Raw genomic sequence first — 72,089 nt, 5'->3', positions numbered from 1 at the left:
AATTGAATGGGTGGATTATGTGATTAGTACTTAATACATTTATCTCTGTGTAAACTTGTGATACCTATAACTATGACCCACAATAGGAGAATACTAGAATGATCCTGTAAGGTAAATTGACAATTACACTTGATATCACGTAATTGTGAATTTATAGGTACGAGAGAATTCTAGGAAATTCTATTGTGATGACCTATGAGTATAATATGATAGCTAATTACCATTGACGAAGCGGTTGTAATCATCAAGTCACCCATCCATTCGTATAATGTCTTGCTAAAGCAAAAGTGGATTCTCTAATCAGAAGTTTATTAAGACATAAATCCAGTTTAAGATTTTGGTGAACCCTTTCTTTCGATCCCCATTGATCATTCCATCATCTCTGAGCTTGGTCATTTGTATTTTTGTGATGGCCCTTGCTCCATGATCGCATTCATACGTCTTGACTATATTGATTTCTTGTTGTCCAACGTGTTGGTTCTTATTCCTAAAACAAGTTATGCTCCGTATCTAAAATCTTGATGATCATATCATCAGGATAAATTTTGTACAAATTCTTTTGCGGATTTGGGATAGTACAGTTGACTCTAGTAGATACATCAAAGGGTTTTGAGCATGAAGGATAATATCATAGCCTTGTTAAATAAACCGTCTCCTTTGGAATTTAGGCGTGAGTAGGACATTTCTATTTGTTATACCCCAGGATTGAGGCTACACTTGAATGAGTTAGTCCCTTGCAAAATCATAATGATTTCTTCGCTTGATATCCCAATCTGGCACTTCTCTTATGCGCCTCTTGTATAATAAGCAACGTTATCTTTATATACGTGTGACACCTAAATGGGGGGTAACGACTAAAATAAAGACAAGTAGGCATCGTAGCACTTGTCGAAATTTTAATACACCCATTATAAACACGCGACCACAAAACTACAGGTAAAGAACAAACTGCGCTACTACCTTAACAATCACTAAACCAGTTTTATGATTTGAGGCACTTTGGAGATTTTGAGTGCACTATCATGTCTGGCATACTCGCAGTTGCCCACTAAGCTCCAAAAATTACACGTACGCGCAAAATTTTGTTAACCTCCGTGTTTCATATTCTATCTAATGGACAAAAGATAAGTTATCGTCAACCGAATAATTGTCCATAAAGATTATATGATGATGAATATAATCATACCCTTAAAACTCCAAAGACTTGAATCATAGCAAAAACTCAGGATTATCATCTAGTAAAAACACACAACTCAGTTCTCATAGTGGAGACGTTGATTCCAATTCGACGTAAGTAAAGATTTTGTGAGATTAAGCCTTCAAGCAAAAATGTATCCATCCTCAATTTTCTTTAAAAGGAAATTTCAATACCCTTGACATCTTTAAGATCAAATAAAAATTGATGGGACTAGAGAACCTAGTTATCAGAATAATGTTTATTCTAAATTCATACGATAACAATCTTGTAGGATCATTACCGTATTGTGTTGCATACTACTGGATTTGAAATGACACGTGGTCATTTTAATAATCCTTGGATGTAATACGTTTCAGGTTTTATTTCTGTTCACTCCGTACTTTTAGACCTTTCCAACAAACTAAAATTTCATACGAATTATCAATTGCCCCAAGCAATAAATGCACAATCTTTCGGCTAGAATTTGTCACCTATAAGTATGTTATTTTCTTCCTTTAGTAATGATAACTAACACGCAGTTGGTACTAATATCGTTACTTGGTAGCAAAATTCCGTAACATAGGATTATAATTAACCCTTCCTTTCGTTAAATTGAACTGAACCTCGTTGGTGCTCGCAGCACTCGAGCTTCTCAGTAAGATTGAATCATTTGATATTACATAGTTATCTCGATTACATTCCAACCTAAATTTAGATCATTAGTTACATGACACGCGTCATGCATATCCATATTAATGCTCATTCTTATTCGTATGATACACTAATTTTGCGATGTTTGAAGTATTGAACACTCATTAATTTAGTATCTTTCAATGAATAAGTTGGTCTAATGTAAAGGGATCCCATCCTTGTTACTATTAACCACCATTGAACCTACTTTTTCAGTTGTATTGCATATACACACAAATTTTGCCATTCCCTCATATAACATCATATTGTTGCCACTTCAACAAATAATGATGGTTGTTGTTGACAGCAGCGGATCAACGTCTTAATTTGTCTATGCTTGCTTGCAGTTAAAGATGAGTATAGTCTCGTAAGACTTAGGCTCGAACACAAATAAAAGTGTGATTTACTAATGTTCAACGGCAAGTCGACCTATTCCTTAGCTAGAGAAACATTAAGTAATATGGAACGAATGTGTTATCAGTACATTTTTCAAAGTTATATTGTGACTTCTACTTCTTAGGAAGTTACGTAATCGAAGAATCATACTCTGAAGTATTGTGTACTAACAAATCGTCATTGTTAAAATTTGAGCACTCTAATAAAAATGTGAGCTTGGTATGCTTAGATAGAAATAATAAATATATATTTAAGCATAACCAATCATATGTTAAAGGATATTATACAATATTTTAGACACTAGAGATTAAATCTTAATCGGATGCTTGTGTTATGAAGTCATATTAAGTTATACCTAGTACTTATGCTATAACAAAGTGTGATAGTAGTTCACACACAACTCCATGTAATCAGTTGATAACGTATACCATTCCCTGGTAAAGTATATATACAATCCATGTTCATAAACACAGTCACGACAAACTATATATAGTCACGCCGAATTGTATATAGTGATGTTGAACTATGTGAAAGACTTACCTTCCATCATTGATCCCGATTGCATTCTTGAAAAACGTTAATGAGTGACAACTCCTTGTTAATCAAAGATAGTGTTAAGGTGTTATCCTTTGTATATTCATCAACTTCATATTCTTCGAATACCGTGCAACGTTTGCAACCGGAATATTCTAAGATCCTTAAGTATCATTGTAGCTACGTCTACAAATTCTCTGACCTTATTGTGAAATCATTGTTTTCCTAATCTATTCGATTCCAACATACAATATTTACCAACCTTTCATTGTAGAGAAATATTAAATGTTTAGGTTCTTCTGTATAATGACATTTAGCATTTATGTAATACTGAATGAACGTTTGTGCTTAAAGTAGTGTAATAGATTCCTTAGACTCTAATAGATAATCATAGGACATAATTATTTACAACTCGTCATAAAGAGAAGCAATATAAAGAGAAGGCGTTTGCATAAATCTCTTTTCAAGACGCGAAATGCACAGAATTGTAGTAGTCCGTCTGAAGACCGGCTGCTATCATTTCGGAAAAGACTAACTTAGAAGAATAGTAAATATGGATGCAGATATCGGCAAGATAAAAATTTCCTCCTCATGTCAGAGACAAGATTAACCTTAAAGAACCAATTCTTAAAATAGAGGCAAGATCTGGTAGTTTACTTTGATAGACTTATCAAAGTTTAAGTGTGTGCTTATATAATGAAGTAGAGTATGTGCTTATGCATAGCACAATTGCACTCATAAATATAACCACTTGACTTATGATCTGGAGTTAATTAAGTATATTGATAGAAAAAACCATACCTTGATAAGTAGCTAACGTTGTCGTCTCAGGGAAGATAACCAAGCGATCAAGAAGAGATATTGTCATTAATACCAACTAAGAATTTTATTCAAATCAAAAAAGTACACCTAGTGACGATAAAGAATTTTAAAATTTATATACCGGTAAGTTACTTACAAGATAGCAAGTTGAAGCATAGTATTAAAACGTTATAACCCCTACGCTCAGTCAAATCTCGAGAACGAGATTCCAATAAGATGGAGAGAATGTGACACCCGGTAAAATAAAAAATATTATTATATTCCATAAACGAGATTAAGACATGTTTAGGCCGGATTAAGTGAAGATTAAGACCCATAAGTTAAATATAGTATTTTAAGCTAAGAACGAAGAGAATATATACATTATAAAACATGTGATAAGTGAGACGAAATAAAGAAATTCCGGTGATAAATGACGGAGAAACGAACGTACTTAGTTAAACTTGTGAAAATTCAACCCGACATTCGAGAAAGTGTTCTGGGGTTAATCTATTTGAATATTGTAGAGGATCGAAAACCGAGAATGCAAGCGAAAACGTGGCTCAATTCTGAGTTATAACGAAGCGGGAAAATGCAAATTAGTATTTTCGGACACGTTCGTTAAAGCACATGTACCGATGAGCTTGTAAAAGTTGATATTATCTCCGTATTTGAGGTTTATTATTTAGATAAAGTAATTTAAATAGAAACCAAAAGTTTGGATGAGTTGTTTTTGGGGAAAAACAACAACACTAGTTTTATTAAGTTCGTAATAACACGGAACTGACATTGTGTAACAATCGTCAATAACTTATTAATGGAAATAATAAGTTAACGAGACAAATTTAAGTCGAGAACGGAATAAGAATAAGCATTTTGACGAAATGTATTTGGAAATACAACGTCACTTGTATTAGCGGGTTCGTTGGAGCGAGAAACCGAAACGCGATCGAAAAACGCGTTAAAACGCACTATATAAGTGAGCCTAACCCCACATATTTTTCATTCTCCAACACAAATCTGCATTATTAGAGAGAGAAAGTTAGAGAGAGGTTAGAGGATTCCGGCAAGGTGGCCGGCGGCCGGTGGTGGTCCGGCGGTGGTTCGCGGCGGCCGACGGTGGTCCGACGCGGTGGTCCGGTGGCGGCCGAAGCCCGTCTTCAACCAGGAACCATTTTTCGACGGCCCAACGGCGATGGCAAGCTCCGTTTGTCCTAAATCTGAGCTTAAGTTCGTTAAAAACTCGTTTTAAAATCTGGACAGTTTGTAATAGTTTTGCATGTCCGCAAAGATCGGTCTATAACTAAAGATCTAACGATATGATCATTTTGATATTTTTAAAGAAGGTTCATAACTCATAAATAATCATTTTTAACGGTGGAGATGAAGATATGAGTTTCCTAAGCTGGGTTTCTAAACCCGTTTTAGTGTTCAGCTCGCAGGTTGGATTCTGAAAACACAGCTCTGAAGAAATGTAGATCCCTGGAGATCTGACCATCGGATCGAGCTAAAATTTTTGGTGAACCTTTCTAACATATAGATCTTGGATTTTACCGAAGGGATAAATGATCAGATGGTTAGATAGTGAGTTATAAGCTTCGTAAGTTACAGGTCAGATTATAGAACGAAAATAGTTACTTAAAATGAGTTGCATGTAGGTTTTGAGGTGTCGTATGAACGATCCGATACCGGAGAAACGTTCGTGACGCAAAAACGAACGCGTTGATGTATCCGGATCGCATTGCATGTATGTTTTGAGTAGATTTCTAGACTCGAACCGTACGCGATGAGGTATATCGGTTTATATATTTAAGTGTTGGAAAAGATAGTTAACAAGAGTTTAATATAAAAATTGTTATCGAAATGTTATCGGAAATAACTTGGACAATGAAAATCTTATTAATAATTATTAGAAAACCGTTAGTTAATATCGAGTGTTAAAACGGAACAATCGAGACTTGGAAGATTTCGTGTAAATTTATGATATAAAGTTATATATACGATATTTGGACAAAATATTTAATTCTGATAATCAGTTAATAAAAGATTATTATATTTTACAATATATATATATATATATATATATATATTTGTTATTAAATAACGTCCATGTTTAGTTTCAAGAATTTAGTTCTACAACGATTGTTGGAACTAAGTTGTTTGTAATTATATAACATTTTGAAACATTCGATTCGGTTACAATTTTCTAAAACAATAAAAGTTCATAATTTAATAATTTCAATTATTATAAATGAAACACGTGAGGATAAACGAGTTAAGTTAGGATATGTTCCTATTTGTATATGTGTTTATGTGTTAATATATTTTGTATTAAACATAGGAATCCAGTTATCAGTGGATGACTGTTATAGATATCTTGCATCAACTGATTGTGTGTCATCTCGCATGTGTTAATTGTGCCGAAATAAAGGTGAGTTTCTCAGAAATCCCCACAATTTTTAATTGTTTTAAATGATTTATCAATGTTTTCGGGGAGGAAACACGTTTGTGTCAAAACACATTTTATTAACTTAACAATTTTGATATTGTAAGGGCTTTAGATTTGACCGACGTTGGTTAACATGGTCGGGCTAACTAGAATAAATATTCTCTAGAATAAATATTCAGGAAAATTTTGGTTATCGCAGTCTTATAATCATTAACTGTAAAAAGGCATAGAAATATTGATAGATCTATCGGGTGACGTCCTGCCTACCGACCAGTCGCACTGGTTAAATGTTGAGGAAAAATATTTTGAATTATTGTACGCTTTGATTATAGGTTTAGTAGCATCACATTTGTTATATTCCTTGCTAGTTTATAACTATCACAAATGTTGAAGAATAAAATGTTATATTTCGAGAATTATCGTTGTAAGACGAAAGTGTCGTTGCGGCGACTATATTCTTTTTAAACAACTTTCGTGTAAGTTGGCCTTGGTCCCGTGGGGTCAAGGTAAAACATAAATTGTGATTCAGTATGGACAAAGAAGTTTTGAGATAAATAAAGTGGAACTTTGTGAAATTATTGGCTTTGTATTAACTAAGAAAAATTGTGTTAAAACGACACTTTCGTTAAGCGAAAGGGGTCTAAAGAATTTCATGAGAAAAAGAGTGGTTTCGATGTGACTTTTGGTTTCATGTCAATAAGGGCAAATAAATATTTTAACAAAGAATTTTGTTTTTAAATATTGTTACGACTGTAAGTCGTTAATGTTATTTTTGCTATTTCAACGAACGTTGACTTCGGGCCGTATGGGCGAAGTGGTATTTATGAAACCAAGAAAAGTTTTGTTTAAAAATATAAGTTTTTAACATTGAGAACTCACCAACCTTTGTGTTGACGTATATTTTAAACATGTTTTTCAGGTAAAGGAAAAGTGGATGCTTCGTGGAGATGATGTGGGAAAACAGGTGTATTACCTGAATGTTGGACTTGTATTTTAAATAAACCGTGTACTCTGACACGTGTGAATTATGATATTTTATAATAAATAAAAGTCCAACTTGTACGTGAATATGTTGTGTTTGAATACTGATGGCTGAACGGCGTCTGTCACCGCCCAAACTAGTTAATTAAGTCTTCCGCTGTTAAGTTAAGATTTTTGGGATGTGACAGTCGAAAGCTCTTATACCAATTGTAGGTCCAGATTAAGTGCTTTTTATCTTTAATATTGCAATTTTCTTTCCCGTTTTACTATTGTAGTTGTTTATATATTATGGTTCATAACTTGGATTCTATATATTTAATTTTATATTGTGAATTTCATCACCCCTTTTAAGTGAATAAATAGTCATGACAATCTTGTCGACATTTTCTATGTATCTAAAACATAACCGATAAACAAAGGAAACATACATTTTCTATATATATATATATAAAACATAACTGATAAACAAATGAAACATACATTTTCTATATACATAAAACATAACCGATAAACAAAAGAAACATATACAGCATGATCATTCCCTAAGCATAGTTATGATCATCAGATGTTTTCTCACAAGATTCAACAAGATCGTGTTTTAACACCAGTGTCTTCATGCCGTCACAATGTTGTTCATCTTGTTGGTTTTGATACTTGCTCTTGCCCCATAGGACCACATATGAGCCAACGACTATAACTATCACTCCAAGAACACTACAGCAAAATTAAAAAACGTAAGAGAGTTTCCTTTCAATAAAACGAGGGTTGAGGAATAAGTATGATTTTAAATCATGTGTTAGATGCCCTAAACATTATTTGTGTTAGATGCCCTAAACATTATTTGGCTTGAGGAATAAGTATAGGTCCACCATAAATATTCAGACATAAATAATTTGTCAATTATAGACTATCTACGTGTATCTAATTTGTCTTCTATAGTCCACGATCTTAAAGAGATCCATTCATATATACGTATATACTTAATATGATTTCTTCTAAATATGTCTCTAGTTTCTTATGACATATGGACGTTAAGGAAATCAAATCAAGTATAACATATGCATGACAAATTCTCATGTCACATACATCATTGAAACTTCTCATGTAGTTTTCCGACATATTTCGAATATCAGTGGAAGCCGTAAATGTCTTAATCATAACTTGCAAAATTTGTAAGAGGTGGATAATTAATACTTGATATTAACTCGATTACATCTCGTTTCATTTATAAATTTTCATGGACATAAGTTAATAAATGTTTAAGACATCCGTAAACGTTTTCAATAATATTCTACTATGTGTGAACTTTGAGACAACTTTATATATTCTATGTCCAGATCTCAAGCAAGCATCTCTCATCTTTTCCTTATTAATTAATAAACATTAATTTAAAAGAAAGGGACAATGTTTAGGGTAGTTTTTTGATATATGAAAACTAAGCATATTTATATTTTCAAACGACTAGATTAAAAATTTTATTAGAAAATTTGCTTATTTTCATAATTAATGATTTGAAACTTTTATTTATTTTATTATATTCTTGCAGGTCAAATATATAAGGGCCACTTTAATATTTTATCTTAGCTAGTGATTTAGTATAAAATATTAAAATATTAAATAGTAAATTTAACAAGTTATAAAAGTTGTATATCTTATGAAAGTGAATATTTTTTGGTTTTTAAATGGGATGTGTGATAGGTAAATGGTGTGTGTGATTGATAATAAATTTGATTAAAATTTTATGTGGTTATAAATGAAAGATGGATGAATAGTGAAAGGAATTGATGTTAGTTTTTAATATATATATATATATATATATATATATATATATATATATATATATATATATATATATATAATAGTAACTTAGTAAGGAGGATTCAATCCTCTTTTTAATATATACAAGTAAAATGCCCCACGCGTTAGCAGCGGTTCGAACTTGATTCTTAAAACGAGCTTAAACTTCGTAGTTGGTTCACCATAAAACAAAAAAAAAATCAAAACCCTCTTGTTGTAGTTGATTTAAGCCGACAAGTTGCGGTGGAAACTCGGGTGTAATCGGTTCGGTTTGTTACGGTACCGTCATAAAAATATATATTATCAAAAGTTAAGAGTGGAAACATGTAGTAATTAAAAAATGTAAAAAATGCAATAGAAGAAATTGCACAAAAATATAAACTATAGTCTCACTTTTAAAAAATGGTTAAAAGTTTGAGAAATTGCTTTTAATAAATAATTGTATACCAAGTTAAAAAAGTTGTATATCTTATGAAAGTGATATCTTTTGATTTTTAAATGGTATGCGTGATAAGTAAATGATGTGTGTGATTAATAATAAATTTGATTAAAATTTTGTGTGGTTATAAATGAAAGATGGATGAATAGTGAGAGTAATGAATATTAGTTTTAATATATATATATATAGGGGATGGATATTTTGAGAACTTGATTAGTTGTAAGATGGATGGAAATTGTATACCAAGTTAAAAAAGTAAATGCTTTTAATAATAAATTTGATTAAAAAAGTTGTATATCTTATGAAAGTGATATCTTTTGGTTTTTAAATGGTATGCGTGATAAGTAAATGATGTGTGTGATTAATAATAAATTTGATTAAAATTTTGTGTGGTTATAAATGAAAGATGGATGAATAGTGAGAGTAATGAATATTAGTTTTAATATATATATATATAGGGGATGAATATTTTGAGAACTTGATTAGTTGTAAGAACTTTGAAAACTCAATTCTGGACTACACATTTAATTAAATGGTATGAAATTTGTGGTTGAGATTAAATTTAATTAAAAAATGAATCAGGAAAGAGAATAAGTATTTTTGATGATTACACAAGTTTCAATGTTATGTGTAATAAGTCGATTCGGTGTGTAAAAAAATACTGTAATTTTTTGTACATTACTTACACTTACGTATTACACATGTGTAAAAAAAATTAAAATTTTTTTGTTACGTTGAGTTCTTTCGAATTCTTAAAGCTCAAAGCGGTTCTCAAAAGAAATCAATCCTATATATATATATATATATATATATATATATATATATATATAATATGTTAATTCATTTTTAAATTCACTTAGGTACAAATGTGGTCGACTTGATTGCATATAACCGAAACCCCTCAAGACTTTTGACTTGTGAAATATTGAAATGATCATTGAACCTGAATCTTGCTTTCATAGCTATTGGAAGTAAGACATTACAAAACCTTTTAGAAGATGCAAAATCATTAAAAGAATAGTTTCAATTTTAGGCTTTTCTTTTTATTTAGCTTTGATTTTTTTTTACAACTTATTCATAAATATTAAAATCGTAAATATTAAAAGTAATGATTACATCAAAACATATGGCTTTGAATTAAATATAGATTTTTTTAAGAGGGAAAAATATTTATCTAAGTGACTATTCATATCAACAAATTAATTCATAAAGAAAACGTTTATACAACTCTAACTACACGTAAGCTTATTAACATAAATAATAAAGATGTATCAGGGCGTTAATTCATCGGTTCACATCGATTAGGATGAAGTTAATAGTAACAGTGCCGCCAATCTATTGGCTTCTACAGCCAATTTGAAGTTTTGGGTTAGAGAGAGAGAAAGAAGAGGGTGTGTGTGGGTGGGTGATGAGACTTTTAAATTGGACACTTGTTCAATTTAAAGGACTTACTTTAATTCAACATTTAACAAGTTATTTGTGAATAAAGTCTGAACTCAATGCAACAATGATGAGACTTAAATACACGAATGAACTCTTTTTACTGATGGATTTTGGATGGTTACACCTGAGCCAGAAATGACCCACGAGCCATGAATCAAATATATAAAAGGTGGCCCTAAACGGCGATATAAGCGTGCAGAGTGTGTCATCAAAACGTCACATTCCGCACATTGCTCCTCAGTCACGATCATGGTCACGTGTTCGGGGCGTGTCGCGTGCTTCGTACCATTGCAACTTCATTGGTTGTTGATGTGGTGAAAGCTGTTGATAAATAATGCACAATTAAAGCATGCAATTCACACAATGCTTTAAATTTATAAAATCAAACAATCCTAACTAAGCTTTCCACAAACGTTAAGTGTACCGATCGCGTAGCAGCACAGTTTAATGGAAGTCCGGATGTCGAACACAAAGACACGTGAGAACGGCTCAAATAACTAACCCTAATCTAAGTTCTACCTAATAATATTTAATAGATTTTATATTTATTTTAACTAATTTAACTTAATAAATGAAACGAACTATAATGGGAAAAATGAATCACCTAAGTAGGATGACTTAGCGACTATAAGATGACACATGTGCTAACACGTGGTTAAAACCAGGGTTCTAAAGATGGGCTAACATAGGTGAGGTCAAGGCAATTGTGTCCCTACGGTCAATTTTACCATAAAACCCTAACAATGGCTAGATAGCTTTTAATTCATGGTTGTTTATCTACGTACCTTAATGACTCATCACTTGGTCCATGTCTAAATCACATATCTCACTAAGGCTTAAGCTAATTACAAACCTAGGAGAAGAGGGATAATTCAACACTAAGGACAAAATAACTCAACTTACAAACTTAACCTAGCCGACAATGGGAAAACCACACGTGGTCTCGCAACGAATAACCTGACAACTAACTAGAAAGATAAGCCGACACCAAAGGTCTTGGTCCAACTCAAAGGTGGTGAACTCACTGACTTGAATGACTCGGGAAACATAAACCCTAATGGTGACATATACCAAACTCAATCCACACACAAATTAATAACTGAACTATGTAACTACAACTACACGAAACTAATTCAGGAAATAATCAAGCACACAGATCACATGCAACCTAAAACACATCTAGGGCAGCGGGTATACACGGAATAAAATCACAAAATATGAACTTTACAATAGATAAACAATCAACCTCACGTTAAGCACCCTAAACTAGTTAATTATAATCGTTAAACATCAAATCTAGGTGATTAAAGCAAGTTTAGCCAACCATACTTAACGAACAGTTTATAATTAAGATAAATATGATAAACATGTTCATATGTGGCTGATTAAAACTTGTCTTAAGGTTTAAAACTTCAAAACGAACTTACAAACGTTAAAATACTCAAACCCGAACAAAAGAACGATCAAACAAGAAACCAACTGCTCCTCCTCTTCAGTTCTTTATCCCCCGAGCTCTCTTGGTGACTGGAATGATGTGTCCATTTCGATCTAGGGTTTTATATCTCACACCCCCATCTTGGGCCTAGGCGTGTGACTCATAGTTGGTACCAGTTTTGTAAATAAATCAGAGTTATGGTTTAAATATTGAAATTTAAGCATGGAAAAAAATATTAATTTTTACATATCAAAATATGAGATTATAAACTACCCACTTAATGTTTACAAAAGATACATTGTTTATATAAAACCACTATTCAAGTTAAATATTTAACAAAATTACATGAGCCATCAGATCGCCTAGAGACCACTTCATTTCCCCAAGAGCCTAATCTTCGTTACCTGTAAAACGGTTTAGAAATACGTCAGCAACACATGCTGGTGAATAAGTTGACGCAAAAATATTTTATTTACTTAATTACCCCACGATACATAACTTGGGTCTCGGCACATCGTGATTTAGGAATAACCAAGATAAAAACTTTAAACACAATCACAAACTTAAGCTCAAATCGAAACCGCTCAGCAAACACCGCAACGTTACAATCACAAACTTAAGCTCAACTCGAAACCGCTCAGCAAACACCGTAACGTTCGATATTACTTAGCTACCATCAGTATACATATGATTACCCTCTCTAAGACATAACTTAGGTCCGGGCTGTCATGGCGGAGGCATAACCAGGTGTGGCGCGGTGTGTTCGCCGTCTAACCACATATGAAAGGATCCAGACAAACGTACACGACAGCCTGAGGGCCAGCGATTGCTTTTGTTCATAATGTTTTAGAGATACGTAATCTCATGTAATCAATTTAATTGAGTCGATTAAACTTAGTTATAAAAGTTTGGGGTGTATTCACCTTTTTAAAAGATCAGCTTCACTTCACTGATCGAGTTTGTCTTTCTTGTTATCTCGGACCTATAGTACAAGTATAACCATTTGTTATTACTAGATCAATAATCTAGCTTTAGACCTTTAGTCCTTTTTGTATAATTTTTACCTCGATTATATTTTTTTGTACCTTTAGTTTAAAATATCTTTTCTTTATTAAATGCATTCGAACCTCTAGTTCGATCATTTATATTTCTATACACTACTTTTCTTCTTCTAGAAGAAACATATAATTTTATTTCTTCACTTATTATTTAAGAATCTTAAATAATATTTTCCTTATCAACAAAGAATTATTTAATAACAATATCTCTTATTTATATTTTCTATGTTCATATGTTCTTTGCTTATTCTCGAGGTTTCGAATATACCCTCGACTAGGTCTAAGCCTTTAATATAATAATAATATTTTACTCGGGCAGAACCCCTACCTTGAATGGCTTATAATCACCTAGACTCTCCGGCAACACTTCCACGCTGCACGTTTATCGAGGAACAATGACCAACTTTTTTTGCACGCAAATCGAGTTACATCGGTTGTTGGGATTCGTCGACACGCACTTCGAAGCTGAACTTCAATTCACCTTGTGATCGCATAAACTTCGAGGAAACGTCGGGTTGCACGGATTACGAGGTAAGGATCGTCGGGTTGGTGGCACGATTTATGAGGTAGAAATAATATATTTTTAGAGAGATAGGATGATTTGGTGTGATGAGAGTAAGGGTTGGCTGCCCTATTTATAGGCGCTGTCTAGCTGACCCATCGCGATACGCGATGGATCTACGGCTATTTATTATTTTACTCCATCGCGATAAGCGACGGAGTTTCTGTATGACCATCACGATACGCGATGCCGCCCAGTGGTGTCACGTGGCTTGGCACGCGTCACAAGTTGTCAGGTCTCGTCATCGCGATACACGATGACGTATTGGTTAGGGGTGATCGCGTATCGCAACACCGCTCATTTTGGGGTTCTGTGACATACCCATCGCGATACGCGATGGGTTATCTCTTGATCCATCGCGTATCGCGATGGGTCAAGAAAATCAGAATTTTTATTTTTAGTCCTTAACTTTGTATGTTTGGCAATATTTGGGTCGAAGTTTTTGAGATGTTACATCCTCTCCACCTTGGAATGAATCTCGTTCTCGAGATTCGCTTTATATAAATAGTGAGAATATTTCTTTCTCATTTCATATTCTAATTCCCATGTAAATTCTGGGGCCCTTCGAGAATCCCATTTTATTTTTACTAACCTTAGCTTATGCATTTTAAGTTTTTTTATTTTAAAATCTTCAATTTGTAGGGGTCGTTCTACAAACTTGACATTTTCATTTATTTCGACATCTCTTAAGGGCATAACTAAAGTTTCGTCGGCCACACTTACGTAGGTTAGAAACATGGAATACATCGTGTATTTCTTTCATTTCTTCGCGCAAACGATAGGCAGCAGTAGGATAATGAAAACACAGTGACATATCGTGTATTCTTGATCAACTATATACTGGATGCAATTAGAATTATACAAAGAAACATAATCAAATAATATCGCTTATACATTGTAATAATACAATAGTAAACCCTAATAATATATTCTATCAGATATTCATATGGTGTCGGCGTGATAAGAAATCAGACGCTCGTGCTGGAAAAAAAAGTTATGAAGACATGTGACCAGCATGTAGAGGAGGAAGGCGTTGGAGGTGGTTTGAAGATCAAAGAAGATTAGTGGCGGACGAACTGTGGACAAGAGGTGGCGGCACAAATCGAATAGAGATCGGCGACGGTATGTGATAAAAGAATATTAGCGGTAGCGGCTATTGGGCCATGGTCAGGCAACGATGGCTTGACATGGGAAAAGTAAATGCACGTGTACTTACCAAATGGAAAAAGGTAAATCTAGAAACCAATTGCAAAAGGTGTGAGAAGGATGGCTACTAATATTGATCAACACAGATTTGGAGTTGATAAGAGAGGTACATATCATGGGTATGTTTGACAGGAAGCTTTTAGGAGCTTCAAGTTTCAAGATTTTAAGAAAAAACTCATACTCAATTAAAAGCCATGTTTGGTTCAAAGAGCTTGAAGCTTTTAGGTCAGAAGAAAAAGCTTAAAGCTTAAAGCTTCTATGATATATATAAAAATATACATCTTTTTAGCATCAAAAAATCTCTAAAAACTGCAACTTCTATTGTATAATATTGTTAAAATAACTACTTATCATGTTAAAATATATTTTCAGGTGAATCCAAGCCTCAAACAAAGAAACGAATGAAAAACCGAAGAAAAACCAAAGAAAACCCAAGAAAACAGCAAAACATGGGGCTGTGCTTCTGGAAGCATGGAGCCGTGCTTACGTATCAGAAAAGAGAAAAATCTACAAGAAAAGACAAAATAGCGGACAACTAGACACGAGGCCGTGCTTCAATGGACACGGGGCCGTGGTCACCTTCTAGAAAAAGACAAAACGAATTTAGCACATGTCATAATAAAACACGGGGGCGTGCCTACCTAAGCACGGGGTCGTGCTCACCTTTCATAAACAACAAAAAGAATTAGCACATGTCATAAAAAGACACGGGGCCGTGCCTCAGGAAGCACGGGGCCGTGGTGAGTCATCATGTACGATCTGACAACATGCAACTTAGACACGTAGACACGAGGCCGTGCTTAATAAAGCACGGGGCCGTGCTTTTCTCTCCAGACAGCCTATAAATAGTGGCTCTTGTGCCATTTGAAGAGTGGTCCTTGAAAAGAGTTCTATCCGATTTTCTCTTATAAAAACACACACTAACACTCACATAGAAGATTTAGTGAAGAGTTTGAAGGCTTGGAGGTCATAACCATCAACCATCATCATCATCCATCATCACCATTATTAAGAAGGAAGATTCATCTACATATGGTTAGATCATTCCAAGTTTAATCATGTATTTGTTATCATCATTCATCTTAATATTATCATCATGTTCATTATAAGCTAAACTCCTTTTACCATCTAAAATCTATGAAGAAGCTTTGTTTTACTTGATAATTATATAAAACATGTGGTGTAGTCTAGTAAAGTACATGGTTATATTAAAATTATCCTTTGATGAGAAATGTTTCACCATCTTAAATCACTAATTCAAAGTTGGTGGTTGTCAATTCTATTGGCAATCGTTCATGATCGATTCATGTTCTTGAAAAATAGAAATACTTTTATACATTATCGAAACATGGATCCTTATATTGTACCTAGAAATGATGAGATATAAGTTATGATGTATTTCTCTAAGTCTTGGAAATCCGAAAATGGCTTTGCTTAGGATATCATACTAGTTAAAGAAATCATATGTTAACGGAATGTGTAATTATAACCTACATAAATCAAACAAGAGGAGGTTGTGTGAGTTAACGACAACCACCCGAAGTTGTTAGAATTGGTATTTGAGAAATCGAAGTCAATCCTAATCTTTCTACTTTACGAAACTACTTGCCAACTTAAATTGACATCATTGAGATGGCATGACATTAGGAAATGATGGACTTTAAAATGCGCATGTTATCTCCTTAGTGCCAAAGATGTTCACTTAAGGTTTAAGGAGCTATCTATCATATATTGCTACGGCAAGTTTACCACATGTTTAAATATTAATTGTCAATGCTAAAATGGAGTGGATTCTTGATCTTAGATGGTAACCTTCGCATAATTGAACACTCGTTTAGAATCTCTTGTCTTGGTCACCTATATATTATATATAAGTATTTATATTTTATAAAAAGTTTGAAAATTAACCCCAAAATGATTAAAACCTCTGATTAAATTAAAACAACGAATTATCATTAGAAACATTTGTGTCCACGGATCGATACTTGGTTCTTACCAATACTATTCTACATATACGATAGGTACACTTGCCTATTTTATGTGTGTTTAGTCTTTGTAGAAATCACTTTTATAAATTTAAAACACGATCTTGTGCAAAATCAAACATTCCAACCTCTTATATTTTATAAGGCACGCACTCACGCACATCATTCTATTAGTAGCGTTTAGAAAGAACTACAAGCTTTTAGTATTTTAATTTACTTAAATAACCTTCCAAAATAAATACAATTACTATTATTGTTTTTAGTTATGCCCATTTTAGTAATTTTATATATTTTATTAAAAGCTACAGCTACTCTGCCAAACATCTAAATATATCTAAAAAGCTACAGCTACCGGTTACCAGCTTCAAGCCAACAGCTTTCGCTTTCCAGCTACAGCTAGCAGCTAGTTTTGCCAAACATACCCCATTTCTAGTTGATTTATGGAACTCAACATGTAGATAACAAAAAAGAAATAGCTTGTTATCCTTGTGGTAAAGATGTTTTTAAAAGCAATCATGGACGATAAATCCTATACATAACAATTAATTGGGATGGCAGATCCTCAAAAATTTTATCCAATCAAATTGTATGAATAAATAGACAAGTCGTCCATGCGTACATGTTTGTTCTAAGGTATGCATAGTAGGGAGGCATTCTGGGCGACAAAGGCATGCAACACCCCCCCCCCCCCTAGCGATAAGAGGGGCAACAGGGGGGTAAAAAATCTAAGAAGTTCGGAACAAAAGTCTAAAATCTTAGATCAAAAATCTAAGAAGTTCAGAACATAACTTAAAATGTTCAGAACAAAAGGCTAAGAAATTCGGTACAAAAATCTAAAAAGTTCATAATAAAAGTCTAAAAATTTCAGAACAAAAATATAAGAAGTTCAGTTCAAAACTAAAAATGTTCAAAATAAAAGGCTAAGTCGTTCAATAAAAATCTAAGAAGTTTAAAACAAAAGTCTAAGAATTTCAGATAAACAAATTAAGAGGTTTTGAACAAAACCTAAAATTTCATAACGAAAGGCTAAGAAATTCAGTACAAAAGTGTAAGAAGTTTAGAACAAAAGTATATCATAACAAAAATCTAAGAAGTTCACAATAAAAACTTTAACATCAACACAAACCTTTAAATGTTCACAATATCATATTTGAAATTAAGCTCTCTATAACATGAAATTGGACACTAAAATCACTTCATATAATCTCGTAATTTTCAAATAATCATTAATCGACCATCGATTTGATCATCGTTTTCATAAATGAACAAATCTGGAACGTATTTAGACATGTATCAGTTGAAATCAATTTTTGATTTTTCAATTCAATTGGAATGTCTTCAATAGATTCAGTGATAATGGTTGAAGGTCTTACCGGTTAATTTGATGGAAACAAACTGAAAGAACTTACAATGTTGCCACTGCGTGATTTTTGAAATCGATGGTGTAGGAAGTCGCGTACGAAATGTATGTATTGTAACTTTTACACACACACATATACATACACACACACACACATACATACATACATACATACATATACATATATATACATATACATATATATACATATATATATATATATACATATATATATATATATGATGTTATGGGGCTACAAAACCATTACACCCCTAAAATAAAAAATCTTCCTTTGCTAAATCGGCGCCACATGTCACTTATTCCCCCCCCCCCCGGACCCCCACCTCAATTTGTAACCCCACTACACATAGTCTAAGAGTACAATAACGATTGTTATTGAGAATAGTATTTGCGTTGTAATATTATAATCTTTATATTTTAAAAAAAGAAAAAGAAGCAGGGTTTGGTGTCACAATTCTTTTTATAACTTGGTTTACATTCGACACTGTAACAAACCTAACCAATAAAGACTAAATAAGTGGGTAGACGTTAACACATTTATATTTTGGGTTTAAATCCGGCACCACTTCCAATTAAGTTTTTTTTAATATGTTAACTGTTGGTATTGTGGCGATGGTGAAGGGACTTTTGAATTTAATTATGGTAGTGTCACAACCTAGCCGATACCGAACGAATTTGCAACGAATCATGGCCACAACAAGCGGTTTTATCAACCGAATGCAATATATTATTTGCGGTGGTTGGGATTGGACACGAGAGCCAACCGAGTCGAGGAGGTGGATGAGTTTAGACTGTTGCTTTAAGTGTACTAGTGGGTGGTAGTAGAACATGGGAGGACTGTGTTTCATGGGCTCTTGAGTCCTCTTTAGTGTTTTCGGCTAGTAGTTTGAAGGCCTGGTTAGTGTTGAACTCGATCTCCTCTTCTAAGTCCAGTTTTATTTGGAACCGACTTGTCCCAATGAAGGTACGTTTAGTTTCTTGGTCCGCGGAACTAGGTCGGTTGCCAATGTTTGACGTGCAAAGTAAGCAAAATATTCCGGTAAGGCCCAAAGTTTGTCCTATATGCGGCGAAGTGGAGATGTCGGTAGAACCACATGTTCATCTCATGTGGTATGGCCCAAACAATGTGGTATGTGATCGTACAATGGTGTATATTGCGCGTCTTTGTTCTCTTTAGTTTCCAAGATGTGTTGGATTTGCACAAGATCGTACAATGGTGTAAATTGCGCATCTTTGTTCTCTTTAGTTTTCAAGATGTAGGTTCCTGGATGGAACTCCCAACAACGTATAGGATCAATCTGTGATATAGTGAACGGAAATCACTATAGTCACTCGGATAGTGTTATGCGAAACCCATAAAGAGAGAAAGTAAAAGACTAGAGAGAAAGAGAGTGAAAGAGCAGGTGTTGGACACACGTGAGTATAATTCTATTTATACTCCAATGATATATTGCTAAATACACATGTTATCCCTTGTATAGTTTGTATTGTATTTGATTAGTTTTCTTTCGTTTTTCTTTAGAATTTGTATATTACTAACTTATTTATGTATTATAGGTTTTGGTCGATAAACACGGTTGAAAATAGGAAAAAATGATGCTAAACGAGCTAAAAATAGAGAACCGGGACGAACCAGGATTGAAGCAGACTAGACCAGCACGCGAACCAGATCAAATGGAGCAAGCCACGCCACACAACCAACCCCCTAGGCTAGCCACGCGACGTGGCGTCTCCTTATGGGATGGCTAGTTGTTTTCTTGAAACTCTCCTAAAAGATAATATAAAAATAAATAGTCGTGTGAGTTATTTGAGTCATTTAGCTAGTTTACGTAATTTAAAGAGTCTGTGGGTTTGATATCCAGAGTTACTAAAATGTACTAGAGTCGACTAGTTCCTTTGTCGGTTAGTAGTTTTAGTTAAGTCTAAGAGTCTAGAATTATTACTTAGTGTCTAAATTAGCGAATTTTAGTTAATGAATTATATAACTACTTTCAGCACATCATCCATTCTCCTAGATTTTCACCGCCGACTTAGGGCCTAGGCGTGTGACCAACAGTTGGTACCGGTTTTGTAAATATATCAGAGTTTATTTTAGCGGAAGACTTTTTATTATTTAAAATAAAATATTTATATATTTTGAAACCATTATTAATAAAATATTAATTTTATTTATTTGGAAAGCTTCTCGTAACTACCCCAGGTATATGTTTTATAAATCTTTGTTTAATTTATGTGTTATTTTAATAATTTAAACACTGAGCCATCTATACCTTGCGAACATCCACTTCATCAATGGCTCTAATTTTTGATACTGCATTTTCCTGAAATGTTAGAAAAGTACGTCAGCTATATGCTGGTGAACACGTTGACGCGAAAAATATTTTTATTTACTTAATTACCCCTCGAGACATAACTTAGATCCGGCTCATCGAAGCTTAGGAATAATTAAGTTAAAACAAAACACGATTATAAATTAAGCTCTACTCGAAAGCGCTCATAAAACACCGCATCGTTCGATATTACTTAGATACCATAGTATACACATGATTACCCTCACTCGGACGTAACTTAGGTTCTGCCTTTCGTGGCGGAGACTAATAACCAGGTGCCCACCGACTTTTTACCACATATGTAAGGATCCAAACAAACGTATACAACAGCCTGAGGGCGAGCAGTTACTTTTGTTTATAATATTTTATAGATACGTAATCTCATGTAATCAATTTTAATTTGACTCGATTTAACAAGTTTATAAAAGTTTTGGGCGTATTAACCTTGTTGACGATTTAGCTTCACTTCACTGATCGACGTTTCTTTCTTTGTTATCTCGGACCTATAGTACGAGTATAACTATTTGTAATTACCAGATCAATTATCTGGCTTAAGACATTTGGTCTTGTTTGCATATTCTTTACCTCGTTCTTTTCTTATTGAACCTTTAGTTCAACAAATACTTTTCATTTTCTAACATGTTTGAACCTATAGTTCTAATCATGTATCTTTTATTCTTATGTTCGGACATTTAGTCAGACATGTTTTCTTTTCTAAAATCTACGTTTTCCCAAAAACGTATACTTATATATTTACATCATTTAGTTTATATTAATAATATAAACAATATATATATATATTCATTTACTTATTTAAAATACTTTTAAATAATACTTTTATATTTATTTATTAATAAATACTATTTCATTTATTTTTCTTTTATTCCTTTTCTTTTATTATTATCTAAGATCATTAAAATAATAATTTCACTTTATCTATAACCAATAGTTATATTCATATCTTTATCTTTATATAATTTCTTTTCTTTACATTCTTTTGTTTATTTTTGAGGTATCGAGCATACCCTCGACTAAGGTCTAAGCCTTTTAATATTTTATTAATATTGTATTCGGGCATTATCCCTACCTTGGTTGGTTTATTTCTCCTAGATACTCGGGCAGCACTTCGACGCTTGCACGTATATCGAGAATCTTGATCAACACGTTTCTTCACGTTAAACGAGGTTCACCGGTCTTCAAAACTTGACGGCACGTACTTCGAAGCGGGGCCTCGGCTCGTCTCCTTGGTGGCACAAACTTCAAGATGATGTCGTCGTTACTTCGGGGTATCATCGGTTTATTGGCACGGATTACGAGAGATACGCCGGGTTTAGGCACGCAAAACGAAGAAATCGGCACGCTTATCGAAGTAGTGAGAGAGTATTTTCTAGAGAGAGAAAGGTGTGTGAGAGTTGGTGTTATAAAATGAGGGTTGTAGGTCCCCTTTTATAGGCTGACCCGAGGGCCATCGCGATACGCGATGGTCCCTTGGACAGCCATCGCGTATCGCTACGTAGGTAGCATGAGTCACCAGTAGCTTTGCCACGTGGCGGATGTGGTGCAACGTGGTGACACGTGGCGGACTTTGTACCACGTGGTAACACGTGGAAGGACACGTGTCACCCTGTCAGACCTCGTCATTACGATACACGATGACGTTGGGTCTTCAGCCGTCGCGTATCGCGATTAGACGTGAAGGCAAAAATTTTCTTTTTGGTCCTTTAACTTTAAAACTTGGCATTTTTGGTCTGAAATTTTCGTGATGTTACATCCTCCACACCTTGGATTGATTCTCGTCTGCGAGATTCACTTATTAAAACAAGCGAGGGTACTTTTTCTTTATTTCGGATTCAAGTTCCCAAGTATACTCGAGGCCTCATCGTGAGTCCCACTTTACTTTAACTAATTTCAACGTTCATCTCTTAAGTTTTTTGTTTTAGGATTTTCGATTTGTACGGGTTGTTTTATGAATTTAAGATTTTCGTTTATTTCAATATCTTTTAAGGGCATCGATAAAGATTCACTGGTTAGATATTTACGGAGATTAGAGACGTGAAATACATCGTGTATTCCTTTTATTTCTTCGGGTAGTCGCAAACGGTATACGATAATACCGATTCGCTCGAGTATTTAAAATTATCCTACAAAACATGAACTAAGTTTTTCCTTTCTTACCGAAGCGAACACGTCTTTACAAGGCGAAACTTTCAATAAAACTCTATTGCCTACATTGATTTCTAACCGTTTACAACGGACGTCGGCATAACTCTTTTGGCGATCTTGCGTCATCTTAAGTCGTCCTCGGATTTGAATCACCTTGTCAGTGGTTTTTTGGACTATCTCGGGTCCAGACAATTGGTTATCTTTGGTTTCAAACCAGCATATCAGTGTTCTACATTTACGACCATACAACGCTTCGAACAGTGCAGCTTGAATTTATGTGATAACTATTATTATACGAGAATTCTATTAGGGAAAGATAGTCATCCAAACTTCCACTTAAGTATTTCATACTTGCGCGGAGCATAACCTTGAACGTTTGGATTGTTCTTTCTCTTTGCCCATCCGTTTGGGGATGATAGGCAGTGCTAAAGTTCAATCGAGTTCCTAACGCTTGTTGGAAAGTATCCCAAAAATGGGATGTAAATCGACTGTCTTGATTGTAGATTATGGATAGCGGCACACCGTGTAGGATCACGATGTTGTTCACATAAGTTCATGCTAATATATCCATCGATTACGAATCGTTAATTGGAAGAAAAATGGGCAGACTTTGTTATTCTATTATTGATAACCCATCTTGCATTTGTGTTGGCGTGTAGTCTTGGAAAGCTTCATAATGCAGTCCATGGTTATCATTACCTACTTCCACATGGGGAAATTGGGTTGTTTAGAATAGTCCCGAAGTTTTCTGGTGTTCGGTTTTAAACTTGTAAACAAGTTAGACATTTCCTTACTTACGAAGCGATATCCTTTTTCATGTCGTTCTACCAATAATTTGATCTAACATTGTGATATATTTTTATCACTTTATGAGTGCATCATGTACTTATGAGCTTTGTTCATTATTGTTTCGCATAGCTCTCCAATTATCGGTACCCAGATTTGGTTTTCGAGTCTAAGGATATCGTCATCTCCCTTGACTAACAAGTCGATTGTGCCATAACATTTGTATTCGAAAATTTGGTTTTTTGTTGATTACTTACTCTTGAGGTTTCTTGGTTTGCTTTGTTTATGTCTAATTAAAGTTTTAAATTTCTAAAATTCCAATGTTCTAATTCTCTTGGTCTTCTCATTCTTCAGTTTATGGGTAACAAAAATCTTCAATCTCAATAGTTTTCTTTTAGCATTCTTTGAATCTACTATTTTAAGTAGATATTCTAATGCTATACCATCTTATGTTACATTCACTTTTTATGTAATTATGCAATCCTCTTTGTAAATACATTTATGTGATTTGATAGGAAATAGATAGCCTCTTTCTATGGCTATATTGTTTGACTTTTTACTAATGCTTTCGAGTGTTGTAGTATATCTCTTTTGTTAAATCTACATCTTTGGATGATATAGTAAGTTTATAGTTTATAATATCATAAGTAATTGTAAATCGCTAAACACGGTGGCCAATTGTGTTTAATTCTTTACCCTACCTCTAGTATTCTAAATATTTACTAATGTTAACTAGATATTTCTCGGATTCAATCTATCGAATCTCTTTTGTAGAAATCTTCATGAGATCCTATCCTTCATGATTTTGATGGTTTCCTTCCATCGATCATCCTTTTGATTCTTTCTTAGTTTCTATCTACTTTAAGGAATAACGTTGTTATGTCTAATTTAATCGATTCTTTTCTTTATATTCATTTTTCTGTCCATGAAGGATTATTTCATTTGTAGTTCAAAAAATTTCTAAACTTAAATAAATAAATAATAGCATTCTTGTGTAAAGACATGATCTATATGCTATTATTTTCTTTATATATATTAGGGACTTAAATACCCATTTATCATTATAAAATCTCTCGTTTAAAACGAGTTTGTAAATGGGTTACAAGAGTTAACTATACTAATAGTTATTATAAGAGTTAACATTCTTTTGACATATTCTTGTCTTTGTTTGATTGTCTTAACATTTCTTCATGTATTCGTCGTGAATGTTCCAACGTTCTTCTTTTCATCTTTGCTCATACTTGTTTTATTTTCCGGACATTCGTTTTTGAAATGTCATTTTTCTCCACATGTGAAACACGTAGCCGTTTTCCTTCTACATTCATTTTCTGAATGACCCTTTTTCTTACAGAAAGTGCACATGACTAATGGATTGTTTTTAGAAATGTTGATTTTCTTCCAACACTTTCCTTGATGCCTTTTTCCACAGTGTTCACATATGGGTCTTGTGAATTTAGGCGATCATTTTTCTTCCTTCTTTTCCTCACTTCTTTTGTGTTATTGATCTCTTTTTCTTCCGGCTTTATTGCATATTTGGCTAACATCACAGACTCGGAGGTTGTCTGTGGTATATGGAGTTTTACTTCCCTTCTCATCTCTTTTGGTAGCCCAGATATATATTTCATAATTTTGTCGTACTCCAAATCATCTAATTGAGGAGTTACTTGACAATATTATAAGAATTTAGCATTGTATTCCATGAGATTGTTATCAACAACCTTCTGGTCCTATGGCAGGATTTGGTTTTGTTTTGTTTTGGTAATTGGGCAAAATTTATGTAGAATAATATATCTAAATTCTTCCCAACTTAAATTGTACATTACTTCATTTCCTTTAACTTGAAGTAATATTCTCCACCACTCAAGAGCTTTATCTTTGAACATTTGTGAAGAACACCAAATGGCTTGTTTACTTATGCAAGTAATTTTGCTCAAGATTGACTCTTGCTCCTTAAGCCATTTCAAGGTAGACATGGTATTTTCATTTCCACGGAATTTCTTAGGTTTATAGGCTTTGAAATTCTCAAAATTGTATTCCGGATGAAGTTTGGGTTTCTTGTTATTCTTATTCTTTAAATCGTTTTCATGACTAAAGTGGTTGCAAATTTCTTTTGAAGAATTAGATTTACTTTGAGTCTTTTTTCTTGATCCTAAATGACTAGTGTTATTAAGTATCTTCATTGTCGGAGCCACAACTTCATTAATCATTTCCCGAACTTCGTCTCTATATTAATCATTCATTTCTTTATTTCTAATGTTCCTCTCACTTCTAACTTCTTTGGAAAAGTTTCTTTTTATATTTTCTTCTTTCTACAATAATCCATATATATGTTTAATATTCATGAGAATCAAAATATATTGTATTGAGCAAGATTTTCTACTATGAAATGGTTTAGCAAAATTTTATTACTATCAATTGGATGAATGAATCGTTTTATTTTATATATCATTTATAATCCCTGTTCATTTATTCATCATGAATTTATATCATTTTAGGGTATTTCTTTACTAATTGGTTTATTTTACTTTATCATGTTTCAAGCATTTTTCCTTTGTTTTTGTTTGTTGTAACCCTTTTACTATTCATATAGTGAATTTTGGGGTAAAGCTAAATTCGTATTTTTACTTCATTTATTGTCAGAAGTTGCCTTGTTCTTTTAGTCGGATGATAGTCGACTATTTCTACATTATAGATCAGGTGTAAAGATGTTCCTATCTTATCCGTACTTGTTATATCTTATCCTTAACCCTCTTTTATATTTTCATAATTTTGATATTGTTAATTAAGTATTTTAAACTTTACTAAACCTACAAATTTTGTAATAAAATTCTATCTATCACTTAATCAAAGCCTAGGTATAAATGAGTATAAACTTCGCTAAGATCGATGGCTCTGATACCAACCTGTCACACCCCAACCTAGGGCCTATGCGTGTGACCAACAGTTGGTACCGGCTTTGTAAATGTCATCATCATCATCATCATCATCATCATCATCATCATCGTACTCAGTATATCCCACCAATAGCAAAGCTATGGTAGGGTCTGAGGAGGGTAAGATGTAGACAGCCTTACCTCTACCCTATAAGGATAGAGAGGCTGCTTTCGGTGAGACCCCCGGCTCGATATGGTTTTGTAAATGTATCAGATTTTATTTTAGCGGAAGACTTTTTATTATTTAAAATAAAATATTTATATATTTTGAAACCATTATTAATAAAATATTAATTTTGTTTATTTGGAAAGCTTCTTGGGAAATAAATACCCCAAGTATCTGCTTAATAAATCTTTGTTTAATTTTGCGTGTTATTTTAATAATTTAAACACTAAGCCATCTATACCTTCCTTCTTGTTAAACGAGGTTCACCGGCCTTCATAACTTGTCGGCACATACTTCAAGGCGGAACGTCGGCTCGTCTCCTTGGTGGCACAAACTTCAAGATGATTTCGTCGTTAATTCGGGGTATCGTTGGTTTATTGGAACGGATTACGAGAGATACGTCTGGTTTAGACACGGAGAACGAGGAAATTGGCACGCTTATCGAGGTAGTTAGAGCTAGAGATAGAAAGGTGTGTGAGAGTTGGTGTGATAAAATGTGGGATGGAGGCCCCCTTTTATAGGCTGACCCGGGGACCCATCGCGATACGCGATGGTCCCTTGGAAAGCCATCGCGTATCGCTACGTAGGTAGCATGATTCACCAGTAGCTTTGCCACGTGGTGGATGCGATGCCACGTGGTGACACGTGGCGGACTTGGTGACACGTGGCAGGACACTTGTCACCCTGTCAGGACACTTGGCATTTTTGTCCGAATTTTCGTGATGTTACATAGATTAAATTTCACGGGTCGGCCTAAATGGGCAATTACATAGTTTATGGCCTTAGGCCCAGTTAGGGGTGGCAATATTGACCCAAATCATTTCAAATGGGTTAATTTGAGTTGATTTGAAAATTATATTTGTTGGTTTGGGCCATCTATTTTAACTAAAATGGTCAAAATGAATCATTGAAATTCAACCTTGTTATTTTCGGGACAAAATGGGTCGACAAATTTAAAGAAATTGGTTGATGTGGGTTAGTGTTCTAAGGAAATGTGGCAGGTTCAAGTCAGATAGATTTCAGCACAAAACGGGTTTTGGATTGGAACGAGTTTGGTTAAGGTTTTGGCTAGGAACATGTTTCGAGCCGACACAAGTTTTCGCACTGGGATGCGTTCGATTCGGTTTGGTTTTGGTTTCGTTTTCGTTGATTTTTTCGGTTTCGACTCATTTCTCGAGGTTTTTTGGGGAATGAGGACAATGGATAAAATATTTTAGTTTTTTTTTTTTACTTTTTTTGTTTTTGGTTTATATACTGCGTTATGATTTTTTTTTTAAATTTATTTTGGAGGGGTTTTTAATTTACTAGAAATCTTTCAAAAAAAATCATAACTCAAAATATAAATAAAAAATCCTAAAATAACTAAAATGTTTCCGGCGTTAGCATCGATAAAAAAACGAAACCCGTTCCGACCCAAACCACAACCCTTTTTTAATTGATCAGTTCGGACCCTAACTCGTTTCAACCCATGACCTGTTTCGACTCATGGCGCGTTTGACCCAATCTAACCTATTTTGCCACCCCTAGGCCTAGTACATAGATTAAAAGAAACAGAATATTACATAGATAAACTATCTAATACATAAGTCTACTAAATATAGCCATACAAAAGATGTGTTAGATTTGCACAGGTTTTCGCCGTTCTCTAAAGAGAATGTGAAAGTGTTTCAAGTATATGTTTGATCGTGACTTGATGTCTGTAGAAAAAGAGGATCGCGTAAGTCTATTATGGGAGACCGATTCAAATTTCTAGCTTGCTCGAGGAGATAAAGGTGTTGGGTTTCTTTAGACACAAAAAAAGATGGAAAAAGAATGGCTTTCGTGGAAGGAGTCAGGAGTGGTGTAGTTTTCTATTGTAACGGGTGTAATTGGGTGGGTTTTGGGGTGTTTGTTTTGTTTTGAGCGACTTTTTTTTCCTTTTTCTTTAGCATAAGTGGTCGTAACGATGTGTCTAGCGACTTGCTAGCGTTTTGAATAGAGACTTCTTTGTTAATCGTTAAAAAATATATATATTACGCAATAATTTACCCTTTTAAAACGTTATTAAATTTGTCTTTGATTCGTTTATTTCTATTTTTTTAATTTATTAACAGAACCACATAATAAGTACAAGATTTGCTACCCACATCATTTATTGTTCCATTATTTTTTTGAATAACGTCTTTCCATAATCAACCAAGAATATTATTAATTATGTCACACATAATTAAATTGTATAAAAACTTAAATAAAGATTTCCATAACATAAAATAGAAACCAACCCACCACCTTTTTTTCGGGACTTGTACATCCCCCCCACCCCCTTTTTCTCTCACATGATATATACATATACAAATATATGTAATCTCTGTGTGCGTCTCTCTCTGAGTCTCTCTCTCTCAATGAAGGTGACAGGGGCTCATGAGCTTCCTCATGGGAAGAATATTAACCATCAAAATGCTACAACACTTAGAAGCACATCCAAAACTCTATTACTAGTAACCCTAACACTCATCATCCTCACAGTTGTACCTCTTTACTATCCACTCCACCGGTACCCATCAACCACCCATGCTTCCACCACCGTTGACTCCACCACCTCGCCGGTGTACCACCCTCAAGATGAACTCATCACCATCAACGACAACCACCACAAATGCGATGTGTTTTCCGGTGAGTGGATACCCAACCCGAATGCTCCATATTATAATAACATGACGTGTTGGGCGATCCATGAACACCAAAACTGCCAGAAATATGGGCGACCCGATTCGGATTTCATGAAGTGGAGATGGAAACCCGATGGGTGTGATCTACCCATTTTCAACCCGTATCAGTTCTTGGAGATTGTGAGAGATAAGTCTTTGGCTTTTGTTGGTGATTCTGTGGGTAGAAACCAAATGCAATCCTTGATTTGCATGTTATCCAGGGTAAGTTTATCTACATCATTCATTACTTTTTATTTTTTGTAATTATCAATATTTTGTAAAATTAATTTATTTAATTGAAATTATAACCTTTTTTTTTAATTTACTTTAAGATTTTATTCTTTTAACAATTTGTTTTATTTATTCATTAAGGGTCTGTGTAGTGTCAGTCAATTTGTAAATATATTATTGGTGACAATTAGTTATATGGTAAATTAAAATCATTTTTTAATACCCTCATTTCCAATTTTGTACACGGATATTATTATATTCCATTATATATATAGGTGGTCATATTTAGGTAGGGTGGGTATTGACTTTAAGATGGTATCGGTAAAAGAGTAGTTTAAACAAGTATTTTTATAACATTTAATTTCTGTTAACCGAACGTTACTTAATTATTTTATTTTATTTATATTATATGTGTGTAAAGAAAATAAAATAAAAGAACAAAATACGTAAAATGACAAATGAAGAATAGACAAAAGGAAAAACAAATTTGAACTCATTATAGTTTTATAATCCAAGTGTTTAGATGGCATCTTATGCAAATTATGCACATGGGTGGGCCCGAGCTTACGTGGATTATATATGATTAACATTTGGTCCTCATTTTTTTAGATCTTATCATCAAATTTTCATCTCAAGAGTTTCATCATAATCATTTGACATTCAAATACCTTTTAACTAGTCCTTTCATCACTTTTATGATTAGTTGTTTACTTGTCTTAATTACTAAAATTCCATTTTAGGCGGTTTGGTAATGCTGAACCAGTAAGGTAGCCTTTGAATGGTTCGATATCTGAAACTTATTAAAATGCATCGTAATTATTAAGAGGTGTTATTTAGGTGAACCAAACACACTAGTCTGCCAAATAAATTAATTTGATCATCAATAATATACATAATATATATTATGTAATACATGTGTGTATCTGTATGTGTGTTGGTTTTTTGGTGTAGCGGTTGAGTGTTGAGTGAGGAAAGTAAGTAGCATAAAGTAAACACATTTTGAAAAAGAAGAGTCGTGAAATATAATTATCCGTAACGAATTTTGTCTTTTTATTATTGTTTTGTTTCAATAATTATTATGCTTCTTTCAAATTTTATGGATATACAAACAAATATATAAAAAAGTTGATAGTTTGTATATGATTAAAATTAACTTAACATTAATTATAAGATAAAATATAATTAATATAAATAGCATGTTGTGGTGACAATTAGAAAATATATCTTAAGCAAAGATCATAATAGATAATTAAGTTTCGGTTATCTTACTCTCATACATAAATAGCATGTTGTAAAATTGGTACGTTTGCATGTAGCATTAGGTTTCACCTAATATCATATTTGTAACATATCTAGAATTTTTTTTAAAAATAATCTAATACGCGGTCCTTACCTGAATACCATCACGAACATTTCAGGTTCGTCTTCAGGTTCAGGCTCGTTTGTCATCTCTAATCTTAATGATGTATATATCACTCTTTATAAAGGAATACGATACCTTTTTAGATATTTTCCTTTAAAAAATAAATTTCTATTTTACACTAGACAATATTCTTATCAAGTTCCAATCAAAAGACTTTTGTAAAAGTTTGTTTGGATTGATATATGATATGTCTTGTTATTTCAAGGTCCATGTCACACTATTCAAATAAAAAAGAAATTTCAAAGAAGTAATATATATTTTCACATATGGCGATAACTTACCCTATATAATTATATTAAACATATAATGAGTTTTTTTAATTAAATTTGTAGCATATATGAATAAATATGACAAAACTTATGATTAGCTTAGAACTTTATAGATCTGGATTACATTATATAAATTAGTTGGTGACATTTTGAATATAATCTTGCTGGCAAACATGTAGTCCATGTCTGTGTGTAGTGGATTTGTTTATCAAATATTAAAATTAATTTAGATCTTATCTTTTATGTATTTAGCGTTTTTTTAATTTTGAACCCATTATTAAATTAATTTAATATTATTTATTTGAATATTTCCAGGTTGAATATCCTATCGATAAATCAGCAACAAAAGACGAGAACTTCAAACATTGGTACTATGTGTCGTACAACTTCACTCTAGCCACATATTGGTCACCCTTTTTGGTAAAAGCCCAAGAGGCTAGTTCAGACGGGCCGACCCACACGGGCTTGTTCAACCTGTACCTAGACGAGTTTGACGAGAAATGGACAACCCAAATAGATGGTTTTAACTATTTGATCATCAACGCGGGCCACTGGTTTTGGCGGCCCGCATTGTACCATGTCAACCGCCAGGTTGTTGGTTGCAGATTCTGCCAGCTAGAGAACATCACTGACTACCCAATGACGTTTGGTTATAGAAAGGCGATAAGGACAGCGTTTAACGCGATCAACAGCCGAGGAAAGTTTAAGGGGATAACGATTTTAAGAACGTTTGCGCCGATGCATTTTGAGGGTGGAGAATGGAATAGCGGTGGAGATTGTGTGAGGAAGATGCCATTTAAGAGTAGTGAGATAACTTTAGAGGGTATTAACTTGGAGTTGTATATGACACAAATAGAAGAATTTAAGAGGGGTGAAAAGACGGGGAAAAGTAAAGGTTTAAAGTATAGGCTGTTGGACACCACGCAGGCCATGTTACTGAGGCCAGATGGGCACCCAAGTAGATATGGACATTGGCCCAATGAGAATGTAACATTGTATAATGATTGTGTGCATTGGTGCTTGCCTGGGCCCATTGACACGTGGAGTGATTTCCTACTTCATACTTTGAAGATGGAGGGTTTAAGATCAGCAGAAGAGAAATCACACACCAAAGGATAGGCCCATATAGAAGTTGTTGAATATTTACTTGTCTTCATTGTATTTGGTTCCATAATTTTGTTACTAATATTATTAGAGGCTTTTGTAATGCCTTTTATTGAATATTTTGGATATGAAATTTGTATGTAAGTTGATTGTTTCTCTCCCAATGTGGTATAAAAATGGCTATTTTTGTGAGTTCCATCATTCACCCTCTTATTTATTATATCCATAAAGTATATATATATATATATATAGCGTTATAGATGACCACCATATGCATTACTAAATATTTTAATCTTGACGCAAAAAAGGATGCACAAATAATAATAGATGAATTCTCTTTATATGGATTTTTCTATTCTACGGGTTTTTCGAATTTTGAAATTACAAACTGAATTTAAAAAAATGAGATTAAACCATAAATAGACATATAATCATGCTAGTTAATGATTTAAGCTTTCTAAGCGTAAAAAATAGTACTGAAGATTGACGAAATTGAAGAAAAATCTTGATTGACGAAATGGGGCATTTAAATCAAGGAATTTAGGTATGACAGTTGGGCCAAACCGTCTATGGTTCTTTGCCACATTATCTTGTTCATCGAGACTTTTTGTCTGTTGGTTATAGTCCCCGTAACTCCATTCCTAGCCAAGTTACGTTTGTTTAAACTTTGGGCCTTTTACGCGGTATTTCCCATCGTCAAACTGATCGAGTCTACCAACTTTGGGATCAACTCCTCATCAAATCTTGACTCTAGAGAGGTGATTTTATCTTATATGAATCAGATCGATAATATAAAATAATAACAAAATATGCATCCTCAACCATCGTTCCAACACATAAATATGCCCTTAAAGGCCTTTATCAGCTCACTTGTAGATCGACACACGAGTTTTAGTGATATAATTATATTTAAGCAGCATATGGTCATGATCATGTGCTGGGAAAGCAACTGCAGATGCATAATAAACAACAGGTTACCTGTCACCTCTTTTGTTGGCTAGTCTTCTTCTTCCATGTCATTTTCTCTATGTTGTCTGTCATTTCAGTTTCTTTGATCTGCCATAATTGGCTGCTGCATATGCAAAAAAAGTTAAACCAACATGCCCATGAACAGTCTGTTATTCATGTGGATAATTACTTTTTTAAAAAGTTGAATTGTCCTCTTCTTCTGATCAAACGATGTTGGATGTCATGACTCATGTCATTTTATATATATATATATTCCTTATGGTTCATGTTCTGATGCTGACTCTTTACCCTTCAGGATAATTAGCTAGTACATATAATTGAGTGACAACTCATGTAATAATCACTCTATCAATCAATGTGGTCTTTGTGTCTGTTTCCTTATGTAATAAGAATGCAAGTTTTCAATTATTATTACAATTATTCCAGTATTAACTTTATAAGATGCAGCATTTCTTCGGGCAGTGTAAGTTTTCGCAGTTGTGCCGGCCTGCAATAACATGCATCCAGTTGGTTAGGCAGGTTTCAGGTTAGAGGGGTTGACGGCAGAGGCGGATCCAACGTATTATGACGGTGGGCCGGTGCCCACTGTCCGGCTACGAGAATGTCGCGTTTATGGGTATGGATTAGTATAGTTTGACTCAACTATCAGTCCGTGCCCACCGTCCGTTACTGTCATCGACGGATTTACAAGGAGATCCTTACCTTCTGACGGCCAGCGCTGAGCTGTCCGACAATACTGTGAAAACGTGAGATAATGGGGAAGACAAAAGAGTGCAGAGTTAATACTTTTTTATTATTCAAGTTATGTTATGAATCCTAATCTCTCTCACTTCACTCTCTTTGTTTAAACTCCAACGCCATAGATGGGTTCCATCGATCTGCTGAAAACTTCCTGGTATCATATACTAAAAAACAGGTTATTTTCATTCTTCCTTTTGTTTTCGTTATCGATTTTGACAATCATAAATTCTGAGCCTAATTGTAGTTGACAAAAAATGGCCGTTCGGAATCCTGACGTGGGATGAGCAAGGTTGGTTTCTTTCTGTTGTTCAATTACCAAATTGTGATTCCACGGTTGTCTTAGATTTGAGGCGATGGTCATTGTTTTGTTGATGGCGGTGACAGATTTATTATGTGTATGCGGTGTTGTTGTTTTATGGCTGCCGATTGGTAGTTGTTTACCTTGCACATCTGCTTTCTCTCTCTATATGTTGTTGCCAGCGGTTTTCTGGCCGTTTATGGCAGCGACGGACGGCGATCGGTGGTTTGTGTTTCTTCCGTTTTGCCTGGCAATCGGTGTGTTCTCTGTTAATTTGATCGTCGACGTGTAGCATCGGTAAATCACTAACTACTCATCGTTCTTATTTGTCATGGGTATAGTGGATACCGTTCTTAGGTCAAATGAATTACATTATTTAGCAACGACATCTGAATTTGTTCTTGCAGTTGATTGAGGTCCCAATTTTGATTCTGGTATACACTTTCTTTCGAAAATGAACAAAGACGAGTGGTTTATTGCTAAAAGTAATTCACTTTTATACGGACACGAGAGCATCTATTATGTAAGTTTTGATGTTCTTTCAGTGTTAGTATTTTTATATGTTGATCAAATGGAGGTTCTATCTCTGTATATGTGAGCTGGTGTGGGGGTGTTTGCAATACCAGTGGCATAAATACAACCCGAATCGACCCCTTAAGAGATCAAACATTTAGAGAAAATCGTCAAGAGTTTGACCCATTCGAGATATTGTAACCTGAATCAAGCCGTTAAGATGTCAAACATAACCCAGATCAAGCCGTTAGAAAATAAATTTTAGCACGACTCCGAACCGTTAGATAAACATACCTGAGTTTGACCCGTTAGATAAACCTTACCCGACTTTTTCTAATTTTTTTTTGCAATATAACTGGGCCAACAAAACTTTTTCGGTGTAAACAACCATATGAAGATAACGCTTTCTGATTCTCTTTGTCGTGGAATTAACAAAGTGAAGTGGCAAATTGAAGGCATACAAACTTCTTTGAAACACATTATTAATTATTATTATATAAACTAAGATTCATGTGTACTAGGCCCGTTTAGATTGTTAGACACCCTAACATGATTTGTTCTCACATTTTGCCCAATCACTCCTGATCTTATAAATGGTGACAGTATTCCTTGGCATTCAAGAAATAGTGAAATACTAATTGTATGCTGGGCATCATCATCATCGTCGTCGTCGTACTCAGTATATCCCACCAATAGCAAAGCTATAGTAGGGTCTGAGGAGGGTAAGATGTAGACAGCCTTACCTCTACCCCATAAGGATAGAGAGGCTGCTTCCGGTGAGACCCCCGGCTCGATAGTAGTTTTGCATCAAGCCTTGGACAAAAGGCACATAGCACTCAATCATCGGGACACCGGCTGATCGGTGCATGTACCCTTGTCTTTCGGCTATCAACGCCACTACATGATGCCTGATTAATCGTCCGTCACTTTTAACGTTATTTTCACGAGATTAGTAAAATAACGTCAAAATTAGTGCAATTTCACTTTTGCCCACCCGAGGGTTCACACATATATACATCATACGTGCGCACCACAAGCAGGGCTATGCTGGGCAAAATATTAAAAATATTTAATATGAAAATTACATATTAGTTCTCTGATTGTAATGATATAATGCATTTTATCCAGATCATTGTCATGCCTATGTCAATACTGAACACGGTTTTGTTCCTGTTGATGATCATATGCAAGTAAATACAGTTTGTTGCTGCATGTGTACATGGGGTATCATGTAAATGATAATACCATGTTGTTGAACAACTCAGTGGAAAAGATCCATGTCCTCAATCATTTGACCGAGGTTACCTCATGCATCTTGCGATCAGTATGGTTGAAATGCCGAGGTAAACGTCTTCATTTCGTCTATCCACCTCATGATTATGAAACCAGTTTGAAAATGGTCACCTAGGTAATTTGGTTACCGTTGGGTTGACTTAAAACACTTTTTGTCATTTTTTAAATTCATTATGTGATTTGTGGCATTGCCCAATTCTGAACTTTGCAGCCTCATGTAAAGGTAAAGCCAAAAAAGAAGAGTCTTATGACTTGCAGGAGCAAAAATTGTGTGGATGTGGGCTTTGGTATTGTATTTGTAAGGACTAAGGTCAAATTTGAAAGGGTTAATATGAGAATGGCAATTTGTGGTTGTTTTTTTCTGTTGTAAATTGTAACAGGTGTGCAAACGCCCATCTTGAAATGGTGCGATTATGTCATGCCCATTGACATAATCCCATTAGATTTCATTCATTCATTTAATGCCCATTGACATAATCCCATTAGATTTCATTCATTCATTTAAATCGACCGCAACCCCCCCCCCCCCGGCAACGCGGGGGGTCAAAATACTAGTTGTATTATATTGAGAGCTTATTTTAGTATCATTACACGTAAAAAAAAGTCTTTATTGGAATATGATTTTTGACCCTCAACTTGTTATTAACTACATTTACTAAAGACAGAATTACAAATTTTGTCCTTTAAAATAAGACGAATTACGGTTCGTGTCCTTTTCTAAGTTTCTTTGCAGGCGGTGTACTTTAAACTTTTTTTTCCTACAAGTTATGTCCTTTACGTGAGAAGCATGTGAGGGTAGTTTTGTCTTTTTGCCTACCCTGCAACAACTTCTTCTTCTTCTGTTTCTGTACCTTCACTAACACCATCACCTGCCATCACCCTTCCTCAACCATCACCCAACCTTAACCACCTGCCACCATCGAATCTAGCACCACCATCCCTAACCGTTCGCCACCGTCGCATCAAGCACCACCTCTCCGATTTGCTTCTAAACTAAGAACATCAGAAGTTCCATTGAACCTCCGATTCACTTATTTCCCCGATTCACTGTTCACTCCGGCGGCGTTGAACACGTGGGTTGGGTTCACGGCCGCGATGTCGGCGACAAGGGTTTCGCGAGACTCGAGGCGGCCGGAGCCGTAGGTGTAACTGATGTCCATTTCCAACGCTTTCGCCAACCGGGTTTTATCCCTTTTGCAATTCCTTAAGCTCTCACCATCAACACCCACAGTTGGATCATCTACTGACATCATATTTAACGCCGTTAACATGATCAGATATAACCACATCTGTTAGGTTAAGTGGGATAATCATAACATCTTACCGGAAAATCGGGCTAATCATAACATCTTACCGGAAAATCGGGCTAATCATAACTCCGGCCGGAATTTATGGTGGCTGGAGTTAGGTTAAGTGGGCTAATATAACCAGATCTGTTAGGTTAACCCGGATCTCAGATTTGTTAGGTTAAGTGGGCTCGCCGGAAAATCGGGTTAGGTGACTGTAATAGGCGATGGTAGGGGTCGGGTGGAGAAGGTAACAGGCGATGGTGGTCAGTGGAGGGTGATGGTGTGTTGAAGACGGGGTTCGGTGTCGTGGCGTTGTTAGGAAACGACCGGAAAAGGGTGAGCGAGGTTGTTGCCCAACTGTTGCCGGGTTTCTGTTTGGAAACCCTAGGTGAAGGTGGTTGGTAGCGGCGGTGTTCTGGTGGCCGTGAAAACCCCAAATTGCAATCAGTGTGTTGTTCCATTTGATTCAACTTGGGTTGTCTTGGGCTTGGGAGAATGTTATATATATTTTCTTTTTTTTTTTTAATTTAAAGATACACTAAAATTACAATTATGCCCATCACATGTCTGGCACATGTCATACTTAACTGAGTTTTTCTAACCCAGTTAGCGTAAATGACATAATGTGTAGGAAAAAAATGTTTAAAGTACACCGCCTGCAAGGAAACTTAACAAAGGACACGAACCGTAATTTGGCTTTTTTAAAAGGACAAAATTTGTAATTCTGTCTTTACTAAATTAAATTAAATTGTGAAACATATAATAACAAAAGAGTAAACCTTTGATTATTATCAACTACTAGTAAATTCGTGAAACATTACAAACAAAAAGTATATGGTTACTTTTCGATTAAAAGTTTGGGGTTTCGTTATTGGAGCTCATAATAGTGAACGGTTTTTGTTGATAGTGTGTGTAACAACTAAAGAGGTGGTCTAAAATGCAACTTATATATAATATGTATTCTAATTTTTAAGGAGTTATGTATAAAATGACAAATTTGCCCTCTCATGTGCCTTTCTTGGAAGTTCATTCTGCCCTAGGCCTTAAGATGGTTGGCTGACCCTGTTCTCTTTGACCCGAGCTATTTTTTACCCGATTCATTTTGTGCCCCTCGTAGCTAAATTCTCTGGCCCCGCCTCTGGTTGACGGGCTGGATTCTTAAACCCTAACCCGACCCATATATTTGTTTGTGTATTGTTGTGCCAAACACGTTTAAAATTCTTGTCGTGTTTCAGATTGACACGCTTTATGCTCATTTACGAATATGAATAATACCTTGTGACTAATTAATTAATGACTCCGACTCATATGAAACTTTTTGGTAATTTTTGTTATTTTAATTGTTTTTCTTTATAATTCTAACTCATTCCCAACTAAGAAACTTGGATTTATATGATTAGCTCGAGATTAGAATAATCGAATGAGAACAATTGTATAACCAATAACGGGCCGTTAGAACAATAATAAAATTGTTAACAGTGATAATTGTTTGCCTATTACATTAATCTTTTCCCATATAAACTGTTACAATCAAATCTCCTATTTTGGAGATAATATGTAGTTCAAAATAAACATGATATCTTCCTAAATATACAGATTCAATTACGTACACCCTCGTAGTCGAAGAAGGAGAAGCTGGATGCTGAGGCTGGACTGAAAGTAATTAAATAATATCCGCGGGAGGCATTTGGTAAAGATGTTAGGTATCTGGTATCGAGAGGGTAAATGTAAAAATCGAACGTTGCCCCGGTGTACTTGTTCACAGGCGAAATGAATGTTTAGTTGATGTGTTTTGTGCGTTGATGTTGGACCGGATTATCTGACAAATAGATCGCGCTTATACTATATGTTATAACCCGTTTAATAAATATCTGGGTTTGATATGACCCATACCCTGTGAATTCGGGTCAAATGCATGAGAAGCTTCCATTTAAAAATTAAGCAAATCTGGTGACTCCAAAAAAAGGGGGAACAACCACATCGCGACACGTATGATTTTTTTGTTTTCGTTTATATATATTATAGATAATCTTATAGATAGTCCTGAACATAGGGTAATGAGTCAATTCTAATTGGGTATCGTGTTGATAAAAGACATTTGATGAAATTTTGTTAAGATTTTCTAATTTATTTTCGTTTTTCTGATTTTGCTATGGACTTTGCTACAGATTTTACATAACTAGTTTTAAAATACTTTTTTTTGCTACGCATTTTGCAACAAATTTTGTGCCAGTACTTTTATTTTCTCAAATTTGCTACAAATTTTGCTACGGACTTAGCTACGGACTTGGCTACAAATTTTGCCAAATTAGTTTTATTTTATTTTTTAATTCTGCTACGCATTTTGCAATGAATTTTGTGTCAATGGTTTTAATTTCTCAAATTTGCTACAAATTTTGCTACAACTTTTACTAAAATTTATTTTACAACGCTTTAAATATTCACTTTCATGATTTTGGTACGAACTTTGCTACCGGTTTTATGAAGTCATTTTTACATACTTATTTTTTTCAAGTTTGCTACAGATTTTGCTACATTTTTTTTCGCAACGGAATATCCGTAGCTAACTCATAGCAAACTGTATCTATAGCTAATCTGTAGCTACTTCGTAGCAAAATTGGCGACCAATTTTTTCCGCAGCAAAAAATCCGTACCAAATACTTATTTGTGTAGTAGTGTCTGTATATGAGAGTGGCATGTGACAGCGGACGACAAACTTCAAGGAATAGATTTCGGAGCCAACAAATTTCTGCTACAGCGTTGGTTATGCCCCGGTATTTGGCATCACAACTATAGCGGGAAATGGTGGGCTGGAGTTTAGACGACCAAGAAAGGAGATAAGGTATACACAGTAACCCGAGGGGGACTACGAGTGTCCAGACAACCCACCCAATAGGCATTAGAGTAGGCACGAAGTGTTAAAGACCGAAGCGGTCCAAGGGTGAGTGCGTATGATGAAGTAGCATGTATATATTGGATGATGCGGTGAAGCTAGAGCATCCCAATGAGTGAAAGTGGGGGCATGCATATGAGTGCATATCTGTTGAACGGCTTATGATATGTCCGGGCAAGTAAACGTCAATTATTGTAGTGCCCCGGCCAAACTACGATAGAGAGTGGGATCAGTAAACGAAGTCCTATCTTGAGCGCTTATTTTGAGTCTCGACAACTGTAGGGACGGTCCGAAAAGAGTCCATGCTGGCCTGGTGAATTATGTCATTGGCGTATGTTTGTTGCGATAAAAAACATTTCATTACCTCGCCAAGTAACGTGATGCCAAGAAAATAACTCAATGGAACCATATCTTTCATTGCGACTTCAATGGCTAGATTAGCCATGAGGTTGATGTGTGGACATGGTTAGAATAATGCCGTCCAACATAAATAAGTAGGTACGCCATACCACGTCCGTTTAGGTACCCAAATAATGACGTCAGTGAAACGTTGGTACCGTGCGTATGGTGCAAGGTCAACCTACATTTTTATGAGTGGTGTTACATGGTTGACCCGTTTTTTAAGTGGACCGTGTTCTTGTTTGTCATGCTTAATAAAACAAGTTGTGTCAGCTGACCCAAAACTTGTTTCTTATCATGTTCGTGTCGTTTCAGGATTTGCCGCCCAGCCTTAACCCATTTCTCTTTCGACTAATTCTTTTATTCCAATCATTTGACAGAAAAAGAACATTATGTTTCCTAATATGTATAGCCTCATCATATCACTCATGTCATTGTTTCATTACTTCTACTTATTTTAACATCATACATAAGACTCCTATCATATATATGTCAAATTCTTGATAATTTCAAGACTATATACATACATTTCTTAAACTTGCAAGCTGTGTAATCAATAGAGATTCAGTCTGAGTCTAATAGTAGTACGTTCTCGCCTCTCACATATATACATATGCTTCTTCGATCAAAGAAAAGAAGGTACGTTACAAATCAAGAAAATGATCAAACCGAAGACAAGAATTAAAGTTCATCTTTTTATTCTCTTCTTGACGTCTTAGTTGGACTTTTATACATAGTAACATCAAGACCCTTCGTCCGATCAGGAAATGAATCACTAACGGGTACATTGCAACAAATCAGCCCATTAGCGTAAATAAATTCTATATTTAAAATACTCTTTTATCAGTTTATGGCCATCTCATCTTGGGCATCTTTATCATGTTATTAAGATTTTATGATAGTCTCACTTGTAGAAATTAGTATTCCTTGAATTGAAGGCAAGATTTCCTCATATTCAACTTGATTGACAGGAATACTTCTCTTTTTATATAATTTTAAATTTTGCTTGACTCACCATCAAAGCACATAAAAGAACCCATTCACAATTATGCCTTCCTTGAAATATTCAACCATATTTTCCTTTAATACACTGCTTATAGAAGTGCCTTCAAATCATCATCCCTCAAACATGATTCACTTCTAATCCAATCCTCCCTTTTCAAATTGCCAAAAACATTATTATTATTATTATAATGTTCTTCATCCCAAATCAAAAATCCGATCAATGAACGTATAATCCATACCAAACTATCAATAAACCGTTATAGTTGATTGGTTAGTCATCCGATCAAATTGGCAAAAGCTAATGTTTTGTGCAACAACTCAACCAGCAAAAGCCTAAAGTTAAGTTGTTCTTTGAATTAATTAGTTTTTGAAAACTAAATCTTTGAGTGAAGGATTCAATTTCCATTTTGTCATAGTATATATTATTAAACTATACCTATAAGTAACGATCCATTTGTCTAGTCCCTATCAACATGGTTAATCTAAAGAAAATTGGGAGAAGAGTGGAGAGAATTATCACCAAACCCTTCAAAAAACCTCCAAGAAAACCTTCTATAAAACCACCATCACCTTGCCCATCTCCACCACCAGAACCACCACCACCCGCCACCATGTACCGCCGACCGACCCATCCTTTCATGTTCCCTGAATCCCAATCCACCGTCCTCCCGGACCCCTCCCATTACTTCTCCCCTCAACTCCTCTCATCCCCTCTCCCCACAAACTCATTCTTTCAAAACTTTGTCCTCAAAAATGGCGATCAACCCGAATACATCCACCCGTATTTGATCAAGTCATCTCCTTCATCTCTTTCCATGTCTTACCCGACTTTATTCTCCTCCACCGCTTTCACATATCAAATCTTCAACGCGGATCTAACTATCTACGCGGTGGACAACCCCGACCCGAATCAATCCCACATAATATATTCATTTAATGATCTAAGTGTCACTTTAGACATTCCAAATTTAAGATTTTACCTCGTTAGAGGCAGCCCATTTTTAACATGTCAAGTCATGCAAAGTGTCACACTCTCCATTTCAACTATTCATGCTATTCTTGATTTTACCCCAAATTCTTCAAGAACCAAATACAAATTTAATCTCAACAACGGTCAAACGTGGGTGTTGTATTCATCTTCACGTATTGATCTTACACATGAGATATCAAAGATCACATCTTTACCATTTTCAGGCATAATTCGTATTGCAATCGTCCCTAATTCCGACCCAAACTTCGAACCGGTTCTTGATCAATTCAGTTCTTGTTATCCTGTATCCGGAGAAGCTATATTTAGTTCGCCATTTTGTGTTGAATACAAATGGGAGAAGAGAGGATGGGGTGATTTGTTAATGCTAGCAAACCCTCTTCATCTCCGTCTTCTTGATCATAGTTCTTCAAACAAGATTCTAGACGATTGTAAATACAAAAGCATTGATGGCGAACTTGTTGGTGTTATCGGTGATTCATGGGTTTTGAAAACCGACCCGGTTTCAGTTACGTGGCATTCGATCAAAGGAGTTAGAGAAGAATCATACCCGGAAATCATTAATGCTCTTGTGAAAGATGTCAATGATTTGGATTCAACTTCAATATCGACAACATCATCGTACTTTTATGGAAAGTTGGTTGCTAGAGCAGCAAGATTAGCGTTAATCGCTGAGGAAATCGGTCAAGTTGATGCAATGCCTAAAGTTCTAAAGTATTTGAAAGATATGATCCAACCATGGTTAGATGGAACCTTTAATGGGAATGGTTTTCTATATGATAAAACATGGGGTGGAATAATAACAAAACAAGGGTGTCAAGATTCGGGTGCTGATTTCAGGTTTGGGATATATAATGATCACCATTACCATATCGGTTACTTTCTTTATGGAATCGCGGTTCTAGCCAAACTAGACCCGGTCTGGGGAAGAACATATCGACCTCAAGCTTACTCGTTAATGGCGGATTTCATGACATTGGGCAGAGGCGGAAACACGAAGTATACTAGGTTAAGATGCTTTGATTTGTGGAAGTTACATTCATGGGCTGGTGGTTTGACTGAATTCGTGGATGGTAGGAATCAAGAAAGCACGAGTGAAGCAGTAAACGCTTATTATTCAGCCGCATTGATGGGGTTAGCGTATGGAGACACGCATCTTGTTTCGACAAGTTCGTCGCTTTTAGCCATGGAGATCCATGCAGCTCAAACATGGTGGCATGTAAGAGAAGAGGATAGTTTGTATAGTCAAGATTTCACACGTGAAAACCGAGCGGTGGGTGTTTTGTGGGCGAATAAAAGGGACAGTGGGTTATGGTTTGCTCCAGAGGAGTGGAAGGAATGCAGATTGGGTATTCAGGTGCTGCCATTGTTGCCGATCACCGAGGTTTTGTTTTCGGATGTGCGGTTTGTGAGGCAGCTTGTGGAGTGGGCTTTGCCGGCGGTGAATAGGGAGGGTGCAGGTGAAGGGTGGAAGGGGTTTGTGTATGCATTGGAAGGGGTTTATAAGAAGGAGGTTGCTCTTGAAAAGATTAGAAAGTTGAGTGGGCATGATGATGGGAATTCCATGAGTAACTTGTTGTGGTGGATTCATAGTAGAGATGAAGGTGATGAAGGTTATGAGGGTGGAGGCAGGCATTGTTGGTATGGTCATTATTGTCATTGAAATACCAAAGGTTATGTTATATACTTATGTGTGTGTGTGTGTGTATGTGTATGGTATATGTCAACATGTTGTAAATATTTTTCGATGAAAGTAACATTTATCTTATTCAATTTAATTTTCTTTTCTTGGATAAACCAAATAATCTTTTATGGAATTATATTATTTCATGATAATGAGTTGAGTAATAATATAGGAGCTTGAATTCATGAATGGACTTTGCATCAATAAGTATCGAGTTTCAACTATAAATAAACAATCTGCCTATATAAGGTTAAAAAATAATTCATTATACTATACGATACCTAGTGTAGTAATGATACGGTAACTAGAACTATAAAGAGAGTAGATTTTGAAAGCTTCATACCTTCATGCTCTATATATCACAAGCAATAATGTATTCATAGGCGGATAAGCTTAAAAGACATTAAGAGGGATACGGTTGATCTTAAGTGGCGGTTAAATAGGAGATCTAAACTGAAAGTACTAATAGAACCAATTAGTGTATTATTTTATAATTTTATTAAATTGGAATTTGAGTTTGTGTTTCGTAATTCTAGATTCCTTGTTTTCTATAAGCCTTCGTAGGATCTATTTGTTTTCTGTATTAGTTTTTTTGTTTAAATAAAAACTAGAAAAAAGTCAATCATTTGTGATCAAATTCATGTTCTTGTTCTCTCCTGGTCTAACAACTGGAATCAGCACCTAACGATCTTAGGCTCTTGTTCTTTATAGTTTTCAACATGGTGATTAAAGAAACTGATTGAAGATGATCACACCAAAGAATAGATACAAGATTAGAAAATGCAAATTGATAGCATAATAGCAAGTTGTATGAGGAATCAAAAAGTTGAACCAGAGAAACTACAAACAATGGGCGACATGCATCCAATCGTATCTTCAAGGGCAAGATATTTGGTAGGTAATGAACTACACTAAGAATAGACAACCCACAAACTATATTGACGGTAGTACTGGAAAGTGGTAGGTGAAAGTGGGTCATGCGATATTCATCGTAAAGACAACAATCGGAGATTAAGTTCTTAATCACACTCAAGAACTCGAATACCTAGCTAAAGTAAACGTGAAATACGCTTGAAACCTTGTTCATGGAAAAAACGATGTCTAATTGCAATTAGTCAAAGGATAACCAATGATGGTCATGTGGTTTACAGGCATATCAATTTGTGTCCCTCTTTTAATTGTTGTTACTGTTGACGTCAAAGATGAAGGCATTTCTGTAATCTTGCACCAAACCTCATTTTTACCCTATGTGTTACTGTGTTTAACCCCACCCAATGTTCTTCCCTCCAGCAGCTCCCGTTGATGATATTGTTCTTCCTGTATGTATTTGGTATATTCTTTTTCCACGACTTCTTATCTTGCAACGTACACACTTCCTTATCGACTTTGCCAACTTTAGGATGATTGCTAGATGGTGGTGGCGGACATACATAGAGGGCAGCTACCCCTCAACTTTTTAACGGTAGTGTAAAAAAATTTAATTTTGGCTGGTTTTCATGTTCCGTTACCTCTGAAAAAAATAACGTTACCCCTATAATTTTAAGCCCAACCAATTTAAGTTTTAAACTCATCAAAAGCTCAAGCCCAAACCAAAAAACCCAATAACCTAACCCAACCCAAACCAAACCAAACCAAACCAAACCAAAAACGGTTCACTAATCCATTTACAACAGTAGCGCCGCTTCATAATTCTGAGTTCACTGCTTAACACCACACCACAACGTCGGCCTCCACACCACACCACAACATCGGCCGCCGCCTCGCCGGTCACTCCACACCACAGTGCCGGCCGTCGGACTACGTCTACACCGTCGGACGACTCCACACTAGTCACCACAATCCATAGCCACCGCCCACCTCTCCATCTTTCCGGTAAGATTTTTCGTTTTCTTGTTTAAGTTAGAATTAATTTGGGATTTAGGGTTTATGTTTAAATTGGAATTGATTAGGTATTTAAGGTTTATGTTTAAATTGGAATTGATTATCTTTTAGTTTTATGTGTAAATTGCCAAATTGGAATTGATTATTGATATTAGGTTTTTGTTTCAAATTTTGTTTAGGGAACTTTGATATTCGGTTTTCGGTTCAAAATTTGTTTAAAGAACTTTGAAGATGAGTAAACAATCTCTTATTAGCAACATTTTTAAACGTCAAAGAAAAGAAAACGATGACATCAGTTCATCACCAAGTTTAAATATTCCAACTTCAAGTTCAAGATGATAAAAAGCCTACTACTTAATTAAAACCTAAAAATCCAACTTAAATAACCGGGTGAAAGCACATGTGAAATGCGTTACCAAGTGCTGATACAAAAGAAACGGGCAACCAAGCGCCCGTACGCGTCAAATGGGTAATCGGGTGCGGTACATACCATAGAGGTAATCCGGCCTTAGGGATGGCAGGGAATACCCGATACCCGACATAATTGGGACGGGTTTTACCCGTCCCATTAGGGTATGAGACGGGCCTGGGATTAGTTTTTAAATTTTTCGCGGGTCTGGGACGGGTCTGGTATTTCTAATATACCCGATTACCCGATAATATGGACCCGTTTACACGATTATATACCCGATATAATTATATACACACACACACATAGTAACAATAAAAAAATGGTATTTGTGTTCAATTGTCCTTTGTGTGTCCTCAATGAATATTAAAATTATAATATATATATATATATATATATATATATACATATATATATATTGATTGTATTACATCCCGGCACTTACTCATCCTCTATAAACTACGTAGATCTTTTTTTATATATTTTTGGTATAATATTTTTTTGTTGAATTGAGTGTATCATGAAACTAGAAAAATAATTTTTTTTGTGTTGTATTTTCAAAACCCGATGGGATTTGAGTCGGACATACCCGACGGGTATTTTTAATAAACTAACGGGTATACCCGAAACCCGTGGGTATACCCGATAACCGATGGGTATTTACTCGATAAATACCCGACGGGTCTAGGACGCGGTTTTATAATCGGATCCGGGTCTAGGAACACCTAGACCCGTCCCAAACCCGACCCATTGCCATCACTATCCGCCCTAGTATGCTTGTAACACGAAACCGGGCCCGATACACAGAACACGTAACCAGGTGTTGTACGAGAAAAACGCATTACCGAGCGCTAGTGCACACCAAACGACTATCCCAGGACAGCACAAGCATTATGCGAAATAGGGCATGGGACTCGCAAAATACCTAACTAGCCGCCGGTACGCGCAAAATCCGTTACCGGGTGCCTGCACTCACGAAACTAGTAAATTTTTTTTCTTCTAATGTATGGTTAATTTTTTTTACGTTATCACTGAAATTGTGTTCTAGATCCGCCACTGCTAGATGGTTGTCTAAATACAAAATACAAGATACAAGATGTGAATAAACAAAAAAATGTTAATCTATAATGTATATAAACGAAAACATAAAAATTTAATGTGTCTCAATGTGGTCTCCCCCTTTTTTTGGAGTCACTATATTTGTTTGATTTTTAAGTGGAGGTTTCTCATGTATTTGACCCGAATTTACGGGTATGGGTCTCATCAAACCCAGATAATTTTCTTAAACGGGTTAGAACATCTCATTTAGTTAAAAACCAATCTCACTAAATATTTGATATAAAAATACTATATAAGTAGGGATATACTAAAAATTAATATATGATTTATTTAAAAAAAGATATATATAATTTATAATTAAAAAACCGATTTTATAGTAAAAAAATAAATGGGTCTTGGGTCTCATCATACCCATATAGCTTTAAACCGGGTTATAACATCTCATTAATTTGTGAAACAATTTATCATTAAACCATAAGTATATTATTAACTTTCATATAATAAAAAAAATAAAAATTCAAAAAATAAATAAATATTAAAAACAAATAACATAAAACAACACCCGTAATACGGGGGGATAAAAACTAGTATAATATTAAATAGTGAACAAATTTGACCATTAGAAATAGAACCATTAGAGGTTTTCATAAGACTATACGAAATGCACGACTATTGAAAGCTAAATACAAAAAAACAAACAACATTTAGTTATTTCATAACACAATCTTCAATTTGTACCTTCCATAGCTTTGGTTTTTGAAAATTTGTTTTTCTTGTGAATAGTCCTAACCAAATCAGGGATTATTCTTTCACATCTAGGGCACGTGAGAGCATCAACCCATCTTATCTGTCAACAACTCCCTTTATGTAATGAAATTAAAAAATCGAACTGAATTAAGACATTCAACTATAACAACCTGCTACATGCAATCCTAAAACATCAACCAGGTTCAACAACATTCAATCCTAAAACCATATCATCCAAAATTAACATAAAAAATTATAACAAACATTGACACAACACAAGAATCGTTGGCCAGGTTGTGTATCCATCTTGGAAATTCGATAGCACGTAGCTGCACCACATGAGCAAATCAAATACGATACATCGTTCACCTATAACCTCGATCTCGTAGATGAAGAAAATGAGAACCGTGACATATTGGGTATGAGTGAGAACGATGATCCCTCAATCACCACATGAGATTGCAAAGGAAGTTAAGACATGTAAATTTAGGCTAATTTAATCAATTTGTGTATCAATGTTGAAAATACAAACATAAATAATTAACATTATTATTATTATTCGGTTCAAAATAGGAAGATAAGCTTAGAAACAACCCGTTTTACCACCCGAATACCCAAACAGGTCAAGTAATATATATTTTAGCCGCAACCAACCGGTTATCAAGGAAAGGAGAATCTATCTCCGAATAAGAGGAGAGACCAATCCAAGCATGGGCGACGATCAAGATCCGCAGAAGTTGAAGAGGATTGCAGCCGCTGCCTACGACTACGACAACGATCCTCGTTGGGCTGATTACTGGTCCAATGTCCTCATCCCTCCCCACATGGCTTCTCGCTCCGATCTCATCACTCACTTCAAACGCAAATTCTACCAACGCTTCATCGTCCGTACTCTTCTTCTCTAATTGGTTTTTAATTTCATTCTGATCTTCAACTTAGGGTTTTACTTTCGAATCTGAATCGTACTGTTTTTATTTAGGCCTCAGTAACAAGTGTCTCTTCTCTAATATTAATTGTTATCCTTTTAGCTTCTTTGTAGTTAGGGTTTTTGTTGGTCTTTTAAAACTAGGAAGGGTATCAAACGGACTCCGATTGAACTCGAACTAGCGCCATTGGACTCTATGATATTAGATTTTAGGCTTTTATGTAGTGATGCTAGTTTCGGTTTAGAATATCTCCCTGGAATATGTTGTTTACATTATACATTGTGCTTGACCAACTTTATTACACTGATCTTAAATATATATCTTGATGTTCAGGATCCCGATCTTATTGTGGAACCAATGACTACAAATAGTACCTCAACACCTACAAGATCATCCACGACGTCATCGTCAACATCATCTGCAAGCGAACGTAGGCCACCTGCAACTTCAGGTACTAATATTGGATTCTTGGGTACTAGAAATATATATTATAAAGACGGCAAATCGCGTGTTTTATAATTTTTAACGCGATGACATCATTGTAGGGTCCACTACAAGATCCACTGGGGCATCACAGGCTCCAAGTTCAACTCCTTTGCGCTGGGACCGACAAACGATTCAGTTTTCTGTCAATGCTTGGGTAATGCATTATTGCATTAAATTCATTTTTTAGTGTATGAATTTGAAGATTAAATATATAATCAGAGTATTAAGTATGTTTATCTCTGCAGGTTCTTGTTGTGGCTGTGCTTGCTATGTTCCCACTCATTCCTAAAAGCCTTTCTAACAGGGCGTATCGACTATCGTTTATGGGGACTGCATGCTCCTCACTATATTCACTCTACTCTCTTTACGGGGTAATGTTTTCGACTCATAAAAATCATTTTTTCTATTCTTGAGTATGATTATTTGACGGTGTAATATTAATGTCGTTCATTTGCAGAAACCGAGAGCATGGAATATGCAAGAAGTGCAAGTTTGGCTTCAATCAATAGTCACAGCAAAGGACTTCATCTATTTCATTTACTGTCTCACTTTTGTCACCTCAAATCTTCGCCTTACATGTTAGTTGCTTATAAGGTTTCGTACATACTTGCACATTATTATTTTTGTTATTGATTTCAGTAATAAATTCTTTTGCAGTTGCTTTACTGCCGATTGTATGCCGAAGCTTAGAACACTCTGCAAAATTCACTAGGCGAAATTTTGGGCGTTCTTCCTTGTATAGGTAAATATTATTTACATTATCTTTGTTGTAAAACAATGCGATCGTATAAATGATGTTAAGTTGTGTTTTATTTATTTTTTATTCAGGAAATACTTGGAAGAGGTCTGTGTTTGGGTGGAATCAAACACGACGACACTCAGCATACTGTCTTCGCAATCTGAGATTGGAGTTGGCTTTCTTATGATTGTCTCTCTTTTATCGTAGGTTATCGTGTTTTTATAATCTAAAACAAAACTATTAATGTAAGCTGTTGTTTTGAATTTATTATTTGTAAATGCAGGTGGCAGCGTAACATAGTACAAACTTTCATGTATTGGCAGGTTAGTACATTCTTTTAATTAATTGGGTTAAAGTAGTTAAAAGAGTAGGGTAAATTACAGGTTTCATCTTTTAACTTCAACAGTACAAAAAACGTCTGGAAAGCTCATATGTTGTCACACCTTTTGTTCTATTCACTAACTTTTGTTAATTTTTTCAGTTAGTTTTTTTAAAAATGACCATTTTGCCCTTACAACTAGAAAAGATTTGTGAAAAATACGCATTTTGTTTTTAAGCTGTAAGTGCAAAATGGTCATTAAGATCAGTTTGTGGAAATGACGAAAAGTGTGACAACATAGGGAACTCTAGTGGCGTATTTATACTTAGTGAAGTTAAAGGACATGATTTGTAGGCTACACCATACATAGAGGACGTAAACTGTAATATACCCAAAATAAAGTAAAAACGATGAGGTACATGTATTAAATAATTTGAATTATTTTGTGGCAGTTATTGAAGCTCATGTATCATGCGTCTGTTACCGCTGGTTACCATCAAAGTGTGTGGTCTAAAATTGGGAGGGTGGCTAATCCAGTCATCAACCAATATGCTCCATTTCTTAATTCACCCATCTCGGCCATACAACGGTGGTGGTTCAGGTAGTGATGGTGTTTTCATGGAGAATCAATGATGAGAATAAGGATTGATATAGAACTTAATGCTATGTGTACTGTAAGTTAAATTTAATCATAACTTGATTGCCTTCAATGGTGGAGATGATCTTTGATGACTTCATACGATTTCAAGTTCTTAAGCTGGAGATTTATTTGATGTTTTGTTGCTGTTTGAGCTTTAGTAACAAATGCATTATACTGCACTTTTCGAAATATGATTGGCCGGATCACGTCACATGTTGCAGCACAGATTTGGTCTATCAAATCGCCCTGTGACCAAGTGTTGTGGCAGCACAGCATAACTAACTGCGCGCTCAATTACTCGTCTTCTAGTGATGATATTTTATAGCCGAATGCATTTAATTCTGTCAACTAAGATGAATATTGCACTTCCCATCCACAAACTTTTACTCCACATGACCATTTTATAGGCAGTGAAACACAAAGCATTATCAAGTGTAAATTAATTTTGATAATGATTTATGTTGAATTGTAGCGTAGTACAATAATACTTTTCACCAACACTATCATTTATATGATGAATCCTGGATTAAGCCAATGAGTCTAATGACAAGATAGTCAGCTAACTTCTCTGCAAAATCAGGAAAAATGAGTCCGATGACTTGAATTATGGATAAAAACACACTGTTATTAACTTGTTGGCAAAATCAAAACCGATTGTCAACCAGGAAAAGTTTTGAAATGATCGAGAGAAACCAACAAAAAACATTATCAAACAGAAAAGCATAACAATAAATATAAAAGCAAATCAGTGTACCTTCAAAGAGAAAAGTCACCATTGACGATTTGATTGAAAATCGCAACCAAACAACTTTGATGTAAGATTTTGATTCACCTAATCACAACATAAGACCAAGTGTTATGAAGTCCCAATTCCCACAACACCTTCTTGGCGCCACTAACCTTCCCTTCTCTCGCCGCTTCTTTTATGTGGTCCATCTCCATTTCAACCAATCATTTTTCTTTAATATCTCGGTTAACTAATCCCCTCCATTAGACCAAGCGTAGTAGAGAGTTTTGGGAAGCGTTTTGGCCCAAAACGTTGAGGAACCCCCCACCCCTGACGTTTCCGGGCTTCAAATATTTACCCGACATTGTGTACACAAAGTAGATGAAAAGGAGGGTGGGTCCCAATGAGTAAGAGCAACCAATTTGGGGGGGGGGGGATTTTGGAGTTGTGGACAACACTTGGTCTTACACTTGTTTTTTGAGTTTGATTGGTTAATGTTCCATTGCCTACATGGCTGACACCGTTGCTGTGTCATAACATTACATTTTTTTTATTAATTAGCATATCCACAACACTTAACCTAACAACTTCAATTTAGTTATAAAGAGCAAGAATGCAACAGAAGTTCACAGTCTGAACTTTGAAGTTCAATTAAACATTCAGACAATTAGTACTAGTAACATGATCTTTGATTGTACCGAAGAGACTTTCTACAAAAACATAAACTTTCTGTCGTTAATCAAGTGACGACACTTTACTCGAGCACAAATGCTACATGTGCCGCTCATCATTAATGGATTGTTTCAAATGTTAGACCCTATATGATAACATTAAGGTCGGGGTTCAAAGCCCTTGTTTTACCTAGACAACTAATCTTGCTTCTAAATTATTATCCTCATATAAATCTAAGGTGAACCAAACCTCTTAAAATTTTAACTCACCTTCAAATTTTTGACCTATTTTAATAACTAAATACCACTAAATTAAATTTTTTTTTTTGAACCTCCTAACATAATAATAACCCAATGAGGTGAGTGATTGAACCATGTAAGCTCAATCGTACGGCCAAAAACATCTAAAATCACCCAATCAATCATATTTTTATTTAGCCTCGTTGATTCCTGTTGACACCCAAATGACCTTTCGTTCATCTTTACTCCTCGACTAACCATACCATACCATACCATACCAAGATCCCAATACACAACACAACCATCTTTTTCCCCCAATCCAGGTAAACCCTAGTTTCTTCTTGAATCAATTTCGAATATTATTATCTCTGATTAAAAAACATAGAACCGAGATAACGATTCGAATGATTTTTGATTAATTAGTTATGTTCCAGCTGTGTTACTGCTGCATTTGTCTGATTAGTTATTCACTTGCTGGGAATTAAGTGAATAGCAGCTGTGCCGTCAATGTTTATGAGTTTGTAACGAAACCCTAATTTTTAATTTGGGTTTTTAGGGTTACGGTTAGGATTATGCTAGGAGCTGATTGTGTATTGGGTTTTTGATGAGAGTTTTTATATGTGTAATTGCATGTAAGTGTTTAATTTGTAAAGATTTGCAGCTGCGAATTGGTGTAAAATTATAAGTATCTAGATTTCATGCTTAATTGGTTTTTTTTGTATACAAAAAGTGGTAATTTGAAAATTGTTGTAGCTGTTTTATGCTATCTTTTATGAGAATTGAACGAATTGAATCTGGTGCAGGACATTTGAGTAGAATTTGTTGAAAAACAAGATGAAAAGTTTCCCCGATTTAGAGAATATTTATGAGTTTTTACGGAAACCCTGATTTATTTATAATTTAGGCTTTTAGGTTTGGGTTTATGCCAGAAGATGATTTTATATTGCGGTTTTGATAGGAATTTAGATGTCTATTTGAATGTATGTGTTTGATTTGTAAAGGTTTTGCAGCTGCAAATTGGTTCTGATTTTCTGTTATATAGATATGTGAAATTGTCTGTTACAGGTCAATTTAGAATCTAGATTTCATGCCAAATTAGTTGTTTTTATATAAAAAAGTAGCTATTTGGAAATTTTATAGCTTTTTTTACTGTATCTTTAACGAGAATTGAACGAAATGAATCTGTTGCAGGGTGTTTGATTAGAATTTTTGAAAAATGGAAAATTTGCCTGATTTGGAAAAGGATGAGGAGGACTTCATTAAGCTTCCAAAATCTAATAGTTCGGGGGGTGAAGGTGTAAATGGAAACAATGGTAATAGTATGCACAGTGAAGCTGAAAGCCAACCTTGTGATGATGGTGTTACGGAAGGTCAACTTAATGGGGATGTCTTGGTTATTGACAAAGTCGAAAATGCTGAAGCTACATTAGCAGATAACAAGGAACATGATTTAACTCTTAGTTTTGAAGTAAATGAGTCTGCAGTTATAGAGAATAGAGTTTCAGTGGTTGCTGAGAACGGTTCATCGGTTCAAGAGGGAGTTCTTAAGAGAAATGGGAGTCCAGGTGGCAATCGTGAGATTGATGGTATATTTAACTGCTTTCTCAACATCTTTTTTATTTTTATGTATTTCTGTTAACTTTACTTGGTATTATGGTAAATTATAATTATATATTTTCTTTCTTTGGTCGGTACATGCATGGATCTAATTTCTTGCAGTATGTTAGTAAGTTTCCTAATATGTTTTCACTTGCAATGCTAGCCGTTTCTGGTATTAAAAGACCCCGAATAACTGTTGATGAACAGCAAGCTTCAGTCCATATCATTTATAATTCTATAACGAGGTATTAAGGAAAACATTATTATTTAACACTTTCTGTTATTTCTATTTAGATGTTCATTTTTCAACTCCTCTGTATTTTCATTTTCTCAAAATGTTAAGAATCTATAATTTTTTTATCCCTTCGTTTTCTTCCATATATTTATATAATTATCTTTATCATTGCTTGAGGTGAAAGGGACACCTGAGTAGGAACAGATGGAGTACTGATATGTGAATACATATTTTTGTCTTTTCTGTTCAAGTTTGTTAACGACAGTTTCTGACCTAGTTAATATCCTCTTAAGAGGCTTATGGTTCAGATTTTTTGTTTTTCGTATAAGCTCTAACCAAATATCTTATGTGTATTAGAGAGAGTAAACGGAAGCTTGAGGAGTTATTACAAAAGTGGTCTGAGTGGCATGCTAAACATACTTCTTCATCTAGTGTAAGCTTGTTTTTTTACTTATATTTTGTTATCGAAATTTACAAATCTTGTAATTAATTGTAAACATACCTTAGGATGCCATAATTTCATTGTTTCTTTACCAATCAAGTGCATGCATTTGTATTAATTTTTTTAGTTAAAAGGTTAATTTAGTTTTTTTTCAAGCATATTAATTTCTGTTACTTGACTTACTTCATAGATGCTTGAATTAAACACATCATTTTTTCACTTGTACAAAGTATTGGTTTTCAGTAGTCATTTAACAAGATTTAACGTTGCTAAATTTTTGAATTTCTCTACTGTTCAGGATTCAAAGGTTGAGCTTGAGTCTGGTGAAGGGACCTATTATCCTGCTCTTAGTATTGGTTTGGACAAATCTTCTTCAGTGGTATATTTATCTTTTTTAAATTTTTTTTTTTTTCTGATCATTCACTTAATTTGATACTGAATGTTACTTTTATTTGTTTTATGTAGTCATTCTGGATGGATGGTCAAACTAGTAATTTTCAAAGCAAGGAAGTTATAACTTTAGATAGCAATTCAATCCCGCTTTATGATCGTGGGTATTCTTTCGGTTTAACATCAACAGATGGCCCGAGTAATCTAGAGGGGTATGTAATTATATTCTTTAAAGCGGTTCATTATTATATGTGTTCATGGTGGTCTCGTTTCTTGTAATTAGAGGACTGGAAATAGTAGATGGTTCTCGTTGCTTTAATTGCGGTTCCTACAGCCATGCACTAAAAGAATGCCTAAAGCCTCGTGATAATGCTGCTGTTAATAACGCTCGTAAACAACACAAAGCTAAACGTAACCAGAATTCAGTTTCGCGTAACCCGACCCGATACTATCAAGACACTCCTGGAGGAAAATTTGATGGTTTAAGGCCTGGTTCTTTAGACCCAGAAACAAGAAATCTTCTCGGCCTCGGGGTAAGAAAAAAAGTCAAAACTCTACGGTTTTTCGATTATTCGATTACCCTTTTGACATTGTCATTAACATTATTATTGATTTATTGTTATTGTTATTGTTATTGCTATTGTTATTGTTATTATTATAATAATTATTATTATCATTATCATTATTAATATTATTATGTTAAATAGGAGCGGGATCCACCTCCATGGCTTAACCGAATGCGTGAGATCGGTTACCCCCCAGGATATTTAGGTAAATGATTAACGTTTTGCGAAGCTATTTTTGTAAATTTGTTGTAAACCCGTGTTTTAAAACTGCAGATGCAGAAGACGATGATGAGCCATCCGGGATTGAGATCTTTGGTGATGAGGTGGTGCCGGGGGTAAAGCAAGAAACTGAGGATGGTGAAATTCTTGATATGGATATATCCCCGCCTCATGGTGGCGAAGAGCCGCCTAAGCCCGAACCAGAACCGCCCAAGAAAATGAGCGTTCAGTTTCCAGGAGTAAACGCCCCGATTCCTGAGAATGCTGATGAGTGGCGGTGGGCAGCACGGGCTTGGAAGTTCGATCAACCTAAAAGTAGATCATCAAACAATAGATTCAACAATTCAACAGAATCTTTTACATCTAGTAGGCCTCATCATCATCATCATTATTCTTCTGAAGAACGGTGGAGCCGTGATTATAGAGACGATGGACCGCCTGGGGTTGATCATCCGGTTGGCGGGTCCTTGCCGTCTAGCTTCTCGCCTAGGTACCCTGGTTACGACTCTCGAGGCTCGAGTTATGGTAGACGAAGTCCATTGGTGCGTGAAACGGGTTCGAGTCACGATGATGATCGGTGGAACCCTTACTCGTCTGACTATTTGTCTCACAGGAAGGATCGAAACGAAGACCGCCATCACCGTAGTAGGAGGTGAGCTTAAATGAAGTGTACATGGGGTAGGTGATGAGATCAGTTGGATAGCAAAAGATGCTTGTGCTTTTGTGAGTTTAGTCTCGGTCCCGTTATATTTTACAGCTATACCCTTTTGGATTATGTTTTGGTCAATGGTTGTTATTTGTACTTTTATGGACTTTCAGCCTCGGGTTATATGTTGTAAACCGGTAGGATTTGGTGGGGTTAACTATCCTGCTTTCTTTTAACAACATTGTCATTTGAATGTATGAACAACCTTGGAATCATGTCTTCAATGTCAACACGGTGCCCCCTTGACCCACAAGTAGCTGGCGACCTTTAGTAACCAAGTTGTTATTGAACAGTAGCAAGTTGCTTACTTGCTGCTTATGTCTGGTAACTTCTGAATACCATTTTTATGCGATCTTTAGTCATTCATGTCCATATGAGGTGTTGCCCCTGGGGACCTACAAGAGGCCAACCCCTTGATCTAGCCAGGGTGATGTCCGGACTTGCCAAAGGGCGGTGTCCTTTGAAACCCTTCATGGTACCCATAGCGGTAAAGGTTCTTTAGTTGTGAAGCTATGACACACCTAACTCAGTGATATAATGAATTTTCATTTGATCCAAGTAAATCCCAGTTATAGTCTGAAGACACTGAAATCAACCACAAAGATGAATCATAGGTTGCATGTATCTCGGATAACATACGTGAGGGAGATTGGGATAGTTGGGCCATGTGAAGAGAAAAATGACAACCCTTTACGTACCATGAAAACCCTCATAGTAGTAACTGTTAATTGTACCAGTAGAAGCAAAGCTCAAATTAACATATAATGAGCGAATTAGACATGTTCAGATACAGGGTCATAAAAATCGGTTTTGGCGGCTGACTACTCGTACTCGGTAGGGGTGTAGATGAGCCGAGCCCAAGCTCGACTAGGCTTGATCTCAACTCATTCCGACTTGGTACATTTTCGAGCTATATTTCTAAAGCTCGAGCTTGGTTCGAAGGTCATTTATTAAAGTTCGAGCTCTGGGCATTTATTATTTATTAATTATACATGTTAGATTATTTTTATATATTATGTGAAAAACTTAAAATGAGCCTAAGCTAGTAAGCTTGGCTCAAGCTAAGTTCTGATAGACATACACTTCTTTGATGACATGGTTAGGGATAGGAGTTCATGGAGATGCACCCTTGATTTGAAAAAAACTACTTATTTTTACTGCGTAAATAAAATATATATTTTGATTATATGCATAAGCTTAGTTTCATCATTACATTTCATCCTCGTATAAATCCTTGTAATCTAGTAAATGTAGTTAAAATTATCGCTAACATTTCAATCTTTGACTCTTTTACTAGCTGTAAACCTGACTTCGAGATGTTTTTTCCTTAATTGTCTTGAGAGCTTAATCACCAACCACTTACATATATGCGAACTTTACCTAAGGCATTACCACACCACAACTTAGTATTTGAAATATAAATTACCATATATCAACAATATGTGCAAATTCTAACTAAAAAACAACGAAAATCGAATATGAAAGCGAGAATGGAGCGTGCTATGCCGGGTTGAGTGCAACCTACACTGACTTGCATATTTGGTGTAGAATTATCCCTCAAGTGTACCACATGCGCACGGGTGTAAAGTTCGCATCATATAACACCAAAACTCATTTTTTGATTTAATTTCCCATTTAAAACCCGTACAACCTATTAACACTTCTAACATCAACGTTTGCATAGTTTACTTTGTAGTTTGTTGGTCACTATTAAGGTCCAAGTACATATCTTAAATCTTAAATATATATAAACGAAAACTCCATAAATTCTCTCAAACGATCAAATTGTTTTATTCTTAATTGAAGGCTTTTCATGCATTTAACCCGAATTCATGGGTATGTGTCTCACCAAATCCATATAGCCCTTAAACGGGTTATAACATCTCATTATATTAAAAATTAATCTCATAAAGTATTTGATATGAAAAATCATATAAAATAGGAAACTAAACACTAATATCCATTTTTTAAAAAATATATATATATAATTAAGAAACAATTTTATGGTGAAAAAAAAAATAAGTGGGTCATGAGTCTCACTAAATCCATATAACTTTTAAACCGGATATAACATCTCATTTATTTATGAAACCCTTTTATCATCAAATCACAAGTAAATCATTAACTTTCTTACAATAAATAAAACTCATTTATTTGTGAAACCATTTTATCATCAAATCCTAAATATATTATTAACTTTTTTACAATAAAGAAAACTAAAATTCAAAAAAAAAAAACAAATCATAAGTATATAATTAACTTTCTTACAATAAATAAAACTCATTTATTTGTGAAACTCTTTTATCATCAAATCTTAAGTATATTATTAACTTTCTTACAATAAATAAAATTAAAATTCAAAAAAAATATATAAATATTATAAACGAATAATGTAAAACAACATATGAGGATGTAAATAAATTATAATATATGTTGTGCACAAAAAAAAGGAAAATGAAAGAAAAAAATATGAAACAAAGAGTCTTAATTTTAAATATTGTTGGTGCATAAATGTCAGTAGTTCATATGTCTAATGTCTGTAATCGAGTCTGTAATATTGTTTATGTATTTGTTTGTTTAAAGCGAAGTTGTTGACAAGTTCGCCTAGGCGAACTTGTTAACCAAGCGAAGTTGTTGACAAGTTCGCCTAGGCGAACTTGTTAACCAAGCGAAGTTATGGACAACTTCGCCTGAGGCGAAGTTGTCGTGTATTTATATAGGTTACAGCTTATCGTTTAAGTAGTTCATGTACGTGTAAATCAGTGAGTCAAGTGACGTGAGATCGAGAGTCTGTAACTGTGATTATATCACGTGTTGAGTTATTAATATAACGTGAGTTTGTTCGTATCGTATTCGTGTGTTCGTGTGTTTGTGTTCTACGTCCGTAACGATCTACACAGGGATTCCGCACCTGTGTATATCGGGATATCTCGTGTGATCCGTCCAGGGAACCTACAATTGGTATCAGAGCTTTTGCTCGATTGTGTGGTTCGGGATATTCACGCGGGTGTAGAATTTGTCCCGTTTCGACTTTTTGCGGGACGAGTTTTTGGTGTTTTTGCTCATTCTAGCCTTCTACCAGTGTGTTCAAGCCTTTAAACCGTCAAAAACCTCGTTAAAATCCGATTTTCAGATCTGCAGAAAGTTTGAGTTCGTCAGGCGAAGTTGCTGTTCATCAGGCGAAGTTGCCGTCAGGATACGTAGGGTTTCGGCGAAGATATAAGGAGAAGCGAAGTTATTTACAACTTCGCCTACCTTCTCAACTTCGCCTAACTCAGCGAAGTTCTCATCAAGTTCGCCTAGCTTAGCGAATTTTTCTTCAAGTTCGCCTACTTTCTAAGTTCGCTTACCCTAAGCGAAGTTATTCTCAACTTCGCCCAGTCACGCGAATTTAAGAAAGATCCAGCGAAGTTATTACTTAAGCGAAGTTATCCTTAACTTCGCCTACAGTACTGTTCAGAGAAAATTTTTTAACTTCGCCTACTCAGAATTTTTCGGATTTCTCAGTCTTCAAGAAGGATGTCGTCGATCAACATTTCGGAGCTTGTAAAGATGGAAGTTGAAGCGGGGTCAGCTACAAAGGCCCCAAGGTTGCTGAAGGGAACCGATTTTGTCGGGTGGAAGGATCGGTTCATACAATATGTTAAGTACCAGGATGCTAAAATGTGGGTATGCATCCAAGATGGATATATTCCACCAGTCATGGAGTATGAGGGTCGAGACCAAATCAAGAAATACAGTAAAATGGAAGAGGAGGAGAAAAAGATGTATGAAGCCGAAAGCAAGGCTCATGCTGCAATCACAATGGCTCTTCCACAGGAGATCCTCCATACGTTCAGAAAGTATACATCAGCTAGAGAGCTTTGGGAAGCTCTTGAGAACAGATTTGAAGGGAATATAGGTATTCGGGCTTCAAAGATAAAGTTGCTCAAAACTCAATTTTCAGTCTTTAAGTACTTGAAGAACGAATCTCTTGATGATATTATCACTCGATATTATCATCTAATGACTGAATTGAGTAACTACTCCATTTCCTACCGAGAAGAAGAGATTGTTGAAAAGCTTCTCGATGCCCTCCCACCAAAATGGGAGATGTATACTGTACTGATGAGGGAAGACAAGGACTTCCCTACTTATGATCTTGAAACCACTGTCAACAAGCTCAGAACTTTTGAGCTTAATATGGTAAGAAAAGAAACATCTATGGATCAGGTTCAAGATCCAGGCATGTACGGTGCTAAAGTAAACTCCAATTCAAGTTCAAAGACTGATTCTGCCGCCTACTACTCGAAGAGCGAGTCGGGTGCCAAGTCTTCACAAGAGGGGCATGTGTCAGTAAACTCAAATGGGGATGTTTGCTTTGTTGCGGGTGGATCAAGTGGTATTCAACAGACAGCAAGCAAGATTAGTGGATCTTCAAGTTCCTCAAGCAATAATTACTCTAAGATGCCAATGAGCGTCAAATCTGCTGAAGAGCAGTTTGGCCTCTATGCTTCGTTTATTGCTTCATATGAAAACTATATTCAAGGAAAGGTTGTTGATCCAGCGACGCTGAATGAAGACTATGACCAGATCGATACTGATGATCTGGAAGAAATGGATTTACAATGGCAGATGGCCATGATAGTGAGGAGAGTGAAGAAGTTTATGAGAAAGACGGGGAGAAAGTTTGTTGGTGGCAGGCCAGGGTTCGACAAGTCTAAGGTGAGGTGCTATAACTGTCAACAAAACGGGCACTTTGCCAAAGAGTGCAGAAACGAGCGAGTTGAACGTGGTCTAGGCCGGTCTGCACAGCACACTGGGAGTAGTAAAGAAGTCAATGCCATGATGTCCAGAGAAGCAGGTGAATACAACTGGAACCTGCATTCGAATGAAACTAGTGAGCAGGCAAATATGGCTAAGGTTGAGAATGAAGAATGTGAGAAGATTACCGGAGAAGAGAAAGCTACTGGTAAGGAAAAAGCTTTCATGGCAGATAACAAGGATCAACTCTCCGAGGTAAGTTCTAAACCTATTTGTACTAAATGTGAGAATTTGTCTGAGCAACTTACTACCATAACTGATCAGTATGTTCGTTTAGATGCTGAATTTAAAACTCTTAAAGAAGATCATCACTTTATGAAAGCAAGAGAAAACAGTTTCAAAGTTAAAATAAAAGCGTGTGAAAAAGATGTTAAAAGCTTAAAAACAAAACTTGCTGAAAAAATTGAAGTAATTGATCTAAGTTATGAGGTTTTAGAAGAAAAGACTAAACTGATTGCTGAACGAGAAAAGCAGATTGCTGACCACCAGGTGAAAGTGGTGGAACTGAACCGAAAACTTGAGCAGTTCAGAAATTCCTCAGCTATTCTTGATCACCTTGTTAGTGATCAAGGTACCTCTACGAAGAGGGGAGGAATTGGTTATCACGAGGTTCCACCACCTTATAACCACAATTACACTTTTAACCCTAGTGTTCAGAAATCTGTTGATTTTGAAGTTCCTCAGACAGTTCCAATCAAGGTTACGAGTAAAGAACCAAGTGTTAGTTGTGGCGAAACGAGTTCGCCTGTTTCAAGTGAGAAAATTTCTGTTACGAGTCCAGTCTCATCAGATTCGGATAAGTTGTCCGAATCGGGTAACACAAAAGAGAAGGTAGTGTTACCCACTGGTGGAGAAAAAGATAAAACTTATAAAAAGAGTACTCCACTCAACCCGTACGTCCCACCTTATGTGAGACGAACGGCCGGTAACACAGCCTCGACATCCAAAACAACCTTTGAAAAGAAAATGGAGCATAGGTGTTGTTTTAGGTGTAATAAGTTAGGACATCTTGTTGCAGATTGCCCTCTGACGCCGAAATTCAGAGGTGTGAGCCTAGTAAAACTGAGCATAAGCCTAATGGTAATTTTAATACTGTTAAAAATGAAAACCCTTCAAAGTTCCAAAATGTAACTAATTCAGGTTTTCACAGAAACAAACCTCAGTTTAACAATGCTAATAACCAAACCGCAAGATATAATACTTTCAATACACATAGGTTTGAAAGGCCTCACACTCAATTTCCCAGAAGATTTCCTAATAGGACTGACATGAATTATCCAGATGCTAACTTTGGAAAGCAGAAGTACGGGATGTATAGATCCAAGACCAATTGGTCTTGGGTCCCTAGATTCTAATCCTTTGCTTTATTGTGCAGGAACAGTTGAACAGGGCTGCCCACAGTCTTTGGATTGTAGATAGCGGCTGTTCCCGGCACATGACGGGTAACAAATACTTGTTGCACGACTTAAAACCTGTTCAAGGAGTGAGAGTTAGCTTTGCCGGTGAAAGTGGAGGCAGAATTACTGGAAGAGGAACGGTGTCCAATGGAAAAATGACTCTTGAGAATGTGAACTTTGTAGAAGAGTTGAAGCACAATCTGCTGAGTGTGTCGCAGATTTGTGATAAGGAGTACACTGTTCATTTCACTAAGAATGAGGCGATCGTGTTGAAGCCTGGTTTTCAGATACCAGACGAGTGGATAGTGATGAAAGCTCCACGTGATACAAATACTTATGTGATGGATATGAGGTCTACTGAAATGGCCACGGAAGAATCATGTTTAATGACGAAAGCAAGCGAATCGGAATCCGAACTGTGGCACAGGAGGATGGGGCACATTCATCTTCGGAAGATGAACCACATTGTCAGGAATGGACTTGTGATGGGCGTTCCCTTGAAAAGTTTTAACTTTGAAGACAAATGTATAGCATGCAAGAAGGGAAAGCAACACAAGAAATCCCATCTCACCAAGAAGGTCAACTCTATTGCCAGTACTCTAGAACTGCTTCACATGGATCTCTTCGGTCCCGTGAATGCAAAAAGTCTAGGAGGTACTTCTTACTGCTTGGTGATCACTGATGACTACTCGCGATATTCATGGGTATATTTTCTGAAATCGAAAGATGAGACGGCTCAAATGTTGAAGAATTTGATTACCAAAGTTGAGAACGTCATGGGTAAAACAGTTAAGTTCATCAGGAGTGACAATGGAACAGAGTTCAAGAATTTTGAGATGGAGATCTTCTGTCTTCAGAAAGGAATTGAACACCAATACAGCGCTCCGTATACTCCGCAACAAAATGGAGTGGCTGAAAGGAAGAACCGAACTTTAATTGAAGGAGCCAGAACTATGCTGGCAGATTCGAAGCTTCCTGTGATGTTCTGGGCTGAAGCAGTTGCTACAGCCTGCTATGTTCTGAATAGAGTGTTAACTGTTAAGAGACTTGGTAAAACGTGTTACGAGCTTATGCATGGAAGGAAGCCCAACTTGAGTGGTCTTGAACCATTCGGGTCCCCTTGTTCGATCTTGAAGACAAATTCTAAATTTGGCGAAGTAGCCGATGAAGGAATCTTAGTCGGTTATGTTGTTGGTACTCCCAACAGACGTGTCTTCAATACTTCGACCTGCAAGGTGGAGGTGGTGTGTAACACCGACATCACAAGTTACCAACCGCCAAAACCAAGCAATGGACCTGCTGAGCTTTTCGACTATGTTAAGCTTTTTAAGTCTTTTAACATACCGGAGTTGGAAATTTCTGAAGAAGAAGAAAGAGTTGCGACGAAGATGATACTTGATGAGGAAGAAAATCTATTGCAAAGACAGCTGATTGATAAATGTCAACCTTCCTCATCAAACACTATCGGTACCCCTGCTGCCTCAACTGAAGAAGAATTTATCAATCCTTTTCACTCTCAGCATGAAACAACCATTGATGAGATCTCTTCTAATTTGGAAGATAATTTGCATGTCGGTTCTGTTCCGACCACGAGAATTCATAAAGATCACCCTTTGGATAATGTGATTGGTGATGTGTCCTCCGGTGTACAAACGAGAAGTAGCTTGAATGAACACACCTGTGTTTATACAAGCATTAAGGAGACATGAATAATCAATGAATGCCTGTACACCTGCTTTATAAGCCAGATTGAACCAAAAAATTATCAAATGGCTTTAAAGGACAGCTCGTGGGTCGAAGCCATGCAAGAAGAGTTGGCTCAATTCGAGAAGATGGAAGTTTGGACTTTGGTTGAAAAACCAAAGAATGTGCATGCGATAGGCACAAAATGGGTGTTTAAGTGCAAGAGAGATGATAAGGGGATTATTATAAGAAACAAGGCGAGGCTAGTCGTTAAAGGTTTTAATCAACAAGAGGGGATTGATTATAACGAAGTGTTCGCTCCAGTCGCCAGGTTGGAAGCCATAAGATTGTTTTTGGCGTTTGCTGCTTATGAAAAGATGAAGGTGTTTCAGCTAGATGTGAAGAGTGCATTTTTGAATGGGAAAGTTGATGAGGTTGTGTATGTTGAGCAACCTCCGGGTTTTCCTGACCCAGACTTTCCAGATCACGTGTACAGGTTGAGCAAGGCGTTGTATGGATTACATCAGGCACCTCGTGCCTGGTATTCAACTTTATCGGATTACTTGCTCGAGAATGGTTTTGAAAGAGGGAAAATTGATAGCACGTTGTTCTTCAAAAGAGATGGAAGCGACTTCCTGCTGGTACAAGTCTACGTGGATGACATTATATTTGTTGCGTCAAAAGTCTCCATGTGTCAGGAGTTTGAAGCCGTCATGAAGAAAAGGTTTGAAATGAGTGCTATGGGTGAACTAACTTTCTTTCTAGGATTGCAGGTTGATCAGAAGAAGGACGGGATGTTCATTCATCAAACGAAGTATGTTCATGATGTGCTCAAGCGCTTCAAGATGGAGGACAGTTCTCCATATGATACTCCAATCTGCGTCAATCACAAATTAGGTGCTGAAGTAGACGGTGATGCAGATGTGGACCCAACTCAATATCGGGCAATAATAGGTTCTTTAATGTACTTAACTGCATCTAGGCCTGATATAATGTTTGCTGTTTGTCTTTGTGCACGTTTTCAGGCAAATCCAAAAGAATCTCATTTGAAAGGTGCAAAGAGGATACTGCGGTATCTCAAGGGCAAGCCGAAGCTGGGGTTGTGGTACCCGAGAGGAGGAGACTTGGAGCTAGTCGCTTACACAGATTCTGATTATGGAGGGTGCAATCAGAGTCGGAAGTCAACAACTGGAGGATGTCAGTTTCTTGGTGGCAGATTGGTGTCGTGGCAATGCAAGAAGCAGACTTCAGTCGCAATTTCAACCTGTGAGGCAGAATACATGGCAGCATCCAACTGCTGCTCTCAGGTTCTTTGGATTCAACAACAGTTGCGCGACTATGGTCTGAATTTCTTACTTACTCCTATTTGCATTGATAACACAGCTGCTATCTCAGTAACTAACAATCCCGTGAAACATAGTAAAACTAAACATATTGACATACGTCATCATTTTATACGGGATTGTGCTGAGAAGAAATTGATTGTGCTTGAAAAGGTGGATACGCTTAATAATTTCGCTGATTTATATACTAAAGCGTTTGACAAATCCAGATTTCAAAACCTTATTGAACTAAATGGGATGATCAATCCCGAGTAACCATGCTTTTCTTGTGATATTTAAAAAAAAAAAAAAAAAAAAAACGTCACTAATCGCTTAAAAATATGTCGGTTACATCAGTTTGAAGGACTTGTCTTCGGATATGTTTTGGTCCTCATTTTCTACTTGTAGTTTTTGAGGATAGCCATTAACCAGATTACTGATAGTGACCGGGGCGGTTTATGATGAGTTTTTCATTCTTTCGCTTAAAATTAGTCGATCATACTTAGTTAGAAGGACACATACTAGTATGTGGTCGGTCCAGTTGATCCATTGGATCTTCGGGATAGCCGTTTACCTGAAGACTTTGTTTTGGTCGGGGTGATTAATGTTAAAATTTTGAAAGAATTGGGAAATGAAATTTTTTTTCAAGTCTGTTACTTCGTAAGAAGTTCGTTAGCTATGTTTAACAGAAAATTGATCCAACCTTGGAAAATGATAGATATACTAATTCTGTGTGCTTAACTAGTGAAGTTATTAGGCTTAAAAGGCTTTAGGACAGTCATTGTATGTCATGGTAACTTTTTATGGTGCGTAATAGTAGACGTGATACAAACTAAATCTACTTGATTTTACGTGGAAACTCCTTAAGAGTTTTGCATGTCTTCATATATATCTTTCCGTATGATAGGCAGAAAAGCGATTACCCAGTCATACACGAGCCCATGTGTGTTCTGATTCCCGTGAAGATAGCGTTTCAAGAAACTGTAGTGATCCAGATTCGGGACTTGCAGTTGGTTTACTACTCTGAAGTCTATGTAAATTTGTGAATTATTATTAAAAAAAAAAAAAAAAAAAAATTTGAGTTATTGAAATATTCTATAGCTGAAAGTGTCAAGACTTCTCAATCTTAGAGTAAGAAGAAGAACGGGAAACAGATCAAGAATACTTACAACTTAATCAGACACTATGGGTCGAGGTCAATTCGGGGTGACTTGGGGAAAGCCAAATACGCTTTGAGGATAGATTGGAGGCATCAATATTTCTGAGTTGTTGCCCACTTAAATTTTGAGGCTTAATCGAACCTAACTTGTATCACAGACACAATGAAAAACCACTTTAAGTAATACCTGCTTACAACCTGTCTCTATATGTCATAATACAGCTAAACACGGATCTATGTGACAGTCACGTAGTTAGTATGATTCCTGTTCGGATCTTTTCAAAAACGTGGTAGTCCCTAAATAGACTGAAATTTGATCCCTTATACTTTAAATTTTTTAAGTTTTTGTACTTAGATAGTTTTATGATTTTTTAACTGGTTACTTGGACTTGATCGTGTCGTTTAGTTCTTAAAGGAAAGTTTTATAACTTAATTGGAAAAATGTTAAACTTATAAGGTTAAATTCTGTAAATATATAGGCGATGTTGTTGAACAGGCGAAGTTGTGGATAACTTCGCCTAGGCGAAGTTATCCGTAACTTCGCCTGTATAACTTCGCCCCTATATAAAGAATTCTTAGAGTCAAACAGTTCATTATTCAGCGAACTTATATCCACCGATTTTTCACAGCGAACTTATTATTACAAATCCATACTTGTTCACTTGTTCTTCGATTTCAAACCGATCTAAAGGTTGTTTGGGTTCTTTTATCTGATGTTATATGTTCCTTGATTAATCTAAGGTTCTTTCGACAACCGGGTAATAACCTCGGACGACCGACCATTAAACCCGATTTCAAAACTCGTTTTCACGTGGGCATGTACAAACTGATCGTCAACCTATTGTTAAAAGCTTGAGTTTAAAAGTCCAAAATCGTCAAAATACCCAGAAAACCTCAGATCTTCAAGCTTGAATCATCCTTACTGTCGCCGTTTCAGATTCAGGCGAAGTTAGGGTTTAGGCGAAGTTATCCGTAACTTCGCCTGAAGCTTAAGTTCGCCTGAGGCGAAGTTATCCGTAACTTCGCCTGAAACTTAAATTCGCCTGAAACTTAAATTCGCCTGAGGCGATGTTGTGATGAGGCGAAGTTAACATTAACTTCGCCTAGATCATTTTTACTTAATAATAATTAGACGAACTTAAAGCTGAAGCGAAGTTGTTCCCAACTTCGCCTCATCTTTAACTTCGCCTATACAGAGTTTATCAGAACTTCGCTCATGGTAACCAGCGAACTTGTGTGATTCATTAACGTTTATCTAACTTGGTTCGTTTGTTGCAGATATGGCTGCAGTAGCTGGTGCTGGAGGTGCAGGAGGAGACGATGGTGATAAACAACGTCAATTTTTCCCGGGTCACAATATGTACATCACCCTTGACCCGGAAGCGAGCGGCGTTGAGGATTACCGCGAGATTATTACTTTCTTCATACGCTCGAGGATTTTTCATGCTATCACGAACACTCTGCCGATATCCTTACCAAATATCAAAGACTTTTGGCAGACGGTAGAATACGATTGTCGTGTTGAGCCCCCGGTCATGCGAGCGACCGTGAACAATCAACTGGTTCAGTTCAATTCTGAACAGATTCGGGTGGCGTTACGGTTTGGAGAAGAGACGAGGGACGACCCAACTGAGTTTGTGGCTCCGTTTCGTGAGGGAGCGTTTCTCCGAATGGGCTATTCTGGTCCATTAGGCGATTCACAGAGACGGAAGGGTTTTCTACTTGGTCAGTGGCGCTTCCTTATGCACGTCATGATAGTTTGCATGTCAGGAAGGAAGGCGGGCACTGACGGTATGGGTGCGACCATGCAGTCCGCAATGACTGCACTGACTTACAATAAACGCTATAGTTTTAGTCAGATGGTCTTTTACGAGATTGACAGACAGAGAAGGGCGATGGCTCGGGAGCGGTTCATTATGTATCCACGTTTCATCCAGATGATATTGAACCATGTGGCTCCGAATCTACCTCAGAGAGAACCGATCAGATACGTGGAATCTGTGAGCAAACGTATCTTTGCTCAATGCCGCACTTCGAGTGCGAGGAGCAACCCTGAACGTCGTCCAAGGCATACTCCATTGTTTGGGTTTTTAATCAACCCAGAGTATGTTCCTGCTGGTGGGGACGAGTTCAGAGACCCTCAACCGCGACAGGCAAGAGCAACTCAAGCTGCATCTGCTGTGCCTGTTGTGTCGGCTGCAGAGGATATAGATCTTGATGCTGTCTTTGGAGGTCAAGGTTATTTCGATATGGATCAAGTTGTTACACATGCAGAGGTGCAGGTCTCTGCTGCACAAGGTTCGGGTGTGAGTGTTACTAGAGCAGCAACGTCGATGGCTGACTCAGATTTGGATGAGATCATGAATGAGGGGAGACGGTTGATGGTGTCTCGAGAGAGAACGTTTGGGAAGAGAAAGAGAACGGAGGATGATGATGAGTCAGAAGAGGAAGAAGATATACATAAGCTGATACGACGTTCAAGACGGGAAAGGACAGGTGCAGGTATGGGAGCTGGAGAGACTTCAAGGATGGTACATTTCGCTCCGGCTGCACTGTCTGGTATGTCTATCGTTCCTACTTCTGTACAGGTTACACGTACAAGCGCTGCGGATGTTCCCGTGGTGGCTACATCATCTGCTGGCATTCCATCTACCACTACCATCCAGATGATGACTCCGGAGATTGTGTCTCTACCACCTCCAACGCTTACTTAGTCGGTGGTAGCTGCACGATTTGTAGAGTCAACGGTCGTCACTACTGCAGGGTTATCAGGTATGGTACCACCTGCGGTTACGCCTGCTTCTGATGTCTCGCCTACGCCTATGTCAGACTCAGAGAGAATAGCTTCACTAGAGCGGATCGTGGCAGAGCAATCGAAGACTATTCAACGCCTAGTAGAAGCAAATCAACTACAGTCATCCCTCCTGGTTGAGCATGGGAAAATTATCGATGCCTTGAAGGAGTTCTTGGCATCTCAGGGGGAGATGAGCTGTAAGGGCGACGATCTAAGGACGAAAAGAAGAAATGACCGTGTAGGTTCCCTGGACGGATCACACGAGATATCCCGATATACACAGGTGTGGAATCCCTGTGTAGATCGTTACGGACGTAGAACACACACACACGAACACACGAACACGATACGAACGAACACACGTTATATTAATAACTCGAACCGTGATACTTACAGACTCTCGACCTCACGTCACTTGACTCACTGAATTACACGTAACTCGAACTACTACGTAAACAGTACCGTAACCTATATAAATACACGACAACTTCGCCTCAGGCGAAGTTGTCCATAACTTCGCTTGTTCAACAAGTTCGCCTAGGCGAACTTGTCAACAACTTCGCTTGGTTAACAAGTTCGCCTAAGCGAACTTGTCAACAACTTCGCTCTAAACAAACAAATACATAAACAATATTACAGACTCGATTACAGACATTAGACATATGAACTACTGACATCTATGCACCAACAGACTCCCCCTTGGCAGTAGCTTCATATCTTGATCTTTCAGCTCTTGTCTCGTAATCCTGTATCTTCACGCGTGCACTCCTTCTCTAACACACACCGTGACTACTCGCTGATATTTCCTTGCTTCATCCTTCCAAGCAGGAATATAGAATATCTTCATTTCATTCAACACTTGCAGATCAGCTTTCGATAAGTTAACAAGATGCATCGGATCATACACCCTCAGCACTTCTTGTTCGTCTTCGTCTTCCATCACGGCTTCAGCAGTCTGGCAATCAACGTACCACCATTTTAGATTCTTCAACACATCTTGAGGCATAGTCTTCATAGGAACCTCCTTGATGCATCGGATCGGTTTGTACTTCATCACCATCCATGGCTTGCCATCTGCTCTCATTCCCCTTTCTGTATCCTCCACGAGCTTTCCCTTCTGTGGCTTTAATAGTTCAAACTTCTTCTCTTTTAAGCTTTCTTTCCACACGATCTTTCCAATCACTCTTGCCATGTTGTCTTCACTTCTATTTATCAGGCCCAACCTGGCCAAATCCTTCACCTCACATTCCGGCAACGTATTGAGAGATCTCAGAGTTCTTTTGAAGTATTGAATACCATCATAACGCTTCACCACAAACAACTTTATCTGTTCATCATATATCCAACAGATAATTCCCTTCTTCGACTCAGCATAGCCTTTGATGTTATAACTCTTCTTGAACATGGCTGGAACAGCAGGCTTCTTGGTCTT

At 36.1% G+C, this 72,089-nt stretch overlaps 4 protein-coding genes across 5 annotated transcripts; all 4 read left to right on the top strand.

The window, feature by feature from the left end:
• The first annotated feature begins 29,071 nt into the window (after positions 1-29,071).
• On the top strand, positions 29,072-32,621 carry LOC143550077 (protein trichome birefringence-like 19). The gene is made up of 2 exons (XM_077040811.1): positions 29,072-29,621; positions 31,638-32,621. The coding sequence occupies exons 1-2, from the start codon at positions 29,094-29,096 to the stop codon at positions 32,439-32,441; spliced, it is 1,332 nt and encodes a 443-aa protein (XP_076896926.1). The 5' UTR covers positions 29,072-29,093; the 3' UTR covers positions 32,442-32,621.
• A 9,279-nt stretch (positions 32,622-41,900) lies between these two features.
• LOC143550073 (glucan endo-1,3-beta-D-glucosidase-like) lies at positions 41,901-44,477 on the top strand. Its single transcript, XM_077040807.1, has one exon. The coding sequence runs from the start codon at positions 42,300-42,302 to the stop codon at positions 44,475-44,477; it is 2,178 nt and encodes a 725-aa protein (XP_076896922.1). The 5' UTR covers positions 41,901-42,299.
• Positions 44,478-49,304: 4,827 nt separating this feature from the next.
• Positions 49,305-51,823, top strand: LOC143550072 (uncharacterized). The gene is made up of 9 exons (XM_077040806.1): positions 49,305-49,478; positions 49,854-49,971; positions 50,066-50,160; positions 50,252-50,377; positions 50,464-50,584; positions 50,664-50,748; positions 50,835-50,948; positions 51,029-51,068; positions 51,517-51,823. Exons 1-9 carry the CDS (start codon positions 49,305-49,307, stop codon positions 51,667-51,669), a joined length of 1,026 nt encoding a protein of 341 aa, XP_076896921.1. The 3' UTR covers positions 51,670-51,823.
• A 2,710-nt stretch (positions 51,824-54,533) lies between these two features.
• Positions 54,534-57,869, top strand: LOC143550076 (uncharacterized). 2 transcript variants are annotated; one of them, XM_077040810.1, is made up of 8 exons: positions 54,534-54,916; positions 55,105-55,186; positions 55,534-55,609; positions 55,917-55,997; positions 56,084-56,220; positions 56,292-56,541; positions 56,716-56,779; positions 56,848-57,869. In XM_077040810.1, the coding sequence occupies exons 1-8, from the start codon at positions 54,559-54,561 to the stop codon at positions 57,447-57,449; spliced, it is 1,650 nt and encodes a 549-aa protein (XP_076896925.1). In that variant the 5' UTR covers positions 54,534-54,558; the 3' UTR covers positions 57,450-57,869. The 2 variants fall into 2 exon arrangements, with proteins under 2 accessions (XP_076896925.1, XP_076896924.1); XM_077040809.1 differs by having other exon boundaries at positions 54,534-54,928.
• Positions 57,870-72,089: the final 14,220 nt, after the last annotated feature.

This window comes from Bidens hawaiensis, unplaced genomic scaffold (genome assembly GCF_021521415.1).
Source record: "Bidens hawaiensis isolate Kalapana, Puna unplaced genomic scaffold, B.hawaiensis_p1.1 tig00015920_1, whole genome shotgun sequence".
In the NCBI taxonomy this organism is placed as follows: domain Eukaryota; kingdom Viridiplantae; phylum Streptophyta; class Magnoliopsida; order Asterales; family Asteraceae; genus Bidens; species Bidens hawaiensis.
The sequence above is the reverse complement of the archived record's forward strand: the minus strand, read 5'-3'. Positions and strand labels throughout refer to the sequence as shown.

Excerpts from the sequence above, each read along its gene's own strand:
- LOC143550077 (XM_077040811.1), top strand. The coding sequence starts at position 29,094 with ATGAAGGTGACAGGGGCTCATGAGCTTCCTCATGGGAAGAATATTAAC. Across the intron at positions 29,622-31,637 it reads TGATTTGCATGTTATCCAGG|GTTGAATATCCTATCGATAA; the intron begins GTAAGTTTATCT and ends GAATATTTCCAG.
- LOC143550073 (XM_077040807.1), top strand. The coding sequence starts at position 42,300 with ATGGTTAATCTAAAGAAAATTGGGAGAAGAGTGGAGAGAATTATCACC.
- LOC143550072 (XM_077040806.1), top strand. The coding sequence starts at position 49,305 with ATGGGCGACGATCAAGATCCGCAGAAGTTGAAGAGGATTGCAGCCGCT. Across the intron at positions 50,161-50,251 it reads AGTTTTCTGTCAATGCTTGG|GTTCTTGTTGTGGCTGTGCT; the intron begins GTAATGCATTAT and ends TTATCTCTGCAG. Across the intron at positions 51,069-51,516 it reads AAACTTTCATGTATTGGCAG|TTATTGAAGCTCATGTATCA; the intron begins GTTAGTACATTC and ends ATTTTGTGGCAG.
- LOC143550076 (XM_077040809.1), top strand. The coding sequence starts at position 54,559 with ATGGAAAATTTGCCTGATTTGGAAAAGGATGAGGAGGACTTCATTAAG. Across the intron at positions 55,610-55,916 it reads AACATACTTCTTCATCTAGT|GATTCAAAGGTTGAGCTTGA; the intron begins GTAAGCTTGTTT and ends TCTACTGTTCAG. Across the intron at positions 55,998-56,083 it reads TGGACAAATCTTCTTCAGTG|TCATTCTGGATGGATGGTCA; the intron begins GTATATTTATCT and ends TGTTTTATGTAG.